Consider the following 72,089-nt stretch of genomic DNA (forward strand, 5'->3'; position numbering starts at 1 on the left):
TTTTCAAACAATGTGTCGTAAATGCTGAATATTTAACCCAAACCAGCGTCATTTTTCAAGGGAAACTGTCAGAGTAGCGCTTAGAAACCTGCTGAGCGCAATTCGCAGACAGTGCTATGGAGAGTTGGCCCCCGTGAAACCACGTGCTCTGATAATGAAGAGCAGATGATGGGGCCTCATTGGAGGGACTGCGACTGCGAGTCCTGTGGTGCCAACCTCTGCCCAGTGCCCTCTGGCCGGGAGAAACTCTGTATTTTACAAACTCTCTACAGTGCTTGAGGGAGTCTGCCGTGCACTTTTCACAGTTCAACCTGTAAATGAGACCACAGGGTCGGTGGGTGTCTGGCTATCAGCACCCCTCACATGCGTCCATCCTTGGCTCTTGGGTGCATGTATACATCTCTGTACATACATAAAGATGAAGAGTTGCCCTGGAGTTGCCAGTTATTCGATGGATTTCCTGCCACGTCCCCTAAACTCGGGTTTACCCCTACAGGTCCTCTTGGGTTTTAGCTGCAAGAGCTTATGTGAGGGGGAGGCTGCTGGTCCATGGTGCATGTAAGCCTGCAGCTGGGCTGCCATTCTTCAGTCATCTCTTTCTAGTCACTTTTAACCTTTTGTCTTTCTCTGCATCTATGGTTCTCTCTCTGTTCGCCCTCTTTATCCTTTCCCCTGTCTTCCTTATTTTTGTTCTCCTGAACTCAGCAACTTGCATCTGAGAAGGACAGATGATAATTCATGCGACAGATGTAAGTGGCTTAGCCTAGATAAAGTTTCTAATTAATATGTGGGTGATCATTTGATTCACACTGAATTAGTTCTACACCACATTTGGCTGAAAGCTAGATATTTACTCAGATAATGTGCTTTTTATGTTTTGGTGTAAATTCGTTCTGCCGCTCTTGAGAAATTAAGATTCCTATGTTGTTGATATCTGAACTGTCGGTCTCACAGCAGTTGAGTGGTAAACCAGTAACGCCAGAAATTAAGACAATAAACCACTCTGGCCGAGATGGCTTTTTTCCCTTTGGCTATCTGATTGGCTGGCCACAATAGACACAGAGATCTTCAAGCTGCCATTACAGAACAGGGGACTTGGCCCCTGTGTCCTGACCCCCTTACAGTCATGGGATAGTCCTAGAGGGATCCCTCAAGACTCTCAAATACATTTCTAAAATGTTATTGGTTGGTGGGTTCTGCTGTATTGTCGCTGTACCTAGTGTAGACCCCTTTGAGGTCCAAAGGAGAATACTGTGAGATCCAACAAGGAGGTCTGCGCTGGGTCCCAGAGTAATACTAAACAACCTGTTATAGTTATAATTAATTAGCTCGCTAAACTATGACTGGAAAAATTTTGTGTTTTTTCAGAGAATTTCAAGAGATAATTTGTTATTGTATACGTAACTATACCGTCCCTTTGCGAATTTCAGTTTGTTTTGATGTAAAGTATGATCTTATCACCATGGCTAAAATGTCTATGTTTTTTTTTTTTTAAAACTCTTTTTATTAACATTTTCATTTATAACCAATACTGCAATACCATAGCGTGTATTATCAAGTACATCATAGCTTGCTCGTGTCAGCCGCTGCAGCGCTTCAAAAGTTCCATTCCGTCTCCTCAGGACTCTAACACCCTCTTCCCCCGTCGTGCCAAACATCTTGTGTGATACCATCACAGACACCCCAAGTTAGTCTGAGTCATCCGTGAGGGATTCATCCTGCGGGGGTTCACAGATGTTTCCTCGATAGTCATTCCACTTTCCCCATATCTTAGTCCATTTTTTGGGGCATCTTCTGTGCACATAGACCGCTTTCTCCGTCACCATTAGGTCGTCCATCCCTTTGCACCATTTTTGGAGGGTCGGAGCCTGCCTGGCTCCCCACAGCTGCGCAATGTCTCTTTTCGCCAACGCCATCCCCAACGCTACCCATGTTTGCACTGTCTGCGTGATATCCGCTTCGTCCCAAATATTCAAAATGCACCCCCTGGGATCAGGGACTAGTGTTGCCCCTGTGACCTGCGCAGCTGTTCGCATGACTGCCCTCCAATAGGTCTGGATGTGTGGACACTGCCATAGTATGTGCCAGAACGTGCCTGGTTCTCCGCACTGTCTGACGCAGAGTGGTGTGTCGGCTCTATGTAGTTTATGTAGTAGTGTCCTGGTGTAATAGGTACGGTGTAGTATCTTAAGTTGTATTAACTTAAATCTGGATGAGATCGCCACTTCTCGAGGTGATGCCAGCGCGTCCTGCCAATCCATCTCATCCATATCCCCCACGTCGGCCTCCCATTTAGTTTTGAGGGCTTGAGTCGGGTCCGGTTGGTTATTTACTAGTTTTTTATATGTGAGTGAGATAGCCTTCTTCGTCATATGATCAGTAAGGAGCCTGTCTTCAAGGGGTGTGGATTCTGGGAGCTTAGTGCCTTGTGGTATAAGCGCCGTAAGGGCATGCCTTATCTGTAAGTAGCGAAACGCCTCCGTGTCTGCCATCCCATAGCCCCTTTGCAACTGCTCAAACGGGACCGGGCTCCCCTTTTTCCACACATCCCCTACCTTTGAGATACCAATCAAATCCCACTGTTTAAACCCCTTCGTGTTTCGTAGCCTGCCCAGTGTATCGGTGTCCCAGAGTGGCGTCGCCTGCGTGATGACTCCTTCCCATCCCATCTCCTTCTGTACTGCGTGCCAGATCTTAATTGTGTGTGCTGTAGGGCCGATAAGATGCTTGTGTCGATTCCTATTGTACAGTATTCCCATTAGGTTATCCTCCCCCAGTAGGTGTCTGTCCATACGGTAGGCTGGGTCTCCCTGATCAGCATGAAGCCATTGGTTGATCACCATCAGGTGGGAGGCCCAGTAGTACAGCTTAATGTACGGGAGAGCTATCCCTCCATCATACCACCCTTTCACTAGTTTGTGCATCGCTATACGTGTCGCCTTGCCATCCCACAGCAGCTTACTGAGTTCACTATTCACTTCTCGAAAATATGCCGGGGCGACCGGGAATGGCGTATTTTGTAGGGCGTATAGGAACCGTGGGAGCGCCATCATTTTAAAGAGAGCTGCCCTGCCCAAGAGAGTGAGCGGTAGGGACCGCCAGCACTGCACATCCCTGCGTAGTCGCTCCAGTGGTTTTTTAAGGTTTTCAGCTATGAAGCGGGGTTCCTGCGCCGTTATGTAGATGCCCAAATACATAAATCCCTCAGTCTCTATTTTAGCAGCACAGTTACGTGGGAGGCGGGGCCTATCGCCTGCGAGTATATAAATGTGTGACTTACCCCAATTTATGGTATACCCTGAGACCCGGCCGAACGCTACGCAAATATCCATGAGGCCAATGAGTGATCGGGCCGGTGAGGCCAAATAAAGGAGTATGTCGTCCGCGTAGAGTGATATTCTGTCTTCCCACCCCAGCGCCCATTTGAGCCCACGGATTACCTGGTCTTGTCGTATCCACGCCGCCAGGGGTTCTAACACGAGTGCGAATAGAAGGGGGGATAATGGACAGCCCTGCCGGGTTCCCTTCGCCAGAGGGAAGGTACCCGAGATCCTCCCATTGGCCACAACCTGCGCCATCGGTTTTGTATAGAGCAGCTCCACCCATTTTATGAATTTGGGACCGAAACCCAAGTGGTGAAGCACCGCGAATAAAAACGGCCATTCCACCATGTCGAACGCCATTTGCGCGTCCAGGGAGAGAATTATGGCGTCTTCTTGAATGAGGGGTTTGCGTGCCATGACGCTATTCACTCGCCTCAGGTTCAGCGCTGTGTTCCGCTGCGGCAGAAACCCCGATTGGTCCGGGTGGACCACCGACCCCAGACACGGCTGGAGCCGCCTCGCTAGCACCTTGGCTAGTATCTTCGCCTCCGCGTTGATCAGGGATATGGGCCGGTAGGACATGCAACTGGTTGGCGGTTTCCCGGGCTTATGTATTGCTACTATCGTGGCCAAGCGCTGGTCTCTGGGAAGCTCCCCCCTTTCTAAGCTGTCATTATACATGTTCAAGAGGTGGGGTGTTAAGACTGTAAGCAGGTGTCGGAAGAGCTCCACCGGGATACCATTAGGCCCCAGGGCCTTGCCCGTGTGGAGTGCGAGTATGGCCTGAGTCGTTTCTTCCAGCGTAATGTCGGCCTCAAGCGCCTGCACCGCTGTGGGAGCCAACTTTGGCATTTGAATGTCATGTAGGAAGGCTATGTTTTCCACCATAGTGGCCGTTGCAGTTGGGGTGTAGATGCGTTCGTAGTGCCTCGCAAGTTCCTCCACAATGTCTTGGGGGTCTGTGAGTGGCGCGCCATTGGGCGCGGCCAGTTCAGCTATCCACCTATCAGCTTTGTCTTTCTTATCTAACCAGGCCAGCAGCTTTCCCGCTTTGTCACCCTGCTCATAAACTGTGTGCCTCGTGGTCTGTAGTCTGGCTTTCGCCTCCTCCCATACAAATGTCTTGTACTCTTGTTGCGCCAGCTGTAGCCCATGCGCTGCCTCCTCGGTAGCATCGGCGGCGTAGTCCGCCTCTGCCCGTTGCATGTTTTCCTCCAGCGCGTGGAGTTGTTGGCGCTGGCGCTTCTTGTGATGCGATATTGAGGAAATGGCCTGGCCTCGTAGGACCGCCTTATAGGCTTCCCAGAGTGCCGACGGCGATTCCACCGTGCGCTCGTTCTCGCTAAAGTAGTGTTTTGTGGTGGCGACCAACTTTTTCTTGATCTCTTTAATCGCTAAATAATGTGGGTAGATTGGATAGAGTCTGCGCCTTCCCGGGATGTCTGATGAGTATGTGAGCATGAGTGGGGAGTGGTCCGAGATTCCCCTGGGCAAATGCGTCACCTCTGCGACCTGTTCCAGTCCCAGCATCTGTGTAAACACGTGGTCTATCCTCGACTCACTGTTGTGTACCCCTGAGTGAAAGGTATACTGCCTGTCTTGTGGGAACTTCGTTCGCCAGGCATCTGTGAGGCCGACCGTATCCACAAAATCATTAAGTTTCGAACTAGCGCTACTGGGGCCTCTGGGGGGCCTCCTATCCATGTCAGGGTTAAGTACGGCGTTGAAATCCCCCCCTATAATCGTTGCCCCCTGTGGGAGTGACAACAGGAATGCGCCCAGGTCCGGGAGCGCGGTGCCATGCAGTGCTGGCGGGATATATACCGATACGAAGTTGTAGCGCTTCCCTTCCCATTGACCCGTCAAAGCAGCGAATCTGCCCTGCGCATCGGTCCATGTCTGCTGTACTATCAGGGGGCAGCGCTTGTGCAGCAGTATACCTACCCCCCGGGATCCAGAGGTGAACTCCGAGTGTACCCCCATTTTATACCCCCACCTGTCTAAGGCTTGACATGCAGTGCCCACCAAGTGCGTTTCTTGCAGCAGCGCTACCGTCGGCCCCTTTCGTTTAATGTATTGGAGCACCAGTCCCCGCTTAATCTTGTCCCCCAACCCGTTGACATTCCAGGACAGGACCACTAGGTGTTTGCCCGTACTGATGTGGTCAGATGTGTGCGGCTTGTCCGTCGCCCCTAAGGTTCGTTCCGTGTCCAGCCCCATGTGTTATCGTATGTGGTATGTGCGGTGTAGAGCGATCGGTGTATGGTGAGTCCATGCAGGTGCTGACCAAGCTTGCGGTATGCAGATAAAACCTTGTGAACCAAAACCCCCTGTAAACCCCTCAGTCCCCCCCCCCCTCCCTGCTGCCCTGCCCGGCGGATTTTAAACTACCCACCACCCCCAACTGAGCAGAGTGCTTCATCCCCATAACTGTGTACTTGCGTGCCAGGGGGGGAGATGCCCGCTGCGCCCAGTCTCAGTGTCCCCTTCAGAGCTTCATCATGTCCACGGCTGCGAAGAGGGCTCAGGCTCCAGCCGTGCAAGCCTCCTCCCCAGCTCTCTCCAGTGGAGCGCCGTCTCTAGACTTCATAGGCCCTCTGAGCCATCGCCGGCAAAAGTCCCCGGGGAGGCCGCCAGGGCCAGCCCCCACGGCCCTTCCCCCGGAGCGGCCGAGGTCGTCAGTCCATTCTCGTTGTCTGGCGAGCACCGCGTATATATCGTACTTGGCCCGGTGTCACGGTTGTACGTCCGCCTCCTCTTGCAATGGGTCCGACGCCTCCGTCCTGCCCGCGGACTTTCCATGTTTCTGCGCCGCTCCCGTGCGTCCCGTTGGCTTGCGCCAGCCCTCCAGCCACTCCATGGCTTCCGTCGGGGACATGAAGAACCAGGTTTTGCCCTCCGCCTCCACCCGGAGTTTCGCGGGGAAGAGCATTGCGTACTTCAGTTCTCTCTTTCGGAGCTCTTTCTTCACGTCCAGAAAGTCCCTGCGTTGCCTCGTTACCAGCGCCGTGTAGTCCGGGTATATCTCGATTTTGCTGTTTTCGATTCGGAGTGGGGGAGCGACTCGCGCTGTTTGCAAAATGGCGTCGCGGTCTCGGAAGTTGAATATTCTTGCTAGTATCGGCCGTGGTGGGGCTCCCGGCTTGGGCGGTCCACCTGGCACCCTATGCGCCCTTTCCACCGAGAAAAATGCCGACAAGCCTCTAGGCTGGAGGTTCTTCTTGACGAGGTCTTCTACATACAGGTCCAGCGCTGGACCACGCACGGTCTCCGGCACTCCCACTAAGCGGATGTTGTTGCGGCGGGCGCGCCCTTCTTGGTCGTCCAATTTTGCCTCCATTTGTTTCTGCGCCAGCTCCAGTGCCCTCACTTTGTTTGTGAGCAGCGTTGTTTCCGTGGACAGAGTGGCCGTCGTGTCTTCTACCTCCCTCAGCCTGTCGTTGATTTTTGACACGTCTGCTCTTAACAGTGTAATGTCCGTAGAGATCGTGCCTATCGCCGTTTGCATTTGTGTCAGTGTGCGCATTATGTCCTGCAGGGTAACCTCCCCTGGCTGACCGGCCTGCGTCGCGTCTTCAGTCTTCCCGGGAGCCTCCGGGGTGAGCGAGGTCTCCCTGCGGTAGGCATATTTGTCCAATTTGCCAGTCTGAGGCCCCCGTTGGCCTTTACTCCCCATGGCGCTTGTTTCGCCTCGCGGTGTAGCGGGAAGGTCGGCAGTCGCTGCCGCCAGACTGCGCTTTGCAGGTCAGCGCTCAGGCCCGGCGTTCCCCTCCCCCCCCGCCCAAGCAGGGGGTCGTCGTCCAGGACTCACTCGCTCTCTTCAGGTCCCGGCGGGGAGCACCATACGCATCTCCCGGTGCGTCGCGTCCGCTCTGTGCCAGGGGAAGGGGGTCGGAGGCGCCGGGCACGATCACCGGTGCCGTCCCCTCCACTCACCGAGGGAGCTCAGGCTCATCAATCCCTTCCGCGTCTCGATTTTCCCGGGGCGCTCCCAGGCCGGTTGTCAGCAGGGCCCTTTTTCCGCTGGTGCCGGGGTGGGGGCGGCCAGGACACCTCCGCGACTCGCGTCCGAGCCCGCGTCACGGTTCCTTTGGGTGTGCTTCGTCCCGCAGTGCGATCCCGCACCGCCGGGTCCTGAACGCCACGGGGCCCCCTCGCGTCGTGCTCCGCTTCCGCTTCTTTTTCTCTCTGCGCGGCGTCCCGGTCCTTGGAGCGAGCCCACTCTGCGCGCCACTTCTTCGGCCGCGCCCTCGTACTCCAGGCCCCGGTCGCGGCCCCGGATAGTAGGCCACACCACTGGCCTCGTCGATGCTGACCCCGCGGCCACGCCTCGAGCTCTCAGACGGCACTCGATCAGCACCGGAGCCTCCCGGTGGTCAGAGCAGCTGGTTCTTGTCACCGTGGACGCGGATCTGTGTCAGGATTTTGGGGGAAAGAAACTAGCGAGCGCGGAGCTCTCCTAGGCTGCGGCCATCGCTGTCGGCTGCAAGCCACGCCCCCGTCTATGTTTTTTAATGTAAGTAATAATCTTTTTCAAATATCAAACTACAATGCCCATTTAACAATTGTTTTGTTTTTAGGGATAAGGGGCCGATTCCGATCCGGTATTTTTTTTTTCCGTCCGACTCGTATCGGTAAATTTTTCCATACAAATCGTACAAATCCCGTCCGACCCGTGAAGTACGAATCGTACGGGAAAAATACAACTTTTCCCGATCCGATTTGTACGGATGGGCCCGATCCTTACAAATCAGATTGGGAAAAGCTGTACCAGACGGTCCCGGACACTTTTCTGTACAAATTGTAAAAATGCAGTCCAACCGTACTAGTACGATCCGGACCGGCTTTCCGATTTACGATTTGTACGGAAAACGGCCCGTACACGGGGAATGCCATTATCCACTACGAAGCGAACTTTGTACGACTCGTATCCCGGGAAAAGTTGTTCCCGGGGTGCGAGTCGTACAGGGGTACGAGTCGTACAGGCATACACCCCCGTGCGTTGTGTATGTACGGTGCGTACCCCAACATCGTGTACGTAGTGTGCATACCCCAACATCGCGTACCCCAACATCGCGTACGCACGGTGCGTACATACGCGATGTTGGGGTATGCGATGTTGAGGTACGTGATGTTGGGGTACGCGATCGGGTAGGCGATGTTGGGGTACACGATGTTGGGGTATGCGATGTTGGGGTACGCACAGTACATACGCGATGTTGGGGTACGCACCGTACATACACAACGCACAGGGTGTATGCCTGTATGACTCGTACCCCTGGGGACTCTGCTTTTACAGCTGTTTTTGGCTCCCGTAAGAAAAGAGCCGTACAGAGTGCCGTAGGGACGAATCGTACTTGCTGGGCTGGAAACTGCTGCTTAAATACATACAGACGTTGCATGCAAGCTGTTCCGGATCAGAATCGTTGGGTTATTTTAGCTGTATGGTCTTTTGTACGATTTGTATGGAAAGAGGCTTTCTGTACGAATCATACTTCCTAGGTTGTAAGAAAAGTTTACCGGGTACGAGTTGTACGGGAAAAACGCTCCATACAACGATTTTTACAGCCTTTTTCCAGGATTGGAATCGGGCCCTAAGTAACATTTTATTTGCAAATTAAATATAATTTCAGTTTTACTTTTAATTTCTCTAGTGAATTTTCAGTAGTATACTTTAAATTTTGAACTTAATATGTGCTGTACAATTTTTTTTCACTTATTGCAGGTACCACTAGGTGGGTCCCGCTTGAGTTCCATGTGGGCTTTACTTCCTGTAATTGGTCCTGTGGGAGTACCGCAGGACCTGTTAAACAAATTTAAAAAGTTATTTTTATCACCCGAAAGAGTGATTTCATTTAACTTGGAGCCTAAAGCTAGTTAATTTAATCAATTAATTAGGATACGCTGAGTATTTCTATGGCATTCCTTTGTGTTAGGGTGTTGCCGTCCTATGGTACCTAAATATGGTACCACAGGACCTATGGCAGTCGGTAAAGGCATTTCCTTGGCTGGAATCACTTTCTTACTCCATTTCTTCCACCCTTTCAACCTCATTTGTGATTAGCACTTTCACATCTTGTGCTGCAACCACCTCATTTGCTTGCATTTTTGCACTTTTTTTGTGTTTTGTACTTTTTGTAAATATTGCTTATGGAGGTGAAAGAGAGGAAGAGATGGGGGAGAAGAAGAGGTAAAGATGGAGGAAAAACAGCAGAACTGTCACATGCCCCCTCTGTGACAAGCAGTTTTGGAAGGGTACTTAAATAATACATGGCAATTCAGGAATGTACATGCAGTGCTAGCATGACAAAATATATGCGTTACAAGAGTTCAGTACCACAGGAATAGTCTACTTCCACCCCTGGCCCTCCTTTGAACAGGGGATATTGTGCCATCTCAGTGGCTGCAGGGTAGTTTGATTTCAACAGTGTTAACCAGCACATGGTTATTTATTGCTGGAAGTGTAGCAAGGTCATGCTTTCTGGGGCAGGTTAAGTTGGTCTTAGAAACACCAGTTCCACAATAAGATTTTTTTTTTATGTTTATTCTTAAAGTTCAGATGCTCTGTGTTTGTATTTTTCAGTTGAACCCCATATCAATTACAAAAATATAAAACAATTTTTAAATAATTTTGAAAACCCCCAAAAAGGTTCTTTTTAGCAACACTTTTTTGGTTTAAAAATTGAAAAATGTAATGTGTATCTAAGTATGTTAGTGTATCGTAACGTTCTGCTAAAGCAGTCTTTACATGCTAATAAAAGTTATGTCTGCTGGTTTTACTAGTATAAGTAAATACCAAGCATATATACCAGTAGATTTCTGTCTGATTTTTAAAGATCTTCCTCGAGGTTTGCATTACTTTTCTTAACGCAGAGCCAACATAAAATTCAGGTTGATATTTTAAAATCATGATTTGTGTTGGTTTGTAACTAAACATAATGCAATGCACTGAAATGCTCTGCTATGCACTACTTTATGTAAAGGGGGTGATCTATGGGTGGTGTATGGACATTCCTTCGCACCCACCCATTGATTCGAACTCAAATCTATATCGACCAAGACATAGATTTGTGCCAAAATCCTACGCCTCCCTGGCATGACAAATATACATATTTTTATTTCTCCTCCCTTTTTCCTCTGGAATGTGTGCTGCATTCCCTTTCTGCACAAACACTGTCCTGACCAAAATACAGACACTTTTACATTATGCAAGGGTGCCTGCATCGGTGTATAGCTGCAGAACGTGTACAAGCACAGACAGAGAGCAGACCCGTGGCGCTTCTTTGTGTATTAATGGCACACTTGTGCTCTCTTCAGCTCATGTACACAGTATTAACACAATGGCTCTTCTCACAGCCATACATCCTCTCAATTACACAAACAATTTTAAATAAACTCTTTTTTTATTTTTATTTTTTTAGTACCAGGGAACCATTCTGAGTAAGTACTCTGTTTACATGACTGGCACCGCTGGAGTACCACAGGACCAATTTAACATTTAAAATATTTCCAAAAGACATGGAAGAAAGGATCAGAGTGAAGGCTGTGCGTAGTGGGGGCTTGGCCACTTGCACCTCATTGATTCTGCAGGAGAGATCAACGACCTGCAAAGGAACCTGTACTCCTGTACATAGCAAAGACTGTGTATAGAAGTGATTTGGCCACCTAATGGAGCTTAAGTGTCTGGAAAGAGTGGGCTCTCCGTGTAGGCCTCTATGCTAAGCAATGGATTTGCAATGTAGCAGCTTGGCCACTTGCATCTCATTGATTTGGATATTACGGGTAACCTATCCTAAAACGATCCAACACCGACCAGAGGCTGTGCTTAGTAGTGTTTAGGCCGCCCAATTGGTTGGTTGAAAATTGGGCTCTCTGTGAAGACCTTTGCTCAAAGCAAAGGCCATGTGTTATAGGGGCTTGGCCACCCGTGTCTTATGAATTCTCGCCTAACCATAAAAGGTCTGGTATGGAGCAAAGGCTATGTGTAGAAAGGCCTTGACCACATAATGGGATCCCTGCGAAGACTTCTGTACAATGCAAAGGCTGTGTGTAGTAGGCGATGGCCGCCCACATCTCATTGATTGTGCACTAGAGGTTCCCTACCTCAAAAGGGTCAGGAACAGAGCGAAGGAATGTAGTAGGGATATTGCCATCAAATGGTGCTTGAGTGTGTGGAGAGAGTAGACTGTAAAGCAAAGGCAGTTTGTTATAGTAGACTGGCTACCGGCATTTCATTGATAGCAAATGAAAGGCCACCTACCCACAGAGAGTCCATCTTTTGTGTGGAGTACCCTCAGATTTTGTTTTGACTTTTTTGCTGGCTGTATATCTCACCTGCCCCTACTAACCTTTCAGCGTGATAACATTTGTATATGTCTAAATTCCATGTTTAACTCCCATATAAGTCCCAAGGCGTGTAAGTTAAATGTCACCAGTGGGCTGCTGCACCCATTGTGCCACCCACTGATTGACAATGCAAACGTAACTGCAGGCCTGCTATGTATAGCACAACTGTGCGAGTTTAAACTGCAAACGCTACCTGTCAAAAGAGCCTCTTTTGACATGGCTAAACCCTCCTTTTAACTATTAATAAATCATCCTTAAATAGAACTTATTGCCCATCATTGAAAAGGCCGTCAACAAACAACTAACCAGCTTCCTCGAGGAGAACAGCATCCTGGACCCATCCCAGTCTGGGTTCCGCAGCAACCACAGCACCGAAACTGCCCTCATCGCCACCCCCGATGACATCAGGACCCTGCTAGACAGTGGAGAAACCACAGCCCTCATCCTCCTGGACCTGTCACCCGCCTTCGACACAGTCTGCCACTGCACACTATGAACACTCCTCTACGATGCCGGAATCCAAGAGAAGGCCCTGGACTGGACCTCCTCCTTCCTCTCCGGCAGAACACAGAGCATACGCCTCCCCCCTTCCACTCCGAAGCCACAGAGATCATCTGTGGCATACCCCAAGGCTCATCCCTCAGCCCAACATTGTTCAATGTCTAAGTGGCACCGCTCGCCCACATCGCACGACGGCACAACCTCAACATCATCTCCTAAGCTGATGACACCCAGCTGATCCTCTCCCTCACCAAGGACCCCACACCGCCAAAAACAACCTCCACAAAGGAATGAAGGCCGTCACCGACTGGATGAGGAACAGCCAACTGAAGCTGAACTCGGACAAGACGGAGGTCCTCATCCTCGGATCCACCCCCTCGGCCTGGGACGACTCCTGGTGGCCGACTGCACTAGGAACACCCCCAACACCCACCGACCATGCTCGCAACCTAGGGGTCATCCTCGACTCTACCCTCTCCATGACGAAGCAGGTCAACGTCGTCTCCTCCTCCTGCTTCATCACCCTCTGCATGCTTCACAGGATCTTCAAGTGGATCCCCACCAAAACAAGAAGGACGGTCACCCAGGCCCTCGTCAGCAGTAGATTGGACTACGGAAACGCACTCTACGCAGGAGCCCTGGCCAAACTCCTGAAACGGCTTCAACGCATCCAGAACGCCTCTGCACGCCTGATCCTCGACAACCCTCGCCGCACCCACATCACACCCCACCTGAGAGACCTGCACTGGCTCCCTGTCAACAAGAGGATAACCTTCAAACTCCTCACCCGCGCACACAAGTCAGTCCACAACACCGGACCAATGTACCTCAACAGCCGACTCAGCCTCTGCACCCCCACCCGTGAGCTCCGCTCCGCAGACCGCGCCCTCGCCACCGTCTCCTGCATCTGAGGAGTGACCGCCGGCAGCAGATCATTCTCCCACCTCGGCGCCAAGACATGGAACACCCTCCCCATCCGCCTAAGGCAGACCAAAGACCTTCTAACCTTCAGAAGACTTCTCAAGACCTGGTACTTCGAACAGTAGCAGCTTCCTCCCCCTCCAGCGCCTTGAGACCCTCGCGGGTACGTAGTGTGCTTTACAAATGCCATGATTGATTGATTGATTGATTGATAAGACAGGGTGCATGGTATATAAAAGTAGGACGTGTAAAAGTGTAGTGTTAAATATGTCCTTCCAGTCAAAAAGCCCTAAAAGCTATTTTCACAGTAGCAGAGTTTACTGATTCATAGAAAGGCACTGTAATGCAATATTGCATGTAATAATTGCTATCTCCACCTAGAAACTGCTACACAGTTTATGTTTGCCACTGTGTAATTATAATTAGGTCAGACTTTCAATTAATTTGGTAAATCATACTGAAACTTAAAAAACAAGGTTTGTCCATTTCAGCTGTTTCCTGAAAAGTTACCCAGTAATCGGTATTTGGGCTGAGAAGAAAGGGGAGCCACAAAACACATTTTCCCCATGCTAATTTTAATAAAAGATTTAGACAAAGCTATAGCAAAAACATCTAAAAATAATTATACCAAACTAGGCAAGATTGCTAGATTTTTACCCAAAAAGCATCATTGTTGTGATTTGGTGTGACTTTGTTCAGTTTTTGAAAACATGGGGATTAAAATGTATACATATCTAGGGGCAGATTTATCAATATGTTATGCAACGAAGCAAGACACCTTGCAGTGCTGCATGAAATGGAGAGGGCAAGAATGTGCCATATTTAACATTCCATTCCATTTAACATACCATTCCAAAATCCATAGATGGATGCGTGGGGACACCCAGACTCCAGCCACGAAACGCATTTCTGGGGCATTGTAATGCAAGATAGCGACTTACGCTGTCTTGCACTACTCCAGATTTACCAAGCACGGCAGGGCCACACAAGGTGGAAATGTGTACCTTGGTAAAGCTGATTTCAGTGTTGCATTACATTTGTGTGACCTTCTTATGTGACTCAAGGGCAATGCAAAACTGATAAAACTGGACCCAAGTGCAAAGGGACTCTCGCAGAAATTGCTGATCAAAAGATAAAATCTAATTGGCTGGCATAAACATTAACAAAGATTTTCAACAGCTATTTGGACTCAGACCCAGTGCCTAGGAAAAAAAATGAAAATGCCATATATATTTTTTTTAATTGGTTTCTTGTAAACTCAGTAGTACCACAAGCTCACAGGTAAAAAATAATAACAAACAAAGGGTGGACACCCTCTTTTAATAAAATCCAGCACATTGGTGGGTGGCAGGTAGCACATATATTATCTTCATGTGAGAGGCCATGGTCCTAGAAACAGTGTTTATCAAGATTCCTTGTCAGGCCAGAGGCTGACCTATATGAACTGTTTTGAAATCAGAATCAAAGAGAAATAGATGACTTTCTGATCATGCTCCACTTTTTCCTTCTTACCTTACACCCTGGCCAAACAGTTATAACCTGCTGTACATGGCTTACAACCCTTACGTACTGGTAATGGTTTCTTATGACTGGGCCTAGCTAAAGACAGATACAAAACAGGATGTGCTAGTGTTGCCCTCTCTTAGCTGGGATGGTTTTTAGTGGGAAAGGGAGTGTGCAAGTCCTAATACAGAATAACATGGCCTTAAAAGGACAATCTTGAGAGGTGGCATCTTCTTAAAAATAACATAAAATGGGGTGAGGGCGTGGTTTCGGCGCTGATCCAAGACGGCCGGACCATGCTGAGCTCTGACGGACCAGCGATCCTTTTTGCTGCCAGAGAGCACTCCAGCACTTGCCGAGGGAAGAGATATTACAGCATCTCTCTCTCATGATGTGGTGAGTCGCTGGAGTTTCACCTAGCTCCTTCTTCTGTGTTTTTTCCGCCCATAACGGCCCTGGGGTTTTCTCCTCACTAACAAGGTCACGCCCGCCATTTTGAACGGGTAGCACGTTCCTTTCCTTCATGAGGCGGCTAAAATATACTGCGCTCATGTTTCTGCAGGCAATTTGACTTGTATTGTGCTTCAAGTTTCCTGGTCTTCCATTTTTTTCTCTTTTTCGTACTTTTCGACATTACCCTTTATAAAAGAAGCTTTACTCTTCGTGTCTTGGGAGCCTATAACTGTTATGTTAACGCCACCCACATTTAATCTCTAGACACCGTCTTTGAACTTTCATTTTTACTATTGAGGGGAAAAAATCTATAGATGCACAATCTATTCAACTACAAAACAAAATAAAACAGCTAGAATTTACTTATTATCACTTCAATAATGAATATTCCTTGAAAAATCTTATCAACGCCAAACTCACTTTGAACAGATTATCTACGGATGCTGCTTCCTCTTATTTACTGAAAAGTAGTACTCATTACTATGGGGGTCAAAATAAAATGTGAAAATTGTTGGCTAATTATTTAAAAATAGGAAGAGACAGAACTGGAATAGAATCCTTACAAATTCACAATGTTGGCTCCTCTTTGTAAAGACAATGATATTTTAAATGAATTTGTTTCTTTTTATAAAAATGTATATTCTCCAGAAACACAACCAGTGCAATCAGATGTATCCACTTATTTCCAATCCTCCCTCTCATCATATTGATTTTGACTCATAGGGATCTAATATTTCCTTAGCGGAAATTATTCATGCCGTCTCGGTGTTGCACAGAGGGAAAGCTCCTGGGCCTGATGGCTTTACTGTTGAATTTTATGACCGTTTTGCAAACCTCCTCCTTCCCAACCTTATACTTTTATTTAATTCTCTTATAACTAAAGGTGCATTTCAGGGCATTTTCCAGGAAGTCATGATATATTTAATTTCAAAAGATAATAAAGATCTTTCCCATGTAAGTAATGTCGTCCCATCTCCCTAGTCAGTACGGTGTACAAGATCTTTGGCAAGATTTTGGCGTTTTGCATTGATCCCTTCCTGCCTGATATAAAAGGTCCTGAACAATCCGGCTTTGTTAAAGGACGACTAGCCTCTGAAGACTCTCAAGTCTTTTTAAATATCCTCAGCAATGCCTCTTCTTTGGACCATCCTATTGCTGCTATTGCTTTAGACGCAGAAAGAGCTTTTGATAGGATTGGATGGGACTTAATTTCCCTATTATAGTCAGGTCCCAAAGCCTCAATTGTTGTTATTGGTAACATTTCAGATTCATTTTGCTTTGTTTAGAGGGGTACGGCAAGGGTGTCCTTTATCACCTCTTTTGTTTATCATTGCGTTGTAACCCTTTTTAACCAAAATCAGACAAGATACTTATATTTCAGGTTTCTAATTTGGTACTCTTCAGGTTAAAATGTCAGTCTGTGCTGATGACATTCTCCTATTTTGTTCTAACCCTGTATCCTCTCTTCCTCCTGTCCTTGAACAAGTTGCTACATTTTCTCAGTTATCAGTTTATCAACTTAATACTGATAAGTGTGAAGTTTATCTGGTAAATGTTTTATGTCATAAGCATCTTTTCGTTCACACTGGTTTTTCATGGTAACCCTCTAAACTAAAGTATCTGGGCTTGTGGTTTTCCCCTGTAATCCAAAAAAAAATTTAAAAAAACATTTGATTACATCATCAAAACATTCAATGATACTATTTCATGCTGGCATCCATTTTTCCTCTCCTGGTGGGGCAGAATTGATACTATTAAAATGATGCTCACCCCCCTGATATTATATATTATCTCCATGATTCCTGTTCACATTCCTGGGCATTACTTTAAGAAAATTGATTTCTCTGGAAGGACAAGCCCCCATGCATAGCTTTGTCCTCTTTAAAAAAGGATAAACCTAATGGAGGCCTTAGGTTTCATGATTTCAAAACATATCACTCTGCCTTTCCCCTAGAACAGGCTGCCCGTTGGCTCTCCTCTGAGCCCCCCGTGCGTCCTCCATTGTGGAAACAAATAGAGACATTTCTTATTCCTCCCTTTGACTTTCAAGAAATTCTTGCTTTCACAACTACTATCTCATTAATACTTTTCACCAATTATTTCCCACTCATGTAAACTTTTGGCTCCACTTTTACCATCATCATATCCCTCAGTTACCTCCTATCACGTGCAACCTATTTGGCATATTAAATCGCTACGAATTAAGAACCCTTTCCATATATTGGAAGACTTGGTGATCTAAGGGTTTGTGTTGGATAGCTCAACTTCTAGTTGACGAACAACCCTTATCATTTACTGATCTCTAAACAAAATATTTCATTACCATCTACCTTTAGCTCACAATATGACCTTTTAAGTTCCTCCCTCAATCAATATCTCCTTCTATTACCAAGAACTCCCAGTCTCCCCGCAACGTTCACTACACTTTCTCCATTATTAGACACTTCCCCTTCAGCATCCACTATGTACAAGTCCTTACAATTGCCCTCAGATAGACTCAAATTGAAGACTGAATTGGCCTGGGAAAAATACTTATTAGACTGTTGGCCAACTAGTACATGGGACAAGTTATGGCTTCACAAAACCTCACGAGCTGCAAACACTACACAGAGCCTTTATTTTGTTTATCGGTGTTTGTTATTTTCTCTAGTGATGTCAGCATCTTTTTAATCACCTATGCCTTCTACATGTTGGTCCTATTCCTGCTCTACTGCAGATTTAAAACACATGTTATTTGAGTGTCCTTACCTTCTCCAGTTTTGCAGTTGGTTTGGACTCAAATCAAGAAGATTTTCAGAGTTAATGTTCCTTTTTCTTTAATCAATATATTCTTAGGCACTTTGTCACCCCAGTGGCCTCAGTCACCATCGAACTTTAAGTTGTTAGATTTACTTTTAGCTATTGCGTTTCACTTTATAACCTCAAACTGGAAACAAGCCCATTAAGTTACATTTAGATCCTGGTGAAATGCTGTGTGTTTTCATCATAGACTAGACACCAATTATGTTCATCTCCTATCTCTGGCGATTAAGAGGGATGTCTTCAGGCTCCCATTAACTACATAACTACTTTAACTACTCTTTCTTTTTCCTCTGCTGCTAAAGTTATTACCGTATCAGATGAAGTACAGAAGCCATCTTAAATTCACCCTCTTGCCTTTTATTTAGATTACTAGAGGATATGTATGACTTTATATTTATAACTGTGATATTTATGGGCACATGCATCAACATCTGAATTTGTGATTACCAAATAGCGATTTCTAAGGATTTGCTATTTAATAATCGCAAATGCTTGTGCAGGTATGAATTGCAAAAAAATAAAAACGATTCCTTAACATTACCTAATAGCAGTTCTGTAAATAGCGAATTGCTATTGGGTAATGTGACTCTATTCATTCCTATGGGCCTGCAGGCTTATAGAAATGAATGGTATGATTCGCGAATTGCGATTACCAAATTGGTAATCGTAAATTGTGAATACAAAGCCAAGGCTGCCCGGGGGCCCAAGGCCCCCCTGAAGCACCCCAAAAAATGCAAGTGTACACATGTAAAGCACACACATGCCCATGGCACTTTGAAAAATTTATTTTTGTGCATTTTTCAAATTATGCACATATTACCATCAACTAGAAGTTGATGCTTATTAACATTTCCTAAATGCACAGTTCGCATTTAGGAAAGGCTTCTTGAATCTGCATTAGGGAATCTTAAATTGCGATTCCCTATTTACATTTGCAATTAAGGGATTCCCAAAAATTGTGATTACCTTAATTGCGAATTTCCAAAAAGGTACGTGCATCAGAAAAGGCCATTTTGCGATCGAAAAAAGCTGATTTTTAGGAATCGCACTGTTTGCGAAATCACTAAATGGCTTCAATGCATGTGCCCCTTCGTTTGTTCTTACTATTACGCTTACAGTGTCTAATCATCTTTTCTACTCTTAATATTTTAAAACAATTGTATTTTGTGCCCCACACCCCTTGCACCTTCCTTTTATTGTTTTATCTTGTATATTTTCATTTGCACACAACATGATAGTTATAGCATTCATATATTTTTGCTTTCCCTATAATCTTTATGTTCAATAGGACTTAGTATATCCATTGTATTGTTGTTCTTTTTCTGGTTGTTCTTAATTAACTCAAACTTTAAAAACAGAATAAATACAATGGGGAGCAATTCTATGAATAGATAATGGCTAACAGTTAATATATTTCAGTTTCCTGTAATCTTTACCTTTAGATTTTGCAGCCGTAGGTGATGTATGCTATCTGTTCCAGTGATACCCCAGCACCATATTCACTTGACCTGAATTCCTGTTATTCCTCATGAAAAGCAGACCTTGTCTGGAATCCCAATAGTGCATATAGCTGCCCATTTTTCCTGTGTTTTTATTGGTCTTGTAGGACCAACATGCCAATGTGCAAGGTTTCTTGTGTTGGCACTAGGAGGGATATGCAGAGCATCATATGTTAGTAGACATGGCGCATTCAGCTCTCTCCTCTTCACCCAATGCAGCACAACGCTGCAACTTTCCTTTTGATAAATATGCCCTGAAAGGTGCTTTAATGAAGTACTCATGATATGGATATTGTTTTAAATGTGTATTACCTCGTTGTGTTCGGTGAATTGCTGATTGGTTATTCTCTGCCACTTGAACATACATCTACTTATACGTCAGACAGAGCTGCTTATTTTCTCTTGACACTGGCTGTAATTATCGCCTTTGTGAATGAAGACATGGCATCAGGATTGGGCATCAACATCTTATGTTTCACTGTCCAGCTACAATGCCAGCTCTTAAGGCCACAAATCTACAAAGATCACACAGCTGATCCTTGGGTTCTTCTGGGCCCAAGGAATGGGCGTAGAATGCCCCCTGAGAGCTATATTTGATCACTTCACTGTGCGGCACAGAAGAAGGACCCCTGGAAGAAACACCCTTGCTGCTGCAATAACATTCAACATCTCAAGGGTACAATGTATTTCATCTGCCCTCTTCTCCCCTAGGCCGGGCTACTTATGCCCAGACAATAATTAACTTCTCTTTACCTGGGAATGTCTAGAAACATTTAAGGCTCTTATGATGAAACTTGCAACAGTTTCATTATGAAATTATGGGCTTCCTTAGTAAGGTTCAAGGCCACAACAGCGGCGCTTGGACACAGAAGCCCACAACCGAGGGCTTTGTCTCAAGACTTCCTTATGTCTCAGGGGCTCAGCTGAAGCAGCATGAGGAGACGGTCACTGAATGTACTAACGGCCAAGGAAGACATGGAAGTGCTATTGCAAAATATTGAGGAATAGATGATAGTTAGAACCGTCTCAAGCTGGACATGACTAAAACTGTAATTTTGTTTATAAAATTGCTATTGCATTTCAGTGACTAAATGCAACATATTTTAAAACAGGAGAAATAAAGATATCTATAGGTATCCAAGCAGGAAAATATTTCCAGCCTCAGAAAGCATGCCCTGAGCAACTTGGTAGGCTTTGCACTAAATTGACACTCTGTTCCGCTGATAGTCCACGTGAATCACTATGTCAACATTGTGGTTCCTTACAGATCTCAGAGAAAAGTGCATGCGCCCCTCCCTGCAGTTACGGGCCCTTTAGTTACATGCACCCCTCTCTGCAGCTTGAAATAAAAGGTTTATGCACTCCTCCATGCAGGTACATGCTTCCATTCTCGAAGATCTCAAAGAGAATGCGCATACACCAATCACTGCAGATCTCAAAGAAAATGTGCATGTACCCCTCCATGCAAGTGCATGCATGTCTCCCTGCAGATCTGAAAGGACCTCCCTGCAGATCTCAGCGAGAAGGCAATTGCACCTCTCCCTGCATATCCAAAAGAACCTTCCTGCAGATCTCAAAGAAAAGGTGCATGCATCCCTCCATGCAGGTGCATGCACGTCTCCCTGCAGATCTGAAAGGACCTCTCTGCAGATCTCAGAGAGAAGGTGATTGCACTTCTCCCTGCATACTGAAAGAACCTTCCTGCAGATCTCAAAGAAAAGGTGCATGCATCCCTCCAAGCAGGTGCATGCACGTCTCCCTGCAGATCTGAAAGGACCTCTCTGCAGATCTCAGAGAGAAGGTGATTGCACTTCTCCCTGCATACTGAAAGAACCTTCCTGCAGATCTCAAAGAAAAGGTGCATGCATCCCTCCAAGCAGGTGCATGCACGTCTCCCTGCAGATCTGAAAGGACCTCTCTGCAGATCTCAGAGAGAAGGTGATTGCACTTCTCCCTGCATACTGAAAGAACCTTCCTGCAGATCTCAAAGAAAAGGTGCATGCACCCTTCCACGCAGATTTCAAACAATAGGTGGATGTGCCCATCCATGCAGGTGCATGCACCTCTACCTGCAGATCTGAAACAAAAGATGTATGCACTTAAACATGACCTGACCAATGATGCATTTGGACCCTTCTCCATGACTGGCAGATTGGCCTAGATCAAAATATAACTTATTTTAAATAATTTTGCTGTAGAAAATACACTAGTTATCGCCTCATGTGCATATTAAAATTATTTCACTGATTCATAGGGTGACGGAACGCTCACCTTCACAAAATGGTGCTCACAATCGTGAAAGAAAAGGAGAAATAGAAATGGCCCCAAGCAAATGGTGAGTATGGACCGAAGAGAAAGGAAAGACACTCTACAGTCTCCACTTTAAGCATACTTTTATGTTTATAGGTTTATAGATCAGAACTCTGAGATGCAGGGTTGGACTGGCCTATAGGGCAATCAGCCAGTGCTATGACAGGTCATCGTCTGGGCAGGTTTTTTTTGCTGTTCATTGGGCCTGTTCAGTGGTCTGATGGCCAATTTTTAGTGTTGATTTTCCTGCATGCAATAAGTTCAAATCCATACAGTATTCCATACCTTGCAAAATATTTTTACAGAGAGCTATTACAAGCTAAAAAATTCTCCAATATTAAGGTATGGGCCACTTTTTTAGTTATCTAATTTCTTGAGGATAGCCACCTTCATTTTGGTTCCCAGGCCTATTTTCTGTCCCAGTCCGTTTCCCATCAGACCTGAGACAGTGTGAGGTTCATAACCTGAGTGATAGTGTAATAGACCACTGCATAGCCTGTAAGGGCTGTTTAAGGCCCCAAAGCTGGGGACATAGGCCTATCACAAGGGGGATTTCCTTTAATAACCATTATAGCCAAAGTAGAATGGCTATAAAGTTAGTAAAACATTCTAGTGGACTGTTCTAAATTAAAAAGGAGGAAGCAGATGGGCAAACATTAGAATTTTGGAAAACAAGGCCTGTACCAGCCATTATTAATTATCAGCCACTCCACTGCATTCAGTGGGGTTCTGAAAATGCCAGAGTTCTAATCATGAACACAGAAATGTTAAATGTGGCTCAATTGATGGACCTGAATTCAAGGAATATAAGAAGGATACAGTAATTTACAGCTGTGATTCACACTTTACAGTAGTCACAGCATAGTTCAGACAACTGTCACATCCCTCTTGTCTGCTGGGCAAACCATTGGGATATGGCCTTTATGCATGTATTTATTCTTCCATGCTTTAATAGACGATTATAAAAAGTAGTTATCAAGCAGACTGAGAGGTGGGAGTCTTCCAAGACCTTTTTGAATGCCATGGCAAGGTTTCACAACATCCTGGAAGATCCTATGGGGTAGAACGGAGGACTTTTCAAAAATCTATTCTCCGTTGGGTGGTTCATGTTTAAGTGAATTGCCCCTATCACTACTTGTCTATAGAGCAAATCCCACATTTGAATCAGGGCCAACTTATCTACACCTTATGCAGTTTATGTGAGACATGACACACAGGGCTATGTGCCATGTTGGCTCTTGATTTCTGTGTACCAAGACACAGAGTCTGCAATGGCAGTATGCATATCCTTGGTGAGGGGTCCCTGGGGCGGCTCAGTACCCATGACCTAGGTAGCGGGGGTCCTAGTCCCTAGGGACCTATAGGGATAACTGAAGTGGTGCCAATTGTGGTGCAGTTTTTGGGAAGGAGATCTGGCACCGGAAACCTGGTTAGCAGGGACCCAGTGCACTTACAGTTCGGAGTCACATCAAACATCAAGAACAAAGTGGGGGCTAACGATGTCAAAAGAGATACTTTCCTGCAATGTGTAAGTGGGTGGGTGTATGAAGGGCTGTATAGGTCAGTGAGTGGTTATGTGAGTGTCTCTATCAGTGAGTGAGAGGTTATTCTGAGTAGAATAAGTATGTCAGTATCTGTATGGGTGAGTGAGTGAGAGTATTCATTAATGGTCTATGGGTGAGTGAGTGAGTGTGAGTGGTTGTATGCATTAGTAAGTGGGTGTGTGAGTAACTGTATAGGTGAGTGAGTTGGTGTGTGAGTAGCTCTGTGGGCGAGTGAGTGGGTACACTAGTGGCTATATGGGTGAGTGAGTGGGTGTGTGAGTGGCTGCATATGTGAGTGAGTGGATATGTGAGAATATGTATGGGTGATTAAGTGGGTGTGTGAGTAGGTGTATGAGTGAGTGAGAGGGTGCATGAGTGAGTATGAGTAAATGAATGGGTGTATCTGTGGCTATAAGGGTGAGTAAGTGAGTGTGTGAGTATGTTATGGATGAGTGAGTGTGTGTGTGATTGGGTGTGTGGGTAAGTGAGTAGGTATGTGAGTAGCTGGGAGGGTGGGTGAGTGGATGTATCAGTGGTTGTATGGGTGAGTGAGTAGTTGTATTGGTGATAGTATGGGTGAGTGAGTGTGTGAGTAGCTGTATAAGTGAATGAATGTGTGTGCCAGTGAATGTATGGGTTAGTGACAGAGTGCATGAGAGGCTGTATGGGTTAGTAAGTGATGGTATGAGTACACATACCAGTGTATGAGTGGGTGTATGAATGGGGTATCTGTGTGTGTCTGGATGTCTCAGTGACTGAATCACTCTCTGACTCAGTGTATACCTTGACAATGTAAGTTTGTTGAACAGCAAAGAAAAAAATTAATTTGGAGATTACATTACTGAAATAGATGTTGCCCCTCCTCTGTACAAAAAAGAAAAGAATGTAGCATTACATTTTATAGAAATACACAATAAACGTTTAATTACTACGATGAAAACATTAATATTATATAGAAAACAGTAGACATTTCCTATGCTGTGATAGTATCTCACTGTACATTAAAGTATTCTATTTTCCCTTTTTTATTGTTCTCAGATTTCATACTTCTTTACCATAACCGATGCTCTGTATGAAGCATCATCCTCAAACAGTGGGAAAAAATCAATCAATGGAGTGTAAAAAAACAACAGCTGCACAGTATTTCAATATAAATAAATGACACTATGCATTGCACTCACTACAAATAATGAATCAGTTGTTCTATCTGGAGTTAACTACACTAATCTAAACAAACCTAGGTAAGAAAAGTTGTCTAAATTATTATATATGGTACAATACAACAATTGCATTTAATCCACCCTTTAATTTTGGAAAAACTCTTGAAAATATTACCTCTGGTAGACCAAATGATGTGTAAACTTCTATTGATCCATGTAAACAAAATCCCTCACAGTAGTTTTTTTCCGTAAATAGTATGTAGAGGTTTGATTGAAGAAACAAAAGGGGATAATATTTTCAGTTTTGAAGGCGGTCTTTGGTTTCAATGTAAGGCTGCAGAAATTGGAGTATGTCCATCCAGTTCAGACTTAAATTAGATAGTATAGTTTTTAGATGTTATATTAACTTCTTTCTGGAAGAAAAAAGGACTCTTGAATTTTGATTAACTTTTCAAAGACATTACACACAATAAGCCAAATAATGTCTATAATGCAGATGACCCATGAAGAAAAACACGTACACCACTTTTTTCATCCAGAATTCTTCCTTACAACTCTGGTTTTAGAAAGAAGAGATACGAGTTTGGTAGTTTGAATGCTAAGTGTTGGTTTGTATTTAAGGTTGATGTCATTACATTCTGTCCATCCAGTTTCACTCTATAAATGACAGTGTAGTATGCAGAGGCTATATGTATTCCTTTGCAAAAGATAATAGCCAAAGTAGTAAAGGTTCTTCCTGAAATTGATATTTGTCCAGCTTTAAAGTTTGGAAATTGAGTCCCCAATTTGTAAGCATCTTCTGTGCATCATTGTAGCATTACTATAATACATGTTCCTGTTACTCCCAGAAACAATGTAGACATAACATCTGATCTGCAGTTTGGGCTGGTCATATTTTGGTTAGCCTTTTTCAACAATTTCTCAAAAGGTACAGTTTTATAATCTGGTAATATTAAGTATAGGAATCACTCAGAGGCAGATGTGTAAGATCAATCTTCACAGTCATGGTTCTATTTGTAACTCAGTCCAAATAAGTAATCAATGTTTTCTTTTTCTTGGTCTAAAACTCCAAGAATAGCCATAATAAATGTTTGTGCATCTTGTTGAGTGTTGAGAGTATATATTAGCGATCTGCTACATATATGTAAAAAGATCTCAGATAACTGAAACAGAATGCACTACGTTTCTATCAGTCAGTAAACATTGGAGCAAATGACATAGTGCAGAACACATCTTCTTATCTGATTTTTGTTGAATTTGGTGTGCTATATGTGGTAAATTGAACAGGACATTCAGAACAACATTTGCATCACAGTTGACACCTGAACTATTTTTCAACTGGTAAACTACAAAATCTCCGTCATTTTTCAGTTTTCTCTTCTTAATACCCACTGGATTGTCCCTGTATCCTTTCTTTTCTTGAGCATCATAGACTGGTTTGCAACCTTCCACTTCGGACAGATGATCTGTTTCTCATAAACGGGCTACTGGCCTAAATGAGGAGCATATAGACTTCTTAACTGATCGTATTCTCTAACACTACTTGTATCTGCACTCACTATCTCCTCATCAAAGTCAATTAGAAACAAACCAAACAATGTTCTAATTCGCAACAATGCTACATATGACAATCCTTCTTTAAAATCAGAACTTTCAATATTAACAAAAGCTGCATCTACACTTAAACTTTGTGATTTAAGGATAGTTACAGCATATGCTAGACAGAGTGGGAACTGCTGGTGCCACACATATACATTTTTCACTAGCAGAAAACATACCACGCATAGGCCAGTCTATGTAACTCCATCAATCTGACCAAACTTTATGGCCAAGTATACAACCTCATCCTATTTGGAAAATTAATTAAATCAATAACTTTACCCATTGCCCCATTTACTAAACATCCATTATCATTTAAATTGTGATGCAAAATTACTCAACAGTTTTTGCTCACATGTAAACACTTTTCAAACCCTATAATCTTAGATACAGACTTCTTCAAAGAATCCAATTTTGCTTAAAGTTTGACTGTGACTAGTATTGTGACTTCCTGATGTTCCATTTTATCAATAGCTGTAATTTCCAAAATATTTCATTTCTCCAGTTGTAGTAAGTGTCCATTAAAGTTGGAACACTTTGGAAGGGTAGGAATTAAACAAACTATAGCTTTCTGTTCTTCAATAAAATTGTACATTAGTTCTGCTGCCTTAATATTAGATGGAAATAACTTCTTGCTATGATTAGTTGTCAAAGCACATTTCCCTTCTTTTGTCAGAACTCTTACTCTAATGTCCTTCATTCTATCTCCATATTCCACATCAGATGCTTACCACATATCTTTTACTAGTTCCTTGTGTTCAAAGTTGAACCAAATATTTATGTTGCCAATACTTCCCGGAGAATGTTTTGGTTCATTATGCAGAATTGTTTTGAAAACAGGTTGTCCTTTTTCAGGGGTGAGTTGTAGTAGGTCACCAAACATAAGTAAATGTTTTCCTCCAAAGAGTAATTCACAGTTTGTTCTTAAAAGCTGCTGTATTCTTAAATGTATGAAGGCAAGCATTGCACTGGATACCATTCAGAAATTGAATGAGCGATAAAGATGCCATTCAATCTTGTTTTTATCTTGTCACATTTGCTGTCTGTTCAAGGAAAGAGGATAAATGTCAGTTTGTCTTTTTACTAACTGCTGCTTGGAAAAAGGAGTTTATTTTTCTCTCTTACTAGAGTTAGAGGTTTTTGTCAAGTGAGCTGTCTGAAGATGTCAATTATATTTCTCCGGTGGACGTGGGTGGTGAACGCACTCTGATTTAAGAAAATATAGACAAATTTCTTTGGTATGCGTGCAGCGTTGCAATATGCTTGCGAGGCATGTGAAAATAACCTAGTGAGTGGCCTAGTACTGAAAAGATTACTAGGACTGCAATCTGCACTGCTGATAAATTGTTTATGACATTTATTTCAAAACATAATGCTCATCACCTGTGGTAAACGTACTTTACAATATATACTTTCAAATATTACATATTTTGAATGAACAAACATATTCACATAATTGCAAGTGTCTTAAACACAAAAATAATGATATCATAGAACACCCAATGCATTTCGGGACATTATGTCCCTTCGTCAGGGGTATGCTGTGAAAAAAAGGAGAACATTTCAGAATCTGCATTTTATGGGATCAGTTTATCACACACAATAGATTGTGTGTGATAAACTGATCCATGTTTATGGTTTAAATCTCTTTATTGAAGTTTCAACATACAGGGATCCATTGAATAAAGACGCTCCGGGGTATAGTACCAATAAGTAGCTACTTTTGTGAGGGTCTCCGTTAGCCCCATACGGTATGCAGAATGGCGGGCCCTGTAATATACCCCTTCCCACTCCTTGTGACTAAGTGCCTGCCTAGTTCCCTTTCCCAGCACGCCCGGCCGGAATTATAGGTGTGAGCATTTCTGGCCTGCAACATTTTGTATAAATCTGAAATTAGCTTTTTATTTGATGTGCGGGTGCTCATATATGGAAAGACGCCTGCCGGCCTCGGGCCGGTCCTGAGCATGGAGTGCCCTATGCCGTACCTGCCGTACCTGGAGGTAGCGGAGTCTTTCTGTTTCAGGCAGCCCATATTCCTGTTTAAATTGGTTTAAGTCCGCGTCAAACGGGAGGTACAAGAAACGGCATCCAGTGGGTCTCCATCTGGCGAAGGCAACCGTGTCTGTACCCGGGCGAAAATCGGGGTTATCTAATAGCGGGGTGAGCGGAGACAAGAAGGTGGTGAGATTTGTGCCTGATGTTAGCATGATCCCACGCTTCTAGGGTGACTCGTGTGAAATGAGAGGCATATAAATTGGGGGGGCCTATGGCGCTTGCGAAGGAATGGGACTTCTTGCAAAGGTCTAGCGGCTACTGCCTGATCCTGGAACAACCAGTGTTTCTCTGACTCCCATCTGCTCCACTCAACCAGGTGTCGAAGTTGGGCCGCCTGGAAATAGAGTCAGAGGTCGGGGATTCCGAGCCCACCCCTCTCCGGTGGGATCGTCGCCAGCGTCTGTTTCATGCGTGGCTTCTGACAGTTCCAGATGAACTGTGCGAGTTCCGAATGGGTTTGCTGTATCCAACCTGGAGTTGGTCGGAAATGGAGAGTGCGAAACAAATAAAGAATCTGGGGCAGGATGGTAATTTTGACCGCAGCTATTTTGCCTAGCCACGAGAGAGGATAATGTTTCCACTGACCAAGCTCCCCGCGAATCTTCTGACGCAAGTGTGCATAGTTGGTGGTAACTATGCTCGGTAGAGAGGATGCCAATTGAATCCCCAGATACAGGATCGAGTCCGCTGCCCATTGGATAGGATGAAGGCCCTGAAGATGTTCATGGGTGGGGCGTGACAGGGAGACATCCAGGGCTATTGACTTATCCATGTTCACCTTAAACCCTGCAGCCCGTGGAAAGAACTCTAAGTCGGCCAGGCACGCTGGACAATGAGGTCAAAGCGTCATCAGCGTAGAGACTGATCGTATGAGCGTATCCTCCGAATTTAATCCCGGTGATCGATGGATTATGCCGGAGCCTCTGAGCCAAGGGCCCCATATAAAATGCAAAAAGAAGGGGCGACAAAGGGCACCCCTGCCTAGTGCCTCTCTCTATGGGAAACCGGGAGGACGTATGTCCGTTCACCCGGACTGTGGCTGTAGGGAACTTATAACAGTTCAAGATGTATGTGTGGAACTTCTCCCCGATCCTGCTCGCACCAGCACCTTCTCCAGATAGGGCCAGTGGACCCTATCGAAGGCCTTCTCGGCATCGATAGCGAGCATCATATATTCTCCTTGTGTTCACAAGGCTTTCTCGATGAGGTGTAGGGCTCGTTTCGTACTATCGTCAGTTTGGCGCTCTGGGATGAAGCCTGCTTGTTCCGGGTCTATAAGGCCAGGCATAAGGGGAGCGAGACGGGCAGCTAGGATCCCCGTGTACAATTTGAGGTCTATATTAAGAAGGGAGATGGGGCGATATGCACCGCATGTGGTCTTGTCTTTCCCCGGTTTGGGTATCACCACTATGAAGGTCTCTAGGAGGTCACCAGGAATTGCACCGGGGTCGGCGAAAGAATTAAAAAGCCGAGTGAGGTGAGGAGCTATCAGAGCACAAAATGTCTTGTAAAAAATAGCAGAAAAGCCGTCTGGCCTGGGGGCTTTCGCGAGTTTGAGGCGTGCGATAGCGGCAATGACCTCATCGATTCGGATGTCCCTATCAAGGTGGTCGGCTTGAGCCTTAGTCAGTGCTGGCAAGTCGACGGAGTTGAGGAAGGCAGCCCCATCTGCGCTATCTAGTGGGGAGCTGGCGTAGAGGCCAGCATAAAAGTCGCGGAATGCCTAGGCGATTTCTCCATCCTCCGAGACACGTCCACCATCCCCTCTGCGAATCTCCTGGACCCCCTGTTTTTGCTGGGTCTCGCGCAGTTGGTGGGCGAGAAGGCGCCCACACTGATCCCCCGTGTAGTAAGCATGTTGCAGTTGCAAAGCAGCAAACTCCGCCCTATCTTGGTCAAGCGCCACAAGTTGCTGGAGCATGGTTTTTAATTGGCGCCACGCCCGAGGGGCTCCAGTCCTCTTGTGCATCTGCTCCAGTTCTTTAGTTTTTTGGGTGAATTTGTCGCGTTTGCGCCTGCGCTCTACATTTTCTGCTGCCAAAGTGGCTACCAATACCCCCCGTACGACCGCTGCCCATTGTGTTACAAGAGTGGTGTCCGTGTTAGCGTTGCGGGAAAGGTATTCGGTGATGGAGCACTGTATCCATTCTACCACTGCCGGGTGGTGTAATAGAGTGTCCCGGAGACGCCACAACCTGGAGGGCTGTTGTATGGGTGGGAGGGTAAGGGTAACAGTGACCGGTGCGTGGTCTGAGAGGGAGGCAACCCCGATTTCGACCTCTGTCATGAGCGCTTGTACGGCTGCGGATGCTAATAGATAATCTAATCTAGCGTAAGTTTTATGTGCGTTGGAATAATACGAATACTCATGACTGTGGGGGTAGAAGCAGAGCCATAAGTCCTGTAGACCTAGGTCATGTAAACGGGCCAACCCCTCTGTAGAGAGCACACCTGTTTGTTGCGTGCGTTGACCTTATCTGTCCTTGGCGTTATCGAAAACTATGTTCAAATCTCCTCCCAAGAGGATATTGCGGTCTGTTGTGGCTGTTGCTTCAGTGAGGGCTGAGTGTAGGAACTGTTCTTGGCCATCGTTCAGTGCGTACAAGGAGCCAATGGTGAATGCTAAATTAACTAAGGCAAATCTATAAGTCAAGAGTCTACCCTTAAGTTCAGCCTCCTTATGTAGGACCTCCCCTTTAAACTACTGGGCAACCAGGATGGCCACCCCGGCTGATTTAGTGGGGCCGAAGGAGAAGAATTGAATCAAGAACTTTCGTGACTTAAGGCGGTGGCAGTCCCTAGGTAGAAGTTGCGTTTCCTGCAGAAGGCAAATGTCTGCCTGGGCATTTTCTAAACAGCACAAAACCGCCTTGCGTTTCACCGGGTTATTAAGGCCTCTCACATTTAAGGTAAGTATTTTGAGCGTGTTAACAGGCATTCACGGTGGTAAGAAAACTGAAAGCATACATGAGGTACAAACTCTGGCACTACTGGGTCGTGGGACCGCTTTTCCAGGAGGAAGTGGACACGGAACACTAAAACCCCCCCAAAAAAATCCCCAAAAAGGTCCAAGGTAAAACCTGTAAAAACTGGGAGAAGGAAACTGGGAAAATCGTTTGGAGTGTGTCTTAGTCCGTCATCTTCCGATGATCGGGGAAAAGGATCCATGGGGAACTGTTCGTAGCCAGGGGTGACCCTCTCCTCCCCCGCCGGCCATGCCCAGCGTATGTGGGCAGATTCCAGGAAGTCGGCGTGCTATGGATGCCTCAATCTGGCTGTGTCTTTGCGGTTTCTGCCGGTAGGGACTCCAGCGCAGCCCTTTGGCCTTTGGAAATTTCCGAAGGGTTTGGTCTTTTGATGCGGCACCACCTTCCCTGCTGCCTCCAGCGTGGCTTGGTCTCATCTATGTTGGGCGTGGGGCCGTCATCACTACTGTCGTCTGTCAGAGGAGCTATTCCCAGTCGAGTTGAAACAGCTTTCCGTCCATGCGAAAGATCAATCGAAACTGGTGACCCCAGCTGTACGGAATGTCACGATGGCGGAGGTAGGCGGTGATCGGTCTGAAGGTCCTTCGTTAATGGAGGGTCAGAGCAGTGAGGTCTTGGTATAAGACTAGGGATTGTCCGCGGAATGACAATGGGTGCATCTGCCGCGCTTTCCGCAAGATTACCTCCTTGGTACGGAAATCTTGCACACAGACCAAGATGTCAGAATGTGGAGCTGCGTCAGGGCGCGGCGGCCCCACTCTGTGCGCTCAGTCCAATTTAATGTCCGTACCTGTTGGGTTGCTTAGGTTATGATTGAAGAGTTCCCTAGTGTATTCAAAGATGTCACCCGCTTCTTCATTAGTCTTGACCCCCGGATCCGAATGTTATGTCGTCACGATCTATTATCCAACTCTTCGAGATGGGACTGGAGATCCACTTGTTGATCGTGAAAGCGAATGACTTCTTGTTGCAAAATGGCCATCTCCACATCTCACTTGTCAGTCTTGTCCTCTAACTCCGCTACCCTTTCGCCAATGCTGTCCATGTCCCTGCAAACGTCTTTGGGTTCTGCCGTGAGGTCACACTTAAGCGTTGGAATGTCTTCCCTGAGGGCCACAAACAGGGATTCCAGGAATGCTTTGTTGATCACTTCCCCCCCTGCGGCACCCATGGGGCTGGCCTCCTCCGTGTCCGCCACAAATTCAACCGGCTGTTGGCTGTTCTGGACCTTTGCAAAAAGGTCCTTGAGGGTCTTGTCTCTCCTCTCCCGGGAGGAGGACATCGCAGGTTTGAGCCAGGAGCCGCTGCTGGGCAGGTATCTGCAAGCAAGTCCAGTGGGGGAGGCAAGCAGGTGTAGGTTTGTCTGGCACGCCGAGCAGGGCACACTCGGAGGCTGTGTCTGTCCAGATAGTATGCTTCTCACCAGTGGGGGTCGCAGCCCCCAGCGCAATCGTCTATGGTACCCACTGGGGAAAACCACGAGGTCCACCCCAAGGTCATCGCTGATGTACACTCTCGTTGTGGGGCCTTGGGTGATGTTGTCTACTGTGGGAGGTAGACAGGGTCCCATGGGTAGGTACTCTGTGACAGGGAATGGCCCAAGGTGTGTGGGGACCCACAGTCACCCTGCTCCTGCCTCCGGTGGACCCGCCGAGCCCCAGACTCCGCACAGCGCTCTCAAGGCGAGGCCCATCGCGGCCTTGCTCCCCTCTCACTGCCACTGTCACAGCCCCACCACCCAGACTCCCAGTGCCGACAGAGCACTGCGACTTTCACCGCACCGTGCTGGCACTTGCCTGGGTTCCCACTGGAGCTGCGGCGATGGGTGCACCCACTGTGTTCACCTCCGGTGCCGGAGCCGTCCAGGTGCTGCTGGGCCTTCACTCAAGACTGCTGGGCCTGCACTCCAGATGGGGGGCTACCACACCGCCGCTATCAGCCACGCCACAGCGTGTGACCCCCATGAGTCTTCGGGCCGTTGGGGTCACTGACCGTCACCAGCAGGGGCCTTCCGCGGTGCATCCGCCAGGCTCCGAGTGACCACAGGGGAATGCGGGTAAGTCGCAGCCCTCAGCTCGGCCTCCGCCACTGCCAGATCCGATCACCTAAAACGGCAGCCCTCTTCTCTGCCATGAGAGAGCGCCCACGTCGTTGAGTCCATGGGGCCCCCCCGATTCCGCCGTCCTCTGGGGGCTCCCGGGTCTCCGATCGTCAGCTTGGGGAGCAGGTCTCGGGCCCCCCAGCTGCCATGAGGTCCTCCCTGTCTTGGGCACGTCACGCTGCAACCGCCACTGGGGAGCGGGGACCAGCCGTGCAGGGTCGTGGTGCAGCAGGCTGGGCACCGTCCAGCCGTCTGCCACTAAATTGCCATTGTTACGCCAAGCCCCTACCGGTGTAATGTTGATGGGGCAGGAGGAACCGCCGGTTGCTTTCTAATGCGAAATGCTGGTGCTTTTATCGGGCGGCCAGCGGGAGAGAGCAGGTGACACGTCTTATCGAGGTGCCATCTTGGCCACGCCCCCCTCAGAACCTCCCTATTCCATGTTTAAAGCACTATGTGTCTGTATGCATGATGAGGTTGTGTCACTACTTGCCTACATATCTGAGTGAGTGTATGAGTCTATAGCAGGGTCATGAGATGTTTAAGTAAATATGCCAATATGTGACTGTCTTTTTTAGTACCTCTATGGCTCTCTAAATGTGTATCTAAGTGGATTAACCAATACCTCAGTGCCTGTGTTAGGGAATAAAAGGGTATGTAGTACATGGCATAGGAGCCTATACGTGCAAGAGTAACCTATTGAACTAAAAAAAACATCTCTCATTCTTTTAAGCACAGCCACTGTGCTTTATGGCATACCTACAGCATATCTCAGAGGTGATATTTGTGTACTAAAACATGGTTTTAAGACTTGACAAAGTGCTTTTACAATCAATCAGGGATGTAAAATCGCAAATACTCACCCATGAGGGTATCAAGGCGCTGGTGGTGCAGCTCTTTTGAGTGCTGATGTCACCCGAATAGCCAGGTCTTGTGATCCTTCCTGAACTGGGGCAATGTGGCACATTGCCAGAGGTGGAGGGAGAGGGTGTAACAGGCTTTGGCTACGACATAGGTGAAGGACTTTCCTCCTGTTCTTGTCTTGCTGGTATTTGGGACAGTGACCTGTGAGAGCTGGGCTGATTGTAAATGTATGTTTGGTGCATGGAAGGAGCGGCGGCTGTTCAGGTACGCGGGTCCAGTATTGTGAAGGGCCTTGTATGCGTGGGTGAGCAGTTTGAAGGTTATTCTTCTTTTGACTGGAAGCTAGTGGAGATCATAGAGGTTGTTGGGTGATGTAACTGCGAAGGGGATGTTCAGAATCAGTCTGGCTGCGGTGTTTAGGACAGTCTGGAGTTTGCAAAGGAGTTTCTTGTTGATTCCTGCATCAAGAGTGTTGCCGTAGTCCAGTCTGCTGCTAATGAGTGCGTGTGTAACAGTTTTTCTAGAATCAGTTGGGATCCATCTGAAGGTCTTTTGAAGCATGTGGAGGGTGTTGAAGCAGGTTTAAGGAGATGGCATTGATCAGTTGATGAGTCTAGTATGATGTCAAGGTTTTGTGAGTGGTCTGTCGGGGTAGGGCGATTTCCGAGGTCAGAGGGCCACCAGGAGTCATTCCAGATGGAAGGGGTGGAGCCAAGGATGAGGACTTGTATAATTTCTGAGTCGAGTTTCAAGCAGCTATTTTTCATCCAGGTTGCAACGGCTTTCATCCCTTCTTGGAAGTTGGGTCTAGTGATATTGGGTGTGTTGGTGAGGGAGAGGATCAGCTGGGTGTCGTCGGCATATGAGACGATGATGAGTCTGTGTTTCCTGACGATGGTTGTCAGAGGGCCATGTAGACGTTGAAGAGGATGGGGCTGAGGGAGGAGGCCTGGGGCACTCCACAGTTGGTCTCCGTCGGGTCTGAGAGGTAGGGAGGGAGTCAGACCCACTTAGTTCTTCCGTTGATGAAGGAGTGGATCCAGTCAAGGTCCTTGCCGCGGATGTCAGTGTCATGGAGTCTGGTGGCTAGGGTCCAGTAGGAGACAGTGTTGAATGCAGCCTGGAGGTCTAGGAGAATGAGGGCTGCCCTTTTGCCCTGGTCAAGGAGGAAATGTATGTCATTGGTGGCAGCAAATAGGGCGGTCTTGGTGCTGTGATTGCTTCAGAATCCGGATTGGGAGATGTCCAGGACATTTTTGTTAGCTTCAATGAAATTTGTTAGCTGGCTGTTGATGGCCTTTTCAATGAAATTGGCTGGGAAAGGAAGCATGGAGATGGTCCGGAAGTTCTTAAGGTCCAACGGGTCCGCAGATGGTTTCTTCAAGAGGGGGTTGACTTTGGCATGTTTCCACTCATCTAGGAAGGTGGTGGTCTCAAAGGAGCAGTCGATCGTCAGACGCAGTCTGTGTGCATTCGCAGAGGTAGCTCTGTGGAAGATGTGGTGTGGGCAGGGGTCAGAGGGTGCTCCAGAGTGAATGCTTTTCATGATCCTTAAGGTGTTTTCTGTCATGAGCGGGATCCATTTGAGCTGGGACTTTTGGGTGGTGTTGCATGAGGGGGGAGCTGCAGCAGTGAAGTGGTCTTGGTTGTCAAAGTTGTCATAGATCATCTTGATCTTGTGGTGAAAGAAGGTGTTGAGTCTGTTGCAGAGGTCTTGGGAGGGTAAGACGTCTGCTGTTTCTCAGCAGGGCTTGGCAAATTCCTTGATGATGGAGAAGAGTTCTTTGGTGTTGTGTGTGTTGGTGAGGATTCTGTCTTTAAGGGATGTCTTCCTTGTGGATTTGATAAATTGGTGGTGTGTGGTGGTGGCTGCTTTGTAGGGCGTGCATGTTTCCAGACTTTTTGTGTTCCTCCATGTCTTTTGCATCTACTACAGGAGTGTCTGGATTCTTGGAGTGCAGGGGAGAACCAGCTTGCTTTCTTGATGTGTGTTCCGGTAGCTTTCTTGAGGGTTCAAGTATGTTGACTGATCCATCAGTGGAGGGTGCCTGCTGTGGTGTTTGCATCTGATATAGTTGGTGATAGATGCTGATGGGGCAGAGGTGAGCTGGATGCCGTTGACTTTGTTCCAGCTTTAGTGGGGAGGGGGTTCGGTGTGCTTGTTAAAGGTGTTTTTTTTTAAGAAGAAGTGGATGCAGTGGTGCTCTGTCCAGAGGAGTTCCATAGTGAGGCAGTAGAGGATGCTGTTTCGTCTGGTGAAGCCTAGATCGAGGGTGTGTCCCACTGAGTGGGTGGGGGTAGTGACTAGTTGTTTCAGTCCTATGTTGCTAAGGTTTTCTAGGAGGGAGGTGATATTTGAGTCATTGTGGTTATCCAGGTAGCAATGTAGGTCTCCGGGTAGGATGTAGTCTGAGAATGCAAGGACATGGGGTACGAGGAGGTTGACGATGGCATCGATAAAGGGAGCATGTGGGCCAGGTGGCCTAAAGATGAGAGTTCCAAGTTGAGTGGGCAGTGAGAGTGCACAGACAGTGTCTGCACTAGTAGCCCTCACCCATGTTTGAAGGGGTATTTATATGCATGCATGACGAGGTTACTACTTACCTACATTTCTGAGTGTAGGAGTCCATCTATAGCAGTGCCATAAGATGTTTAGGTAAATGTGCCAGTATCTGACTGTTTGTTTCAGTACCTCTATGGCTCTCTAAATGTGTATGTAAGTGGCCTGTGTTAGGGAATAGAGGGGTATGTAGGTGCAACTGCCTTTGATATTGATGGATACATAGTAACTTCTGAATATGTGACTGAATGTATAATTCCTTCTGTAGCTGTCTGACTTGGTGAGAGAGATGATCTATGCGTTTTTGAACATGTATGTCAGTTGCTTTATGGGTGGCATACTCTATGTAGTACTTGGCATAGGCTCCTGCAAGTGCATGAGTAACTTATTGAAGTCAAAAGGGCATCTCTCATCTTTTAAGCACAGACCACCATGGTTTATGGCATACCTACAGAGGTGAGTTAGGTCTTCTAAATGTGGGTTTAGCATTCCATGTGAAGCTGGCAGTGAGAGTGCGCAGACATGGAATGCAATAGTATTCAATAGTATGCCTGACCCATGTTTAAACACTGTGGGGGTTATTTACAAGCCCCATGTGCCGCCAGTGTGTCACTTTTTTTGACGCACCAGTTGTGCGGTTTTCTCCCCCATCAAGGCCAAGCAAAGCCACCCTGCATTTTTTTTCATGGCCTTATAAATGCTTTGTGTGAAAGGGGCGGGCCATGGGTTTTGCTGTGGGTGTTCCCATGCACCACCCATGGATTCTGCTGCATTTCCAGATTTACAACATTTTGTAAACATGGGAGTTTGTCAGAATCCTACACCTTCCCAGGGAAGGCATAAGGAGGCACAATAAGGAGAAATACTTTTATTTCTCCTTGTTTCTTCCATTTTCTATGTGTCCTGTACAAAAATAATCATCCTCGCAACATAGGCACCCTTGCACAATGGAGCAAGGGTGTCTGAGTTGGTGCATTGCAGCCAATTGTGCGCCAGCGCAGGGGAAAACACAGAGATGCATCATATTGCTGTAAATATGATGCATCCCTGTTCTTTTAAAATGATGCACCTCAGCGCAGCAAAATGGCTTGTGGTGCAACGCTGCGTCATTTTGCTGTAAATAAGGCCCTGCATTTTCAACTGTGACTACCACTGCCATACTATACATGTGACTCAGTATTAGTTTTAAAAGCATGTCTATCCATCTAAGCACATACAAACTTGCTGTATAATTTACACAACAAAGGGTATCTAATACATAGCTGTCAAGTTTCACAGGTTCATGCGTTATGTATACCTTCACTGCATGCTCTTCCTTTCAATTCTGAGTCTTGTAGTTGTCCTTTCAAATGGAATTAATGGGACTGCAACATCCAGAATTCAAACAAAAACATTATTTGTGAGCAGTGCATCATGTTTAGACATTGTGTAATACATTCCTAATTATAAGTTTAACCATTAACAACCAGTTTTTTCTAGCAATTAGAAGATGCAGTAACACAGCACATGTACACTATACAGTTCCAGGGCAGCACATTGTGCACCAACTTCTAACACACCTAGTCTGTATCTCAGACAAACTGTTACATATTCACAGACTCAGAAAGTTTCTTACACACCTATAAATAAATATATAAAACCACTTAAACTACCAAACATATATCATGTCATGTAGTGTCATACTTTTCTATATATTTCATACTCACTCTTAGCAAGCCCACCCACACATATACATTTTCAATTATTTTTTATCCTTAAATTAAATGCAATTCACATGCCTTAAAAATGAATTTGTGGGTGAAATATCTTTTTTGTTCTTATTAGATACATTCAATAGTTTTAGGAAATGTGGAAATTAAGCATAAGAATGTCACAAAACTCTCCAAAAAAGAAACCATTAATGGCAACATTTTCAAATTTGCACTTTCTGATACTGAGGAAGTCAGCAAATAAAATCTTATCTTTCATATTTTAGTTTTGTAATCCCACTTCTGAATGGTTAGTGTGTGTTAATCATTTCATTCAGAAACGGGAGTCCGAAAACATATTTAGCGTGGTAGTTTTATGACTATCACTAGGAAATCAAACCCTTATTATGCAACAATTAGTCTAAACACAGATAACTCTTTCTTTAACACCCTTCCCACATAAAGTCTTAGAATAGTCACCATAGCAACCCACTAGAATCAGTAGGTCACTAGTTTGCAGCACATTATAGAAGGACCATACCAGTTATAAAACAAGCTACTGTACAGAATAAAAAGCATACCCAAGTCTGAATTACAATTATTTATTTTTACAGAGCCAATCATAGAACTAGTTACTAAGCCTTTCAAGACACAACCTATTTTTTTCACCTGCATATTCACAGCATCCAATCAAATATACTGTTTTTTAAACCAGGAGAATACCTCCATTGTAACTGTCTTTCCTTTTAATGACTGTCTCAATCAGCTCCAGCCTTCTCCTGTCTGCTACTGCTGCCTCACTTCAGAATGGTTAGAGTGTGGATTAAGGGCCACAGCTATATTGTTTGGAATAGAGAGTCTGCTAGGAGGCATTGACATTAATATTGGGAAATAGTATATCAATGCAAGTTACAGCATATTAATGTATAATTATGAACTCTAATCACTGTTGTTGAAACCACCCTATGTGATGTGCAGACAGAAAACCCCAGATCGATCCTTGTGAGAGGTGGCTCTCTATATAGTGCACTTAAATGAAGTACATGGTACACAGAGTCCAGCTATGCAGAAGTAAAAGTAGATAATTGTAATGCTCTTTTTATGGTCATGTAGATGAGCAGTTAGGCTTATCAGAGGGTAGTGCTAAGCATTTGAATTCACACACAGAGGCAATAAACGAGACACACACTCAAGAATCAATCTGAGACCAATTTGTAAAAATAAAGACAATTTTTATGTACTTTTAGAGACCAAGAACACAGTTCTAATGTCAGTACTTTTCAAGTTACGATTTTCAAAGAGTTCGGAAAATGCATCACATTTGTGCGCAATTACGCACTATAGGAATCAATGGGAAGAAAATAGAAAATTGCATATAAAATCAGAGAATGCTTTCACAAAGTTCACCTTCTCATTGTGGGCTGATGTCAGGACCAGGTCTAAAGAACCAGCAGGAGAAGTTCAGGGGTGTCTCGTAGTAAGCAGGGGCAGGGTGCTGAGAGTCTTGGAAACTGGTGTGCAAAGGCAAAAGGGGACCCTTGAAAATTCACTGCACAGATGAACTTACAGGTAAATCTGGTGGGTCTCCTTGGAGGGAGGAGGCAACAAGGGCCTGGGGACCATAAGAGCAGAGCTGGCTGGTCTGTGCTGGGGCCAGGTGCAAAGCGAACTAGTCTGCCTGGAATTGTGCTTCCTTGAGGTCCTCGCAGTTGGGAGTCTCAACGTTCCTCGATGGATGCTTGCTTCTGGTGCTTTGAGAGTCTGGTGTGGACTTTTCTTCTTGTTTTTTTCCGTTGGCAGTACAGTACCCCAGATATTGCTATGCCGCAGCTCTGGTAGGTCCTGGTGCCTCCAAACTTGGTGGAAAGGCAGATCTGACCCTCCTGAGCTGTTGTACATTTTCTTGCTTTGGTGCTGCTTTAAGGTGGTTGGGGAGCAGCAAGTCAACAAACTTCACGGGATCAGTGCCTGCAATGTGCCGTGTTGTGATACCTTCACTCCAAGGGAGCTTCTTGGTGATTTCTCGAATTGGTGATTTCTCGAAGGCTGGAGGTGCTCCTAAGTTCTTTGAGTCCTTTGAAGTTTCAGGACAACAAAGCAGCAGTGATTGTCGATTTGTTCTTGCAGCTGGCAGGGTTTGGCACCTTTTTCTTTCTGCAGCAGGGCTTCTGTTCTCACGTAGCAGGTCTTCTTTTGTCCTGGACTTCTTTGGTCCAATGAATCTGAGGTTCAAGTCTTGAGGGGCCGACTAAATAAGTCATTTAGGGGCATTTACAGGGGGAACCAGGTAATAGCGACTGGGCTGTGTACCTTTAGGGTGTTCAAAACCTTTAGTGAGCACTTCCTGTGGGAAGAGGCACTACCCTAGCCCTGATTGGAGGTTTTTCCACCATCTCAAGATAGTGGAATTTTAGGAGAGGGTTTCACCTACCCTGTCTCACCCTAGGGGACCCTCCTCCTCATCGAGCACATTTTCCCACCTTTCCTCCCACTGAAAGTTGAACAGAAAAAGGAGGTTTGGCCTACCCCACTATTTTGAGGTTCTTAGGTAGGATTTCAAAGGTGGCATAGCATTTGAAGCTTCCCGTCTGGGAAGGCCATCCTGTCTTGGAGGAGGCCCAGAGCAGGCATTGTTTCTGTCCTCTGAGAGTGCTGACTCTCACCCCATGAGTTTAGAAACATGTCTGGTGATTGAAGGCTGGTGTTTGGTTACCTTTCAGGGGACCTTATAAAAGCATCTCCTGTTTGCATATATTAATAAATCCAACACTGGCATCAGTGAGGAACTATTAAGACAAGCTGTTTGGTTCCAAACATATTACAAATCAGTTAAGCCATGAAGGAGCTAAGAAACTTGTGTTGACAAGTAACAATCAATCAATCAGGGAATTGTGAAGCATGCTACTCACCCGTGAGGGTCTCAAGGTGCTGGGGGGGCTGCAGCTTCAGGTCAGCCAAAGAGCCAGGTTGTGAGGCTCTTCCTGAAGGTGTGCAGAGTGAGGGCACATCTGATGTTGATTAGGGAGCTTGTTCCAGCTCTTTGCTGCAATGTAGGAGAAGGCTCTTCCACCTGTTATGGCTTTGCGGATGGGCGGAGTTTCGGCAAGGTCCGTGGATCGGAGCGTTCACTTGGGTATGTGGAGGGAGATTCTTTTGTTGAGATATTGGGGTTTGGTATTGTGGCAGCATTTGGAGGCGTGTGTGAGTAGGTTACTCTCTTCTTAATGGGGAGCCAATGGAGGTCTCGCAGGTGTTGGGTGATGTGTCGAGAGATGCCAAGGATGAGTCTGGCTGAGGTGTTCTGTATAGTTTGGAGCTTGCAGAGCAGGGGTTTATTGATTTCCATAGTCCAGTCTGCTGGTTATGAGTGTGTGGGTGACGGTCTTTCTGGTTTCAGTGGGATCCATTTGAAGGTCTTGCGAAGGATGCAGAGGATATTAAAGCAGGCGGAGGCAATGGCGTTGTTCTGTCGGGATATGGTGAGGGAGGAGTCAAATATGATGCCAAGGGGCCGGGCGTGGCCCGTGGAGGTGGGGGGCTGCCGAGGGCAATGGGTCACAAGGTGTTGTCCCATGGAGAGGTTGAGGGTTCGAGGATGAGGACTTCTGTATTCTCAGAGTTGAGCTTCAGGCAGCTGCTGCTCATCCAGGATGTGACATACTTCATTCCTTCCTGGAAGCTGAGTCTGGTGGTGTGGGGGTTCTTGGTGAGGGAGAGGATGAGCTGGGTGTCATGCTGTCTGACGATGGTGGCGAGGGGGGCCATGTAGATGTTGAAGAGCTTGCGGATGAGCGACAATCCCTGGGGCACTATGCAGTTGATCTCTGTGGGTTCGGAGAGGAAGGGTGTGAGTCTGATTCTTTGGGATCTGCCGGTGAGGAAGGAACAGAGACTCTTGAGGGTGCCTCCCTGTTTGCCGGTGTCATGTTGTCTGGCGGTGAAAGTGCAGTGGGAGACGGTGTACAAGACTGCAGAGAGGTCAAGCAGGATCAGGGTCGCGTTGTGGCCTTGGTCAAGGAGGGTGCAGATGTCCTCTGTGCCGGCAAGTAGGGCGGTCTCGGTGGTTGCTTTGGAATCCAGATTGGGAGATTGGGAGTGGTCGAGAATGGAGTTCTCTTCGATGAAGTTCGTTAGTTGGGGGTTGGCGATTTTCTCGTGACTTGGGAGGAGCGAAATGGGTCGGTAGTTCCTTCGGTCCTTCGGATCTGCTGAGGACTTCTTGAGGAGGGGCTTCACTTCTGCACGTTTTCATTAGTCGGGAATGTGCCTGCCGTGCAGGTGGCATTGAGGGTGCATCGTAGCTCAGGTGCTATGGCAGCAGCGCCTCTGTGGAAGATGTGCTGCCTAACACTTCCCAATACATACCTAACAAGGGTTATGTCTTTTTAATTCATTTACATGCAGACAACTTGTTCTCATCTTTTATTTCTCACTACACTATTCCTGTTTAATAATTTTACTAAAAGTACTACAACTCCCAGAATGCAAATGACAGATGTATCTAATCTGCACAAGATGTTTAGACATTTAAAACATTCTTAGTTCCTCATTGCAACTTTCCACAAGACTATGCTGTTATTTTTCAATAAAATACACAATGTAATAAACAGGCGTAATTCATTTTTCTCTTATCTTCCAAAACATTCACCACTAACCTCTTAAACACATACCCTCTAATTGATACAGTTCCTCTCATATATTTGTTCTCATAACCGTGATATTCCATTTAATCTAAGTCCAAAATACATCTTCATTCTTATGTACATTTTAAAAATAATTACAGTTATATACATACCACTGATTTCAGTTTGTAGATTATATTGTTGTTTTAGCTCTTTCTGCAAAGTTTTGACAATGTTATGATTTGTAAAAACTAAGCACAAGAATGGTACACCACTCTAATAAAATGCAAATCTGTTTCTTGGTGCTATATATAGGAGTTGTCGGAGTCCTAGAGGGTTATTCATATGCCTGAGTAAACATCCATGTTTTGAGGAGTTTCCTGAATCTCAGGAGGTCTGTACAGGTTCTGATGTCAAGGGGCAGTTCACTACAGAAACGGGGTGCCAGCACCGCAAATCTGCTGCCACCTCGCCACTTTGATTTATAATACTTGGTGACCAGAAGGTTCATGAGGGCTGAGCACAAACTGCGGGTGGGTATGTATCTCTGAATGATATTGGAGATTAATTCCGGGCAAGTGCCATGCAAGGATTTGTGAATAAGGCATCCGACTTTGAAGACACAGTGTTGGGATATGGGGAGGCAATGTAGCTTCCTCATAAGAGGGGAAGCATGTTGCCATATGGGCAGATGAAAAAGCAGTCTTGCGGCCTCATTCGGCACAAGTTGCAGTGTTTTAACTAGATATAATGGCAGACCAAAGTACAGGAAGTTAGGATAGTTTATGTTGGAAATGACCAGGGCTAGAACTAGTAAGGAGTCTGCAGATTTTCCTTATTATCCATAACTGAAAGAAGCAGGTAGAAACTATTTTTCCAATCTGGAACTTCATGGATAGGTCGCGGTTGATTTTGACTCCAAGAGTCTTAGCTGAGGAGGAAGGGATTGGGGGAGAGGCCAGCTCAGCTAACCAGAAGTGTGGGCTCCGAGGATTGCGAACACCACCTATCAGGATCAGCTCGGTTTTATCTGGGTTTAGCTTTAAATGGTTGCTGTTCATCCTGTTGCGGATATGCGGCAAGGTGCCTGGAATTTGGACATAGAATCAGATGTGCCGGTGATGGTAAATATTAGTTGTACATCATCTGCATAATTAAATGTACTCACATTTCTTTCTCTTAAGGACAAGATTAGGGGAAGTAGATACAGGTTGAACAGGTGCGAGGATAGTGAAGATCCCTGAGGTACTCCAAATTTATTTATTTATTTATTTATTTTGAGATTTATAGAGCGCCTGGTGACCCGAGGGCATCCCCGCGCTATAAGAATGTAAAATCCAAATGTAGACTTCATATTAGATTCAATATAGTGGGTGAACAGACTGGGAACGGTCCTCTAGAAAGGACGTAATCTAGCTGAGAGCTGAACCCTGGAGTCCTGCTTCCCTGACACGGTCCACCAGAATGCCGTTGCTGACCATGCCAAAAGCTGCTGACAGGTCCAGTAGCACCAAGAACTGAGGGGTGCCCCTGTCTGCATCCTTCCGTAGATTATCCAACAAAGTCAATATTACTGCCTCATTTGAGTGAGAAGGTCGGAAGCCTACTTGGTGTAGGTCAAGGTAATGAGACTGTTTGATGAATGAGCAGAGGCAGTTTGTCACATGGGATTCCAATACCTTGGCCAGGAAGGGGAGCAGGGATATGGGGCGGTAGTTCATCGGGATAAGGGAATCTGTTGTGGCTTTTTTAAAAAGGTAAACTATGATAGCTTTTTTGACGGCTCTAGGAACACGGCCCCCAGGGTTACTGACTCGTTCATGAGAGAAAGGGCAGGCTCCGAAATTGCAGTAAAACCTTCTTTTAAGATGTAGGAAGGACAGCTATAAGTAGAGGATCCAGATCCAAAAGAGCTTCTCTACTGATTGCCGGGAAATGATGGAGGGAGCAGGGGTTTCTCAGCGCGGTTGGTAATGATTTATGAGCATGGCTAGCAGGAATACTGGCTTTCATTAAAGTGACTTTGTCGATGAAAAAGGTGTTCAGCGAGTTGCAGAATGCCTGGGAAGGGGTGGGTTTCATATTAACTCCATCAGGATTGGATAGCTCATTGACAATTGTGAATATTTATTTTGATCTATTGCTGGAGCTCAGGATCTTAGAGGAGAAGTGAGTGGCCTTAGTGGATTGAATGGATTTTTTGTATTCCTTAAGTTGAGCTAGGTAAATCTCTTTTTTATCAGGGGAGTAATTCTGTCTCCATTTCCTTTCAGTTTGGCGCAGAGCTAGTTTTTGAGTTTTGAAATCTTCTTTTTATTGTGCTAAGAGGGGCATATTCGTTGCTAGCTGCTGTTAACCAGGCAGTGATGTTTTACTCGCTTAGGTTAACAGAAGGCTGATTGGTGGGAACCGTGTTCACCAGTTAGCTGCCATTAATGTCAATGTTGTTTCAATTTCTTGCCATGAGTCCTCCTTTAACTGGGGGTTTGTCTGTCATTATATTGTTGATCACAAACTTTATTAAAAAGTGATCTGACCAAGTGTGAGGGGAACCTGTCAGTGCAGACACTGTGAGATTAGATGTCCAAATTTGGTCAAGTGTGCATCCTTTGATATGTTTGGGGGATGTTACCTGTTAAGTACAGTTCAGTCCTCTAAGTAAATCAATCAATTCTGAAGTGTGTTCCACCTGTCATATCATAGGCCCAATAGTAAAGTCGCCGATCAACAACATTTTAGCATTTTTGATTATTAGATGAGCCATTTGTTCACCTAAAATTTTGGGGCAGAGGGGCGTGTTCTGAGAGGGCCTATATAGCAGTACACATATTAGGGGTACCAGAGCTGAATCCAATTTAATAACAAGGTTTTCCACAGAGGTGATGTCTAGTGTAGTGAGTCTGGTGAATTTCAATTCCTAAAGAATTATGGCGGCAATCCCGCCACCAATTTTCCCAGCAGGTAGGTTGGCCTGGAGGATATAGTAGTTATTGGTAAGGGTAGCCAAGATATCGGGGGCCGACCCCTGTGAGACCAGGATTCAACCTGGCAACCTCTTCAGTTTTCCACTCCATCATCATGAGAAAAGCAGCAAATGAAATCATGTCTTTCACTTTAGACTACTGCATCTCCACTTGTGAATGTTTAACATCTGGTAACCCTTTCCCTCTCTTTTGAAACACGGTTCCTGTTGCCGTGTTTTTGCTATGTTTTTGTGATGACCGCAGAGTATTCGGAAATTTAAATACTACGCAACAGTTTATTACATAGCCCTGAGTTGGAAATTAAAACTTGCCATTACTTACATTGTGTCATTACTCCCCAACTTTAAAAAATGTCTCTTTAACAGACTCCCCCCAATACAGTCTTAGCTCAGTGTAGCTAGCAACCCAGTTGAGCCAGTTGGTCACAGGTTCACCGCAAATTTTAGAAGGAACATGCTACTTCCAAAGGAGATAGAGCAGGTGTGGTTTACTCCACAGATTCAAAAGCATATCAATGCCTGTATTACATTTCTTTTTAAACACCAGCTAATAATAATACCTCTTCCTTTCATGCTGACAGCATCCAATGAAATATGTATGTATATATATATATATATTCACTGAAAAAACAAAGGTTTCACACACGTTATAGTTAGGAATTAGCATTTAAAAAACCTTGCAAATTCACTGAAAAAACCATAGGTTTCACACATGTTATAGTTAGCTGGGCATTTCACTCGTGAAAAACCAATGAAATTCCCCCGTTATAGTTAGTTCAGCTAACTATAACTCGCGCCCCCGCAATGCACTGCTGATGACGTCACATATTACATCACTCATGACATGGTCAGTGACATCACTCATGACATCACTGATGACATCTCAAATGACATCACTGATGACATCACTGATGACATCATCCAGTGAATGTCTGTTTTTCTGAAAATTAAATATGTTTTATATATGTATATCTCAAGGTCGATGGAAGAATAAATGGGTATATAAGTGTCTAAATGGATGATTTGTTTTTGAAAAATTGATTGTATAACTGACTGATTAAGTGTATCATAGTGAATACATTGCTTAGTGAGTAATGTTTAAATATGTAAATATCTGTATCAGTCTCTCACTTTGTGTATAAGTGGCTGCATGGGTTGGTGAGTAGCTACATGGGTGTCTATATAGGTTATTAGTTGGTTTTTTTAGTATCAGTGTGAGTGTGTGTATGGTTCGGTGGGGGGTATTACGTAGTGCATAGGTGCATGAATGAGTGACTCACTGTTTGTATGTGTTGAAGACAGCATGTCTGCAGGACTGTATGGGTGGATGAGTGTGTGTATGGGTGTGTTAGTGAGTGAATGACTGTCTCAATAGTGTCTTTATGAGTAACTACATATGTTTTAAACTAGTATATGTGACTATTGGTGTATATAAGTGAGTATATGTGAGAGTGAGAGATTGAAAGAGTTCCTGTATGAATAAGTATGTGTTTCTATAAGTGATTGTTTAAAAGACTAAGTATGTGTAAGTTCCCGTAGAAGTAAGTGTGGTGGTGTGTGTATAACTGTATATGCAAGTAAATGTATGTTTGATTCTTTATTTTCATGAGTGACTATGTGTGTCAGTAACTCTATGGATGAGAGGCATTGTGTAACAGGATGTATAGGTGTATGAGTACATATGATGAGTGAGTACATGTATGAGTGACTGTACAGGACTGTTGGTGAATGAGTGGATGTGTATGTGGATCTTAGAATTACTGAAGAGGTTGTTGTAACTGGTATTGGTATGTCCATTGTTTTGAAAATTTTAGTCTCTATTTTTGAATGTGTGTATCAAAGGTTATATTAGGGTGAGAGGAGGTCTGCCACTCTATCACAAGGTTGATGTCATCAGTGATGTCATCAGTGATGTCATTTGAGATGTCATCAGTGATGTCATGAGTGATGTCACTGACCATGTCATGAGTGATGTAATATGTGACGTCATCAGCAGTGCATTGCGGGGGCGCGAGTTATAGTTAGCTGAACTAACTATAACGGGGGAATTTCATTGGTTTTGTATGAGAGAAATGTCCAGCTAACTATAACATGTGTGAAACCTATGGTTTTTTCAGTGAATTTGCAAGGTTTTTTAAATGCTAATTCCTAACTATAACGTGTGTGAAACCTTTGGTTTTTTCAGTGAATTTGTACGGTTTTTTAAATGCTAATTTTTGAATTATTTAATTAAATTTTTTTTTATATTAAAAATAAAATTCATATGTATTCATTTATATATTATCTGTATCGTTTTATTTGTTTTTGCTTTTTAAAAAAAATTTCAAATACGATAAAGTTGAACAGTTTTTTTAATTTTTGCAATTAATTTTTCTCCACTTGTTTTTTTTTAATATAAATTCTTGGGGTGCGCGCTCTCAGCGCGCCCCTAGTACAATTTCGTAAGTTTTTTATGAATACCGTCGTACGTTATTTACGTACGCATACGTACATCATAGAGCGCGCTGGGAGCACACACCCAGTACGTATGCGTACGTACGTACGCATGCGTGCGTCCTACGCGCTCCACGCGGTTTACTTCCGCATACGCTTAAATTACGCGCAATAACGTTCGCGTATACGCGTGTTCAACGTATGCGCGCTACGTACGCGCATATGACGTATGCACATGCGCTCCTACGCGTTCGCGCATGCGTAATCACGAGGTGCGCGCTCGGAGCTTGCGCAGTGCGCGCACCTCGGGTTATATGCATAATAAAACAACACTTCTTATTGGTTATCAAGACTTTCAGTTTCTGATTGTTTCAACACCACACCCAATCCCCTCATGGCAAGTCATGTGATCAAGAATCATCACTTTTGATTGGTTTGAAGTACTTTCAGTTCCAGATTCTTCCCAAACCACACCTACTCCCCTCATTATTAGTTCTGATTCCTTTGGAGAAGGAGCTATTCTGTTGTTGAGAGACAATGGCTGAACAGCAACCATCTTCAGACAGTGACCAGGACACTCTTGAGAGGCAGAGGAGCAGGAAGCAGAAAGACAGCTTTATATGGCAGTTTTTCACTTTTCCAGAGGGACAAAAAAAGGTAAATGCACCTAAAGTTACATGTGTACTTTGTCAAAAAGTCTTGTCACGTGGGAATCCTAACAAGAAGTATTCTTTTAGCATTCACGCTATGTTGAGGCATGTTGACAAAATGCATCCAGTGACTTTTCGTCGAGCTTCTGGAGCAAACCCTCCACCTGCTCAACCGACGACATCTGCAGCAGCTCAGCCGAGCACATCTTCGGCAGCTCAGCCGAGCACTTCTTCTGCAGTGGTGCCTTTGCCTTCTTCCACAACTCGTTTTGGACCACCTTGTTTTGCAAGGTTGTCCACACGCTGCACTGATTGCGGTAAACTTATTTCTGTGTGTGAGACCAGTCTTGATCTCATTCAGAGAAAATTTGATGCGCATGAGTGCATTAGGCCATAGATGTTTTTTCTTTTTTTTCGTTTTTCTCTTCCTGTTTCCCTCCATTAACTCAAGGGCTCTTTTAAGAGCCACTTAAAAACTAAACCCAAAAAATTTTTGGGGGGGATTTTTTTTTTTTTTGGGGGTGCGCGCACCCTGCGCGCACCCAAGGTTTTTAAAAATTTTTTTTTTTTTTTTTTAAATTTAATGTACAAAAAGAGGTGAAGAAATGGAAGCATGAAAAGGGAGGATTGAGAAATACTAATATTTTTCACTTATTTTTAAAAAAAAAAAAGTTTTGGGGGAAAAAAATGTTTTAAAGTATTTTGCAAGGGAACAGATTTTTTTTTTTTTTTTTCTTTCCAGTTCTGCAAAAAAAGAAAAAAAATATTAATATTCAATCATACATTACAAAAAGCATTACATGTTTTTACATATTTTACAAAGCAATTTTTTGCCCTTTTTTTGCTGTTTTCAGAATTTTTTATTTTTCACTTAAAATAGTGAAAACAATTGTATTCATCATTTAACAGCGGGCAAAAAAAAAACAATCTGAAAGATTGTTTAAAAAAAGCCCTAAAACTTTCCTCACTAAAATATACCTTGTTAGAAATATTACATATATATTACAAGTACTTTTCTAGATGAATACAAATTTTCTAGACAAACCGTCTTTAAACCTTGTCGCAAAAGCACACATGCCAAAATAATTTCTGTCAAAGGAGTCCACAATTGTTTTTATTACTTTTCCTTTAGGCCAAATAGTAATTTCAAAATCCTTTTTAAGTGATATCTTCAATTATAATCCTTTAAAATTACAAAAAATGCTTTGTTCAGATGCAGTATTTAGTTTTCAAAATTTAGGTTTCAGAAAAATTAAATAAGAATTGGGTAAATCATAAGGCAAACGTTGCTTGGGAATCATTACACAGTGTCCAGCCTTTTTCACATTTAAGATAAACTGTGTAATGTCCAGAAGTTACAGTAGGTCCTTCATGAAAAATTATTGCAACTGTAACAAAAGTTTTTCCAGAAATTGATAATTGTTGTCCTGTAAACTTCTTTATTAAAGTTTCCAATTTTGAACCATCAGCTCTACAACGTTGCATCATTAAAATTACATACTGAGCATATTTCTGTAAAAATAACGTGGAAAACATGTCAGATTTGCATTCAGAACATTCCATGTTGTGATTGGCATCTTTAACTAATTTACTAAAAGTCACTGATTTACTCTCTGGTAATGGTAAAAATATGAACCTTTCTGAATCAACATTACTACTGCATGTGTTCATACAGTTTTCACAGCAATGTTCCCAATTGTAAGAGACACCAAATACGTTTTCTACTTCTACTCCTTCATCTACAAGTACACTCAAAATATATATTAAGAATTCCTGTGCATCTTGCTGGACATTTTCTTTAAACTGTGTAGAACCACAACATACATCTAAAAGATTTCTAACATCAGTAGCACTTTCTATTTCAGTTTTATCAGTACTCAGCTTCTCAAAAAGGAGACTCAGCAGAGAACACAATCTTTTTCCATGATTTACTATTATCTGTTCTAGCAACTTTTCAAGATAAAATACAACATTCAGCACTACATTTGCATAGCAGTTGACACCAGAGCTATTTTCAAAATGGCAACCAACAACCTCTTCAACACTGTCCTTTTTCTTTTTCCTTGCTATCACATCACTGTCCTTTTTTTTTTGTTCTGTTCATCCACATTACAGATATTTTCAAATCTCCTTTTCCGAGAAACAACATGTTTTTCAATCTCAGGATACTGACCTAAATGAGGAGCATAGGTTCTTCTTAATCTATTATACTCCTTTACACAGTTTGTATCAGCACTAACTTTTGAGTCATCAAAGTCTATCATAAATAAACCAGATAATGTTTTCACTCGTGACAAAGCAACATATGCCATACCTTCTTTGAACACAGTAGAACCAATGTTTACAAAAGCACTATCTACAGTCAATCCTTGAGACTTGTGAATAGTTACAGCATATGCTAGAGAAAACGGAAACTGCTTCCTACGTACATATAAGTCTTTCACAAGCATGAAACGAACTGAACAACGACAAATGTCTTTAACTTCTTCTATCTGATCACATTTTATTTTTAAACATTCAATTCCTTCTTTTTTCTGATAATTAATAAAACCCACAACTCTTCCCATAGCTCCATTCACTAAACCTTTTTCTACATCCAAATTTCTCCTTAAAATCACTCGACAATTCATGCAAACATATAGATTTTTTTCTAATACAGCTGTTTTGGAAATGTTCTTCTCTAGTGAATCCAATTTATTTTTCAGTTTGCCTGTTAATGTAAAAGTAATTCTTTCATGCTGAATTTTGTCCTCTGCTTCCATTTTCTTAATCTCTTCCTTTTCCAATTTCAAAAGTTCCTCATTGAATATTGAGCACTCACGTAGTGTTGGCATTAAGCAGATTACAGTATTTTTTTTCTGCAATGTTCTGGTATATTTTCTCTGCAACTATTTCTTCATTTGGAAATAAATTATGTAGCAACCAACTCTGTAATGCTTTTTTGCCAACTTCTGTGAGTAGTCCAATTCTGATATCTTTCAGAATACTTGCATAATCTTCGTTGTTTGCTTGTCTCATATTGGTAGTGAGTTCTTTGTACTCAAAGAACGACCAAATATTCACATTACCAATGCTTTCTAATGACTTCTTTGTGTCTTCATGTGTCACAGTATTAAACACTGGTTGTCCTTTAACTGGAGTGAGCTGTAAAAGATCTCCAAAAACTATGACGTGTTTACCTCCAAATAACACGTCATAGTCTCTCTTAAGAATTTGTTGCATTCTTAAATGCACAAAGGCAAGCATTAAATTTGAAACCATGCTCACCTCATCAATAATGAGAACTTGCATCTTCTTCAACACTCTTAGGATAGGATAGGATAGTCATTTATAGAGCGCATACGTATGCCGGAGCGTCTTGGCGCTGGTAGAGAGAGAGAGAGAAAGGATGTCTTCATCTGCGAGTCTCGTCAAAAAGCCATGTTTTTAACTGCTTCCTGAAGGCCAAATGGTTGTCTAATGATTTCATAGGATGAGGAAGCCTGTTCCAAAGACTAGCAGCCCGGAAAGAAAAGGCTCTGCCACCCCATCTGACTTTACGTATCCGATTTATCTTGATGAGGCTTTGTGTGGTAGACCTTAACACCCGGCTGGGCACATATGGAACAAAAAGCTTCTGAACGTCCTTGGCTCCTCCTCCAAATATAGCCTTGTGCACTAAGCATATTGCCTTAAATTCTATGCGCTGCTGGATCGGGAGCCAGTGTAATGTTTTGATGCCGCCCGAGATAGAATGGTCTCTGGGTACAGCAATCAGGAGTCTAGCAGCAGCGTTTTGCAGAGTCTGCAACCTCTTCATCTGGGTCTTATCTATGCCTAGCAGCAAGGCGTTGCAGTAGTCAAGTCTCGATAGTACAAGCGCCACCACCACCATCTTGCGAAGGTCATATTCGATGAGAGGAAGAGTCTTCCGCAACGTCCTTATTAAAAAGGAACATGCTGAAGCAAGATTGCTGACATGTGCTGAGAAATTGAGTTGATTGTCAAAGAGCATACCCAGATTCCTGACTTTATGTACGGGACTCGGACACTCCCCAGCCTCCATCGGCCACCAAGATCCATTCCACACCGGGCTGCCCTGGCCAAACTCAATGATCTCGGTCTTCTCTGTGTTAATTTTCAGGAAACTCTCCCGCATCCAGCTCATAATCTCAGACAGGCAGCTATGGAATTTAAGAGCCACCTGTTCAGAATGATCCATAGTCGAGACTATGAGCTGGGAATCGTCAGCATAGGAGATAATGGTAAAACCGTATTTCCTGATGAGCTTGGCCAAGGGGGCTACGTAGATGTTAAAAAGTGTTGGTGATAAGGCAGAACCCTGCGGTACCCCACAGGGTAGCTGGAAGGTGCTAGACTGAAGACCATCCCATAGCAGACTCTGTTCCCTACCTTCGAGAAAGGAAGAGAGGAGCGACAGAGCGATTCCCTGCACACCGATGTTTTGAAGTCTGCGCTTCAACACCGTATGGTTAACAGTGTCGAAGGCCGCAGACAGGTCTAACATCACCAGCACTGCCCTACCTCCCCCATCTACGACACTACGAATTTTCTCCGCTGCCACCAGGAGTGCTGATTCCGTGGAATGCTGAGCGCGAAAGCCGTGCTGAGAAGGGTCGAGCAGCTCATGGGAAACCAGATATTCTGTTAAGGCCCGGTTTAACTCCCTCTCCATGACCTTAGCCGCCAAAGGGAGTGCAGCAATCGGACGGTAGTTCTTCAAGATGTGCGGATCCAAAGTAGTTTTTTTTAGCAATGGTCTAATTATTGCCCTCTTCCAACTTGAAGGATAACTACCAGACGCGATAACTTGGTTAATCAGCGGGGACAGCTCTCCAGCGATAGCCTCAGCCGCACGATGGAATACTGCTGGGGGGCATGGGTCAAGAGGTGATCCTGATTTCGTTATGGTAATCAACCTACACGTTTCCTCCACAGAAATGGGAGCGAAATTGCTAAAGCCCGTGTCGTCCTTGAGATTAGCTACCTGCTGCTGGTCGCCACAGTCCACATTGGTAGAAGAGCTCATAGAGTCGTTATGAATGGTCTGAACTTTCTCCTGGAAGTACAGAGCTAATTTTTGGCATGTTGCTAGGTCAGGCCGATATGTGCTGTCTTGAGGAGGCTTAGAAAGAACCGATATGGTCTTAAAGAGCTCCTTTGCTGAATTACCGGCTTCCCTGATCTTAGTGGCAAGAAAAGCGCGTTTAGCTGCAATTATTGCTGCCCTGTAGGCTGTGAGAGCGCAATTATACTGTTTTTTGCCCTCCACACTATAGTCCCTTCTCCACCTGCGCTCTGCCCTTCTGCAAATGCTCTTCTGTGCCTTAAGCTCCTTGTTATACCATGGCGCAGATGGTTGAGTTCTTCTGGAACCCAGCAGCTTCTCAGGTGCTACTTTGTCCACCGCCACCGCCAGCCAACCCTTAAAGAGCAAAGCAGCCTCCGAAGAGTCTGAGCTGTGAGTAAGATGCAAACCTCCGAGAGCAGAGCAGAAATTGTCAGTGGTCACCTGAGACCATGGTCTAATCTTCTGCTTACCTGGCCTAGGGCCCTGGGCGCACACTGGTGCTCCGGTTGCAATGTTAAATAAAACAGCCCTATGGTCAGACCAGGGGAGAATCATAGTATTCACTATTTCCAGATTCATATTATTAGTGAAGATACCGTCTAGGGTATGGCCCAAACTGTGCGTCGGGCTTTTAACTACCTGATTAAAATCTAATGCTGCTAGATTTTCAATTAGCACGGCCACATCTGGCTGCTCCGTAAGCTCTAGATGATAGTTAAAATCACCTAGAATCATAAACGGATGGTAGTCTATCCGAGATTCTAGGAGTTGCATGAGCTTTTCTGGAAAAATAGTCTTGGGCCCAGGTGTACGATAGACTAGTATTCCTTGACACTTATAAGAATTGCCAACATAGATAGTAAAGAAGAAAGCTTCTGCAGGAAGATCTAGGTGTGTCTCCGTACGAATTTTTAGATGTGTTGCATAGGCAATAGCTATCCCTCCCCCTCTTTTGCCTATTCTATCCTGGGAGGTAACCACATATCCTGTAGGCAAGGCAGAGTTCCAGTCTGGACCTGATGAACTATCCGTCCAGGTTTCTGTTAAAAAGATTATGTCAGGCGCACTGCGTTCGATCAAGTCATAGATTTGATAGCTGTGTTTATGCAGAGAGCGTACATTTACCAAGATGCAGCTAAGTGTTTGCGATGTTCTAGCTCTTGTTGTAATGTGCTCGTCCTCTGGGTGTTTACTCACTGCCACTGCTATGTGCTGGCTGTTCCTCGCACCCTTCGTTCCCACCCCTATATGCTGCCCCTCCTTCTGGAGGGGCAGCATATAGGGGTGGGAACTATAGCTTCTCTTGAAACTTCGAAGCATGCTTCTCCAGTTAGCTTGTGGTATTCTATTTTGTTCTCATGCTCCACTGGTAACATTAGCAAGCGATGTAAGGTAATTCCTTTTATGTTATAGGCTGCTAACCCAGTTGGAGCAGTTACCACACAACACAAATTTGAAGCTGTTTTTTGCTGTAGGTAGCTTCTGATGACTTTTATTAAGAAACTTTTACCAGTTCCAGCTTGTCCACTCACATACATCCTGATTGGTTCAAATGATGTGCATGAGCACTCTTTCTTTTCATATAGTAATCCATGATCAATTTTTTTGGTGACTTCTTCATAAATTTGTTTTTGTTCTTCATTCAGTTGTTGTTCCAGATTTAGTAAGTCGATTGAATCTTCCTGTGCTTGATTCATAGCCGTTTCTACTTCAGTCATGGCTACTGCAGCTTCATTTTCTATGATTGGTTGTCCTAGGGGATCTTGACTAAGTGTTCCTGAACTTTGGCTGTCTTGAGAACTGTCTCTAGCTACTTCAGCTGCAATTGTAGTTTCCTGTTCATTTTCTTCATTTAACATTTGGACATAAGTTGTGAAAGTACTGCATTCTATGCTATCTTTGCTAGCATTAAAAGAATCTTCATAGCTTTGAAATTCTCCCAGTAGTTCGTCCTCTGAACGCCATGGTTTAAACAGCTGTAAAAGAGCCAAGTAGTAAAATTCCTTTTTGTCAGTAGTGTCGCAACTCAGCTTCCTGTGATTTATCAAACTTCCTTTTGTTTGCTTCACCAAACTTCCTTCCTCACCAATGACTTTATATTTTCCATTGTTGATGTCTTCTGTGGCTTTCCGTGAAAAAATGTAGTTCCGCAGCACTTCATAGAGACACATGTTCTCAAGATGATGACTTCTTTTTGGGTAATATGTGTCCAACATGTTTGTTTTCAAAATATCTGTACTTTCTGGGTCATTCTCGGCCAAATATTCAATTTCTCCAACAGATTTCAGTACCCGATTTCTCATTCCTGCAAGGCCTAAGCTTACCCAAATTATTCTTCTGGATTTCGAGTAAAGACTTGCAGATGATAACCTATCTGAGCATTCGTAGGATCCAATTTCTCGATGCGATAACATCTTTAAACTGAAACTGTACAGCTTCTTACTGACAGTCTTCTCGTGAGAAATCTCTTCCCACATTTCCTTCAATTCTGTTTTCTCAGATTTAGTGATGTAAGATGTGACATACCGAGCAACAGCAATAGAATTGTCTGCCACATACTGAATATCCATGTTAGCATTCCACATGGATAAAATGACTGGGTTGAAGTCATTTATAAATTTTGACTCTTCTTTTCTTTTTAGGTTGTATGTATTTTTGGGAGATTTTCTGGTTATAGTATGTCGCACAGCTGACATAAAACTGTTGACTCTTCCTTTTGAAAGAACAGGTCTAGGAAATCCAAATCGACACTTTGTGTAGAATTTATCTTTGGTCTTGTACTTCCGTCAACAGTATTTTCCACACCGATGACTTTGGAAACGTAAAACTTGTTCTTTTAACTTTTTCTCTTCTGTGCTTTTAGGTATAGCACATGTTGCATATTCTTCAATGAAAGATAACACTGCTTCATCAGCATCTGTTCCAAACTTTGGGGCATCCTTGATCCACAACAGCATATGAATATGAGGAGCACCTCTTGCCTGGTACTCTTTTCTCCAAAAGAAATCCACTACTTCTCCAAGAGGTGGATTTTTTTTATTGCAGATGAAGGACATCATAGCCTCAAATCTATGATTGAAATATCTGCAAACATTAACTGGATCCAATGAGCACAGTTCTCCTGCTGTCTCGTATTCAATGTTTTTAATGTTTGAATTTGCCTCTCGTAGAAAATCCAGTAAATCATCCCAAGCGTACTCGGCACAGCTTAGGGTTAGAAACCATGTAGGAGTTCCTAAATTCCGTAACATGCATTTTAATTCACCATGGCGTCGGTACCAATATTCATTTGTCCCACGCTGACAAGCCATCAGATTGATCAGTTGTGTTTCCAAATGATCATCTCGGTGCTGCACTTTCTCCATAAAATCCTTAGCAGACACATTATGTAGATGTACTCCACTTTTTAAAATGTGATTTACTGCATAAGATAATGCAGACAAGTCGCTTTCAAATAAAATATGAAACAAATAAGGAATACTTTGACGAAATCTTGAATCTTCAGCATATAGTCTTGTAGTCCGATACTCAGAAGCTGGAATCTGTTCTGGGCGTTCATCGCATCGTCCACCTTTTCCTGTAGGAAACAGCTGAGGAAAACATTGAGCTTCCAAGCTCTTCTCCCATACACTCACGGGAGTTCCTTTTGCTTTCTTCATCTGAAACAGATCAATAGTGTCTCCCATAACTTCTTTTGAATGAAGAGGATGTATGCTAAAATGTTCATAAATTTCTTCTTCCTTTGACTTGTCCACTTTTTCAATTTGACCAGTTGGTGTTTCTGTGTCTTCTTGTAAATCTTCTTCTTCTTCATCTATATAAATTGATTCATACCATTTATTATTCCTTTTCAAATATAAATTTGCTCTTTGTACTTTCCGTACATCTACCAGCTCCTGCCAAATCTTCTTATTCTTTGTAGGTACACCATTAACCAGAATAACTAATGGTTCAGTTTCCAAAGTATCTGCATCAATAGTTTCCATATTTTTTTTCAAATCCAAGGTCAAATACACCACTCTTCCTTTTAAACCTCTCAGTAAATCAGAAGGAGGTAATTTACCAGTTTTGGGCTCCATACGTACTATGGTCTGGAACGGATGAACACATTGAATGAGTATAGACTCATATGTATTTAATTCAGAAAGTTCGGCAGGAATAGCATCCAATTCTAAATTATTATGTACAGCTCTGGTCGGCATTCTATTTTCTTCTAACTTGTTACAACAGTATTTACAAATACGCTGATCTTCACCCAATTCAAAACAATTTTCAAGAAATATATATGTTGCAAAATCCTTCCACTTATAATTATCTTCATTTTCACTTTTTTTATACAGATCAACATTCCTTGTTTGAATTTTATAATGACTTCTGCGGCAACAAATACAAGTAATATTTGGTCTTTCATTAGAGATGATAGTACATTTTGTCATTTCATCCTCAACATTTTTTGTAATAATGAGTTCTACATTCTGTTCCTCATTTTCCTCATTAACTGTGTCCTTTTCTGCACTTTCTTGTTCTGGACCAAAGTAACAAAACTGAATCTCATCAGTAACCTTCACTACATCTGATACAGATCCACGGAACAGAGCATTATTCAACTCATTTAACTTTACTGCTGGACTTTTAGCAAAATACAATGTTCTCGCAAACTTTCTCATTTCAGTATGATGAACAGCCAGCATCCTAAAATGATGAAAAACACTTTTACACACTTTTCTAGATAGACAAGCCAGAGAATGTCCCTGCAAACCAGTATTCTCTCTCACTCTGCATGGATCTAGTGTTTGAAGCACCTTCATCTTCTGTTTTACACTCTTTTTACTATATTCTCTTAGAAAGTCACGTAATTTATCAATAGATTCCTGATGCACAGTACAAATACTACTACAGTTCCAAGTGTACACTGGGGCTTTTGGACGTCTCCCCATAGCCTCAGCAGCCATTACTTCTTCCTCATTTCTTGGGACCATTTTCTCTTTTTCCATCACACAACCATCCTTAACTTCATATGCTCTACCATTGGTGTCAACTGCATGCAACAAACTATTACTTTGAAGATAACTCTCTTCATTAAAAAATGGTTCAGTACTTGAACTGTGTTTCCATTCTCCCAAGAACACTTTACAACAGTTACTTTTTTTCACTTCTCTTTTCCTTTTGCTTTGTGACTTCATTGCATTCACTAATTTATCTAATCTACGCATCCTATTCAAAATTAGAATAAAAAGTTTTCTTTTTATTTCCAAAGCCTTACTTACAATATTTTCTATACATTTTTTTTTCTTAATAAATTTTGGTTTTTTCTTATATTTTTTCACATCTTTTAGCAAATTTAACATCACTCTTCTCTGAAACATTTTTCGACGAATGTTTTTAAAATCTAATTTTCGTGTTAAATCAGTTTGACATACTTCTGATTGTACATTAGCTTTTTTTTTTGCTGTTGACTCTGTTGTTGCTTTGTACATAAAACACTGTTTGTTTTACATTTATTTTTGCCATTTTTTTGTTTTTTGAAAATCTTTTTTAAGAAATCTCTACTCTGCTTACCAGTAGACTTTTTCTTTTTGCCATCACCAGCTTCTCCTCCTATTTTTTTTTTCCCAGTTTTGTCCAGATATACTTGTTGTTGCTTTTCTTTCCTCTTTCTTGTCCTTAAAGGCATTTTTTTTTTCACTGTTGCTCAGCAATACCTGCAAGAAACTTAAAAAAAAATCCTTTTTGTAATTATAATTCATTAAAATATTTGTTTTTACTTTTCATTAATTTCAAATGTTTTTCCTTTTGCCTCTCATTTGTGATTTACTAATTTGTGCACAGTGCTAACCACCACAGTTGAAAAAAAACAAGCTGCCCCTTTCCTGCAAGTGCATGTTTTACAGAACAACTGCAACACAAATTATATCTGTGGCCACAATACCTGTGCGCACACAGCCTCATGGTGTGCTTCTAAGCAGAAAACAGAATTTGATTTGCAAATTCAAAGCACATTTACTACTCTGGTAGATCAAGTGATAATTGCTGTTACAGCCTGACACATTTTCCTTATAGTTTACAGAGACAGAAAAGAGCACATTTCCTAACAGCTACTTCATACCATAAGCATCTGCAACCTGGGTGAGTGTTTAGAGTAGAGCAAAGAAAATGAGGCCTTGGTGACGTTGAATGTGTTTGCATTACACACAGACCTGAGTACTATGCATGGGAGTGTTGGAGAAGCTGCTGCGTGTGTGCCAAGAGTGTGTTTCTGCAGACTATGTATTGTCAGCTGCAAGAGAGATGAGCAAGGAGACTTCCAGAACTGCATGAAGACTGCAGGGATGTATGTAACAGTGCATGTGTGCTAAGGGATAATTTGTGTAAACACAACAGGCTGCCCCTTTCCTGGGACTGCAATTCTTACTGAACAACAACTTCACAAATTAAATCTCTGCCCACAATTCCTGTGCGCAAACAGACTCATGCCATCATTTTAGGCACATAACACAGGCTGCCCCTTTCCTGGGACTGCATTTCTTACTGAACAACATCTTCACAAATTAAATCTCTGCCCACAATTCCTGTGCGCACACAGACTCATGCCATCAGTTTAGGCACATAACACAGGCTGCCCCTTTCCTGGGACTGCAATTCTTACTGAACAACAACTTAATAAATTAAATCTCTGCCCACAATTCCTGTGTGCACACAGACTCATATCATCATTTTAGGCACATAACACAGGCTGCCCCTTTCCTAGAACTGCATTTCTTTCAGAACAACAACTTCATAAATTAAATCTCTGCCCACAATTCCTGTATACACACAGAATCATGCTATGTTTTTTGGAACAAAACAGTGTTCCTGAATAGTACCAAATTACTGTTACAGCCTGACACATTTCCCTTATCATTTACAGAAGCAGAAAACAGCACATGTCCTAACAGCTCCTTAAGACCATGACCATGTGTTACAGGGTGAGTGATTAGACTAGATCAATGTAAATGAGGCCTTGGTGACGTTGAATGTGTTTGCATTACACAGTGCTATCTGAAACAGCACACAGAGCTGAGTACTACACATGAGAGTGTTGGAGAAGCTGCTGCGTGTGTGCCAAGAGTGTGTTTCTAGACACTGTGTATTGTCTGGTGCAAGACAGATGAGCAAAGAGACTTCCAAAACTGCATGAAGACTGCAGGGATGTATGTAACAATGCATGTGTGCTAAGGGATAATTTGTGTAAACACAACAGGCTGCCCCTTTCCTGGGACTGCAATTCTTACTGAACAACATCTTCACAAATTAAATCTCTGCCCACAATTCCTGTGCGCACACAGACTCATGCCATCATTTTAGGCACATAACACAGGCTGCCCCTTTCCTGGGACTGCATTTCTTACTGAACAACAACTTCACAAATTAAATCTCTGCCCACAATTCCTGTGCGCACACAGACTCATGCCATCTTTTAGGCACATAACACAGGCTGCCCCTTTCCTGGGACTGCATTTCTTACTGAACAACAACTTCACAAATTAAATCTCTGCCCACAATTCCTGTGCGCACACAGACTCATGCCATCATTTTAGGCACATAACACAGGCTGCCCCTTTCCTGGGACTGCAATTCTTACTGAACAACAACTTCATAAATTAAATCTCTGCCCACAATTCCTGTGTGCACACAGACTCATATCATCATTTTAGGCACATAACACAGGCTGCCCCTTTCATAGGACTGCATTTCTTTCAGAACAACAACTTCATAAATTAAATCTCTGCCCACAATTCCTGTATACACACAGACTCATGCTATGTTTTTTGGAACAAAACAGTGTTCCTGAATAGTACCAAATTACTGTTACAGCCTGACACATTTCCCTTATCATTTACAGAAGCAGAAAACAGCACATGTCCTAACAGCTCCTTAAGACCATGACCATGTGTTACAGGGTGAGTGATTAGACTAGATCAATTTAAATGAGGCCTTGGTGACGTTGAATGTGTTTGCATTACACAGTGATATCTGAAACATCACACAGAGCTGAGTACTATGCATGGGAGTGTTGGAGAAGCTGCTGCGTGTGTGCCAAGAGTGTGTTTCTGGAGACTGTGTATTGTCTGGTGCAAGACAGATGAGCAAAGAGACTTCCAGAACTGCATGAAGACTGCAGGGATGTATGTAACAGTGCATGTGTGCTAAGGGTTATTTTCAGTTTTGAACATATGGCATCTACATGTGCCTTTGCTATTTTGAAAGGGAAATCTACCCTGTTGGTTTCAAATGTTTTAGCTTTTGCCTCCAATTTGCGATTAAGTGATTTCTGCTGAGTGCTAACCACCACATTTGAAGAAAACAAGCTGTCCCTTTCCTGCAAGTGCATGTTTTACAGAACAACTGCAACACAAATTACATCTCTGGCCACAATTCCTGTGCGCACACAACCTCATAGTGTGCATCTAAGCAGAAAACAGAATTTGATTTGCATTTTCGAAGCACATTTACTACTGTGGTAGAACAAGTGATAATTACTGTTACAGCCTGACACATTTTTCTTCTAGATCACAGAGGCAGAAAAGACCACATGTCCTAACAGCTACATCATACCATGAGCATGTGCAATCTGGGTGAGGGACTACACTAGAGCAAACGAAATGTGCCTTGATGACATTGAATGTGTTTGCGTTACACAGTGCTATCTGAAACACCACACAGACCTGAGTACTACACATGGGAGTGTGAGAGAAGCTGCTGCGTGTGTGCCAAGAGTTTGTTTCTTGAGACTGCGTATTGTCTGGTACAAGACAGATGAGCAAAGAGACTTCCAAAACTGCATGACGACTGCTGGGATGTATGTAACAGTGCATGTGTACTAAGGGTTATTTTCAGTTTTGAATATATGGCAACTACCTGTGCCTTTGCTATTTTGAATTGAAAATCTACCCTATTGGTTTCAAATGTTGTAGCTTTTGTCTCTCATTTGCGATTTAGTGATTTCTGCTGACTGCTAACCACCACATTTGAAGAAAACAAGCTGTCCCTTTCCTGCAGGTGCATGTTTTACAGAACAACTGCAACACAAAATACATCTCTGGCCACAATTCCTATATGCACACAGACTCATGCTGTGTTGGAAGGCACAAAGCACAGGCTGCCCCTTTCCTGGGTCTGCAATCCTTACAGAACAACAACTTCACAAATTAAATCTCAGCCAACAATTCCTATATGCACACAGACTCATGCTGTGTTGGTAGGCACAAAACACAGGCTGCCCCTTTCCTGGGACTGCAATTCTTACAGAACTAATGCTAATTTCAAATGTGCTACCATTTTCCTCTCTTTTCTTTCAAAGTGATTTCTGCTAAATCCTAACCATCACAATTAAAAAGAAGCTGTCCTTTTCTTTCAACTGCAAGTCTTACTTTTCAACAGCAACACAAATTAAATCTCTGTCAACAATTCTTCTCTGCACACAGACTCATGGTTTGAGGGTAGGCACAAAACAGTATTCCTCATTGTTACCAGTACACATTAACTTATGGTGAAAACATAGTCCTTAATATCTTACAAGTTCAAGACAGTTAAATATCTCCCAAACCTCAAAATGTAAAACATAACTTTTGAAGAAGATTCACAATTCTAATATTTTTCTCAAAAATCACCACATACTTCCCCTCTCAAACTCATAACTCACCTTTAAAATTAGTTACTTGTGAAAGAAAGGTGCCACTCAAACAGCAGACTATCAGAGTCAGAATATCAGAGCTCTACACCTCTCTCCTCTCTGCAGAACCAGTAAATGGCAATGTTTCCCTCTCTTTTTTCACACATATACATGTTAATTTCAAATCTCAGTGCTTCCCACTTTTTTCAAATGAAATCACACATTTCTATTGGTTGAAAACTTCAACCCCTTTCCAAATGTACCCTTCCCCCAACTTGTCTCCTGCCTGCTACCATAGCAACAGGTCATGGAACACTGCTGTGAGGAGAGAGGTCAGAAGTTCAGCAGACAATGTTTCATATCCAAAGAGCAAGAGTGCTTGACTTTTCAAACCTAACAGCCAATCCATAGTAATGCTCTTTGGTAACACATTTTTCTGTACCAATACAAAACATTCTTTTTAAAATTTAAACATACAGCCTAGTTTTTAGTGTAGAATGGTTTCAAACAGCCAACGAGTTCTTTTTATAAAAAAAACTATGTGTGCCCCCATTTTTCAACTGTCTTTCATTTCATATTGCCTTTCTACTGAAAGACACCTCCTGAGTGCATCCAGATCTCCTTGGAAGATGTTCACAGTGTGGATTGTAGGTCACAGCTATGTCTTCTGGAGTGAAAAATTTGCAGAAAAAAGAGGTATGGTGAGAGACCTTGCTTTGCCAAATGTAGACATTAAATGGATTGGTCAGAGAGGGTTAAAGTGGCACCAATTAATGCCTTTGGTGAAAACCTTTCTACATCTCCCACAGCCTAACCTTATTATTGTGCACTGTGGTGGTAATGACCTAGGCACTTTAACTGGGAATGCTTATTAAGGACACCTTTGTGCAATTGATGTCGCTTTTTCCACAAACTGCCTTTGTATATTCTAACATATGCCAAAGGCAAAAGTGGAACTGGTCCAACCAATTTTGTCCGCAGATTGACAAAGCAAGGAAGCAAGTCAACAAATCTATTTCTGCTTTCCTCAGAGACTTTGGTATGGGTTCTATATACCACAACAACTTGCGTTACAACATGCAAGACATTTATAGAGGAGATGGTGTACACTTCACTGATGAAGGCAACAGAGTCTTCCTCTTGAACTTTAGACTCTGCATCGGTACTTACTTGTAGGTACCGAAAAACACACAATAAACACAAGGGCTCTTTTTAGAGCCACCTTATATCTTTTTACTTAATTGCGAATTTTTATTATTTTTTTGTTTGGCGATATTTTTTTTCAAAATATAAATCTTTTTTTTTCCCTACAAGGTCCTACTGTGCCCCCCTTACAATGCCTAGTGGGTCAATATCTCTCCACTCTGCCCCCTTTTCACGTTCTCCCCCTTTGTTTATCACCCCCTCTTTATGCGAGAGAAAAAATGGCGGCCGCCGCTTCCTGATTTCCACCGATTCGAATGTTTACTGACATCTAACAACCAATCAGAAGTGCGCTCGCGCACGGCAAGGTGCGCGCACAGGACTTGCTCAGTGCGCGCACGCTGCGCGCTTACAGATATATATATTGATTTAAATGCTAATTTCTCAGGAAATACTGAACAGATTTACACCAAACCTGCAAAAGGCACTTCATGGACCTTATGGCTACCTCTCTGCCAAATTTCACATAATTCTGTTCAGCCGTTCGGGCTGTAGCTGCGACTAAAGTCCCTATGGAAAAATGCATGGGGAAAACGCGTTTTGGGACCCCCCTTTTTTCTCGGCCCCCGCTTGACGAATCACCCCGAAACTTTCAGGGTAGGAACTGAGCGGAGCGCCCCATTAGTTTTGAAAATGTTGCGAAGATTCGTCAACCGGCGCCAAAGTTATTCAAAATAGAATTTTGAGATTTCCTATGGAAACACGGTCCTAACTATAACTACCTACTGGCGACCGCCAGTAGGTAATATATATATATATATATATATATATATATATATATATATATATATATATATTATCTATGTAATATGTGACGTCATGAGCAGTGCATTGATGGTGCCCAAGTTATAGTTAGCTGAACTAACTATAATGGTGGAATTTCTCTGGTTTTGTAAGAGTGGAATGTCCAGCTAACTATAATGTCCCTGTTTTTTTCAGTGAATTTCTAAGGTTTTTTAAATGCTTATTTCTAACTATAACGTGCCTGAAACCTATGGTTTTTTCAGTGAATTTCAAAGGTTTTTTAAATTCTAATTTCTAACTATGACATCCCTATTAAGTCCCCTTGAATCCTGAAAGTCCCTGATGGCCAAGTAGCCCACCAGGTACATCCAGTAAGCGCCACAGACCTGCGTTTCAGAGAGGTGTTCTGAGGCCATGCCCCTTTTTACACCACACTGCAAATGCGGCTTCTGGCGCACTGCTGCTCAGAGGATGATGTCCACTTGTGTTTTGAGGTCCTCAAGACACAAGAGAACCTCATCGCCCCACCAGCAGTGCACCAGAAGCCACGTTTGCAGAGTGGTGTAAAAAGGGGCGTGGCCTTGGAGCACCTCTCTGCAACGCAGCCCTGTGGCGTTTACAAGAGGTACCTGGTGGACTAGTCGGCCCCCAGGGACTGTCAGGATTGGAGGGTGGTGCAGGGAGGGGGTGCGGGACCTGATTTGACAAGTGTGCCCTGTGGCGCGTTTTAAGTTAGGTGATTAAGTCTCCTTGAATCCTGAGGGTCCCTGAGGGCCAACTAGCCCACCAGCTACTTCCAGTAAGCGCCACAGAGCTGCGTTGCAGAGTGGTGTAAAAAGGGGGCATGGCCTTGGACCACCACTTTGCAACGCAGCTCCCTGGCACTTACTGGAGGTACCTGGTAGGCTAGTTGGTCCCAAGGGACCCTCAGGACTCAAGGGGATTTAATCCTCCAATTTATAACGCACCAGGGGGTGCATTTGCACAGTGGCGCGGGGAGGTTGCGTGGCCTGATTTGACAAGTGTGCAGAGTGTTGCTGGGTGGGGGCGGGGCCTCCGGCATGATACCAGTCTTTTTTAAATTGTATTTTGTTAGAAGGGGGGCTGTGTGCCCCCCCTTCTTTTTCCTTTTTTTGGGACTTGGGGACCCCATCCCCCAGGTCCTGACCCCGTTAAAAAGAATATATATATCTAAACAGGAAGAGGGCCGCGTGGGCCCCCCTCCCATGACCAATTCTCACCCCGGGGTCCCCATCCCCGGGGCATGCCCACATACATTTATTTTTATAAGGAGGGGGCTGCGTGGCCCCCCTCCTGAGGCTTTTATTGGCCCCAGGGACCCAAACTCCCAGGGCCGGCGTTTATTTGTTTTACTTTTTTTACATTTATTATACTAGCATTAGACACTGTGATGGTTTACGTGCTTTGAGGTATTATTTGAACAAAAGACCAGGAAAAATGGCAGATCACAATGAAATGTTAATTCAAATGGTAGATTTTTGCCTAACAAACAATGTGTTCATGTTCAATAACATCTTGTATCAACAGACTAGAGGGGTTGCGATGGGGGCCAGCTTCTCCCCCAGCTATGCATGTCTCCACATGGGCTGGTGGGAGGTGCTGGTCCTCAAGACCAAACACGGGCAGTATTCTATTAACATCAAACTGTGGTTACTCTTTATAGATGACATGTTTGTGGTATGGAGAGGAATTTACACTTCACAGCCACAATCAGCAATACACAAGTCAGTTTTTTAGACACTCAGGTGTATATAAAAACAAAATAATTGAGACCAGGTTGTTTAGAAATGAAACTGCAGGAAACGCTACTTTACATGCAAGCAGTTCCCATCCTACACACTTAATCCACAGCATACCCTATGGTGAGATGCTACGCCTGAGGCGCATCCATAGTAACCATATGGACCTGATAACTGCCCAGAATTAGAGTAGGAGTAGATTTCTTGAACAGGGTTATTCATTGAAGATTATCAACTGTGCCGTATCCAAATCAATGAAACATGAAAGGAACACACTTCTAGAGGAGAAACAGGTCAACCCCATTAATACAGTCAAACAGACAGGGGACAATGATACAAAAGCCACAGGTGTGTTTAGAATCATTCTGGAGTATAGAAAGCAACAAAGGCATATACAGTCAATCATCAGCCGCAATTGGTCATTGATACTCAATGACCCGGTCATTGGACCAACTCTACCCCTGAGACCAACCATCACGTACAGCAGAGGTCCATCCATGCATGATGGTTTAGTTAAAACGAGTCCAGAGGTGTTAGAGGGTACTAGCTGGCTACAAACCCACAAAGGCTTTTATAAATGTTAATCCTGCTAAGCCTGCCAGCAGGGGATGAATATGACTTCATATAAAACTGCATTCATGTGTCATACGCATTTGATATAGGCAGTTATGCCGATATGCGTCATGCCGGTTAGATTAAAGTGTGAGCTCCTTTGAACCCGCATGTGCTTAATCTTTTCGGATGCAGAAGGATTATGGACTGTGATATTTTGTGTGGCCACTAGCACAGAGAGCACCCATCCTTAATCAGTTTGGCAGCTGCAGTGGCACATTTATGGTCTTTCCAACATTCTTGGGAGCCGCTGAACCATTGCAGCCTACAACAATAACCTGCCAACACGAAAAAGAATATGATTTCACAGAAAGGCACAACTTACTAAAGGGGTGCTTTCAAGTTCGACATCTGAAGGGGCAGAAGCGGCTGGATGAGAATCCAGGAGACTTGCAAATTTTTCCACTGTGAAATCAGAGGTCCGTGAGGGGAAACAGCAGGCACCCCCCCACTGTGAATTGAAAAGGTACTTATTACAGAGAAACTGCATGAACATACTGGGACTCAGAGTGCCGAGATCAACATATCCCTCTATGCCTGCTAGAGTGTCTCCACCAATCACAAAAAGACAACCTGTATTTAAAATGTGAACACTGATAACACCTGTGTCATAGACATTTGATAAAGGCAGTTAGGCTGAAACGCGTTGTGCTGATTGGAATAAAGTGTGAGCTCCTTTGAACCCGCGTGTGCTCAATCTTTTCAGATGGGGAAGGATTATTGACTGTGTACATTTATATATTTAAGAAACACCTCCATTTTAACTTCTTTTCCTTTGGAAAACTACCTAATTCAGCTCTAGCCTTCTCCTGACTACTATTTCTCCTGCACTTCAAAATGCTTAGAGTATGGTTTGTGGGCCACAGCTATATTTATTGGGCTAAAGAGGGTGCAAAAAAGAGAGGTATTGACAGGGACTTGGGCTTGCCTAATGTGCAGAGTACTTGGTTTGGCCAGAGAGAGATAAAGTTTCATCAGTTGCTGGTTTGGTTAAATCCATTGTGGATTCCCAAGCTCCTCACCTCATGATTGTGCAATGTGGTGGCAATAACCTAGGCACATTGACTGGTGTAGGGATGGTCATTCTAATGAATAAAACCTTTGCAGAACTGATGTCACTTTTCTCTCACACTGTCTTGGTGTGCTCTAATATATGCCAAAGACAGAAATGAAAGTGTTAAAATTAATTCTGTCCACAGATTGAAAAGTCAGGAAACATGTTAATAAAACTGTTTCTGCATTCCTCAGAGACCATCATATGGGCAGTATCCATCACAACAATCTGCGTTTTGACATGCATGGAATTTATTGAAATGATGGAGTGTACTTTATAGATGAAGGGAATGAGGTGTTTCTAAGTAACCTGAAACTATGCACCTGGTCTTATGTGTAGCATCCATAGACACACAACCAACACAATGGCTCTTGTCAGAGCCACCCTATTCCCTGAAATATTGTAAAGGTTTTTTCTAAAGGTTCTTTTTTGCTCCAGTTTTTGGGGATCTTCGCGATGACGTTGCGATCCCTATGGACACATTGCAGAAACGGAAAACAAAAGCAGACATTCAATGGCCACCACAAATTCCAAAATAATATGTAAAAACACCCATTCTGAATATTGCCCTACACACATTATTATATACATAATTGTTTCAAAGCATGTTTAAACCTATATTTCTGTACTAATTTTCTTCGAAAATCATCTTTCAGACCTATTTCCTGTTTTCACACTCAATCTTGTACCCATAGGTGTTGTTAGAATTTGATTCTGACCTGTTTAGCCTCTACTGGATTTTTGATTGTTGCACTACCTGGGTTTTGGACTTTGTCCTTGAGTCTCACCAACTGACTCCCACTCTTTGTAAATTCTTTCAAAATGGATTGGAAATACTAATTGCCTTATTACAATAAGGTCCACTGTAGCATAGCTAGGGTGTGAATGTGGGTCTACTTGTGTGCACACAGGGTGAGTGAGACTACCATACAACTCAGTCTTATATCTGCACACAGGTAGCATATTGCAGAGTGAACCCTTCAACGATTTGCGCTGACATGTTCAAGTCTATTAATATGAGTGGACATTCAGGGGTTGAATAATTACATCTGTAGTACTTTACTGAAAAGCATGTGTAGTTCACTGTATTGTAAAGTAGGGCAAAACCTGCACCAATGTGCAGTTTCACCATAGTTCTTATAGTACGCAAAGATCGTTGGTGCGAATATGACCTTAGTTTTCATTTGCCATTTTAAGATTTGTCAGTTTAATCTGACTGACTATTTGAATTCTGGCTTACTTGTTCTATTACTTGTGAAATACTCAAATCTTTGCAACTAATAACTAAATTTCCTTAAAGGTTGGTTTGAGGATCTACCACAGGATTCGAGGATCCTGGGGCCAAGGATGTACTGCAGAATAATAGGATCCTGCAGTCTAAAAAAAAGCAAACCCAGGGTGTGACCAGTTGCTTGGTTGTCCTCGTCATTGATGAAAAGAACCCTCTAGCTGGGCTCTGCTCCTCACCTGTGTTTCTCTGCTTGAGTACAGCTCTTTGCAAGTCTGTCTTGCTCTTCAGTTGAATTCAACTTCATGCCAGACATTAAGAATATCATCCCAGATGTTTCCTGTTTGTGACCCTATCCTCTTGCACTGCTGCCTCAAAGAATTTTTTTCGGAGAATGTCCTTGCGTTTTTAGGATTATAATACAGCTCCCTATGCTATACTACCTAAGCTATTTGAGTGACCTCAAGTTAGTGATAGCTGTAGAGAGTTTAATATTGTGGGTCATATTTACAAGATAATGATGCAGCATGGCACTGTAAGTCATCTTGCTGAGCCAAGCTGCATCATTAGGAAAGTGCTGGCATGTATTGTATTTACAATGATACAATGCATCCCTGTGCTTTCCTCTGTGCTGGTGCACAACAGGCTGCCTAGTGCCAATTCAGGCACCCTTGCACCATAGTGGAAGGGTGCAGGAGTTACAGGGATGATTGTGTATGTGCAGGAAGGGACACCTTCCTGCAGATAAACAATCATTGATGGCATTTTCCTCCTTCTATGTGTGCTGCTGAATACAGCACCCATAGAAAGAGGAAAAACGAGGAGGAATAAAGGAATTTCTCCTCATTGCGCAACTTTTACACCCTGGGGAGGTGAAAAAATGTGACGGATTTACCAGGTTTATGAAATCTTGTAAATCCGGGAATGTATAAGATTACATGTGTGTTGCGTGGATCACCTACAGCAACACCCATCGGACGCCGCTTTCACGGAGAGTAATGCATGAAAGGGAACCATATTCACAAGGCCATGAAAAACCACACAAGGGTGGCTTTGCGTGGTCTTGTAAATATGGTCCAGCACACTGGACCACCAGAGCATCAAAAAAAAGTGACACTCCGGTGGTGCAAGGGGCTTGTAAACATGGCCCTAGATGTTCAAATTGAAGGACTCCTGTTGTGCCCTGGACTGTCAACTGCACCAACATACTGGAATTCTGTTAGACCTATAAATTGTTCCTGTAAGAAACTTTGTTTCTTATTCGTTTTGGAGGATTACTATATTTACAGGGCATATAGTAGCCTAACGGTATGGTGCCACTAATATGCTGCATGTTGAATGTTTGGTATACTGTCTTTGTTACTAAAGTAAATCTTGTGTTTACCTCCTTTCTGTAATATGTTACCATTCATGTGAAAAAGTAAATCAAAAACCTGTGTATTTTAAGATGCTATAACAGCATAAACTAATAGAAGGTGTGTGTTCTGTTTTTATACCCTTTCCCTCCACCTAGGTTTGCTTGTATCTAACATCTGATGGAAGGGGGGTGGATGGGTTAAGGTGACATATAGGGGGTAAAAAAGAGTTTCCCCATTTTTTACTCCAAAGGGAAATTTTACTACCTACCTACACAACAAAATGCTGAATGGTATTACAACAAGCGTTGCATGTTGCTGTAGGATATCTCTGAAACTTGTTATGTAGAGGTAGTCATTGCAGAAGTGGACACTAGAAGGTGGCAAAAGAAATACAGTTTCTAGAATTGTGAGGTGGGATAACACCTCCGTGTGTTAAATAAAATTAAAACTTTCCTTCATAATTACTAGGAAACTTTCCTTTTTCTGGAAAGACCTAAGGCTCA

This window comes from Triturus cristatus, chromosome 6 (genome assembly GCF_964204655.1).
Source record: "Triturus cristatus chromosome 6, aTriCri1.1, whole genome shotgun sequence".
In the NCBI taxonomy this organism is placed as follows: domain Eukaryota; kingdom Metazoa; phylum Chordata; class Amphibia; order Caudata; family Salamandridae; genus Triturus; species Triturus cristatus.